Source organism: Pelophylax lessonae, assembly GCF_965119305.1.
Source record: "Pelophylax lessonae genome assembly, chromosome: 1".
Taxonomy (NCBI): Eukaryota; Metazoa; Chordata; class Amphibia; order Anura; family Ranidae; genus Pelophylax; species Pelophylax lessonae.
The window spans coordinates 302,595,825-302,667,913 of record NC_138768.1 but is presented as its reverse complement, the minus strand read 5'-3'; positions in this window follow the sequence as shown (position 1 = coordinate 302,667,913).

Genomic DNA, 72,089 nt, shown 5'->3' with positions numbered 1-72,089 from the left:
GAATTCAAAATGATGAGGGTTTTGGATTTAGGCCTAATAATTGTAACCCCCCCCCCCCCCCCCCGGGAGATTATTGGCATTTTTTGACAGTAAAATGCAAGACAAGAGGGTAAGAAGGGTCTTGCATCTAAAAGGGAGAAAGTGATAGAAAAGTTGGTAACTGGGGCAGTAATGACTTGTTGGACAAGGTAAATGTTAGGTTTTTGGGTAGAAAAAGGGTAAACTTCTCTTAATGGATGAGTTCTCAGGGATTGCCTAAAAGTGGGCAGAGAAAAAAAAATAGTTGGAAAGAGTGTGGTAGGAAGTTTCAAAGGATGGGAGAGGCTCTAGAGAGATAAGCATGGGAGGCAGTGATGGGGGAGCTAGAGAGCAGGAGGCACAAAGAGCAAAGAGAACAGTTTAGGTGATATTTTGAGACAAGGTAGGGGATGTAGTTCAGGGAGGAGTTGGAGATGTCCTAGTATGTTGTTGTTGTTAGCATTTTGAATTGTATCCACTGGATAAGTTAAAGCCAAGGAAGAGATTGTCAGAGACAGAGAGGGGTGGTGAACACTGAGCGGTCGGTTAGGTTCACAAGTCTGGCAGCAGCATTCATAACAGACTAAAGAGGAGATGGCCTGTAAAAAGGTAGGTCACCAAGGAGAGAGTTGTGATAGTGAAGGGTTAGTGAATCTTGGTGGTGTTGTTGGTTAGGAAGGGCAATGCTCTGGAAATAATACAAAAGTGAAGGTGGTAAAATTTAGACAGTATTGGATATGGTGCCAAAAGGAGAGGTCAGAGTCCAGGATTACATCTAGCACCCTGGAATGAGGGTAGGAACTAATAGTTGCACTCAACAGAAATGTCAGGGGAGGGAGCACTGGGTGAGGAAATATTATGAGCTTAGCTTTGGAAAGACTAAGTTTAAGGCTGGATAGAGATGACTTGTTTTTTTTTTTTTTTTCAATCAGCCAGCAGGTTGATCGGAAAAAAAAAAAAGAACAGATCCCCTCATCCACACAAATGAAAGACATTTTTGAATCCTCACCGCTGTGCTACTGTATTTTGACAGTAGGATTTCTCTGCTGTCAGAATACACTGATCAGTCGCTGCAGCTGCTGTTTGAGAAGCATTTTCTAACAAGCCCGTTCTACAGAAGACTGTTAGAGTGGAAACAGCCATAAATTTATCAAAATTCAGCTTGTTCCTGCTGAACCAGCCGAATTTTGATCCATCAATGGCCAGTTTAAGAAAGTGGTGTGGCATTCATACTAAGTCAGATAGTAAATTAATACAATCCCCCACATTTAAGGCCTACAAAACAACCTCTTTAAATCCAGAGTCGTAGTAGCATGTAGTTGTAAATCCACTTCTTCCTCACTTGATACAAATGGTATCATTAACATAAGTAGTAGGAAAAGTATACTGCGTGTTGAATGACAGGATAATGTTTAACAAGTGGAAAATGAACAGACTCTTGTTTCCTCCAAGGACAAGTTCTGCCACATAATTACTACTGAATATTGAAATCACAAATGGTCATTGTTGACATCTGGGATGAAGATCCCCAGAAATGATTGATAAATCATCCAGATCCCATCAGTTTCTTATAGCTTATAGGTACAAAAGAGTCCCCAGAGCCATTGTCCTGGCATAGAATTCAGAAGCTTAAATTGCAATAGTAGAAAAACATCCAATGTCTCCAGTCACACACAGTTATTTATAAAGGACATTTAATGTCTCCATCCACAGAAGCCACCATCAGTGTGCATCCATATATCCCACATCTCTGAATTAGAGGAGGGAAAGTGAGTGTTTAAGTCCCGAAACCAGGCTGTTTGCTGAAACATATATATATATATATACTTAGAAATGTCCTATAAACACTTATACCCACATGTATGTCACTGTCAGTGTGAATGAGACCTACTCGGGTACTCTGATGGTCTGCAGATAGGTACTCGGGTTCCTTTGATGGACTGCAGATAGGTACTTAGGGTACTCTGGGCTGCAGATAGGTACTCGGGTACTCTGGTGGGCTACAGAGAAGTACTTGGGTACTATGATGGATAGCAGAGAGGTATTTTGGTACTCTGATGGGCTGGAGACAGGTACTTGGGTACTCTGATGGGCTGGAGACAGTTACTAGGGGACTTTATTATGCTGTTGATAGGTACACAGGTACCCTGATGGGCTGGAGGCAGGTACTCGGGTACTCTGATGGGCTGAAAATAGGTACTCAGGTGCTCTAAAGGGCTGGAGACAGGTACTCGGGTACTCTGATTGGCTGGTGACAGGTACTCAGGTACTCTGGTGACAGGTACTCGGGTACTCTGATAGGCTGGTGACAGATACTCGGGTACACCGATGACAGGTACTCGGGTACTCTGATGACAGGTACTTGGGTACTCTGATGGGCTGGTGACAGGTTCTGGGGTACTGTGATGGGCTGGTGATAGGTACTCGGGTACTCTGAAAAAAAGCTACTCGGGTACTCTGATCGGCTAGTGACAGGTACTCAGGTACTCCGAAGACAGGTACTCGGGTACTCAGATGACAGGTACTCGGGTACTCTGATGGGATAGTGACAGGTACTCAGGTACTCTGATGACAGATACTCGGGTACTCTGATGGGCTGGGGACAGGTACTTGGGTACTCTGATGGGCTGATGACCGGTACTCGGGTACTCTGAGGGGTTGTGACAGATACTTAGGTACTTTGATGGGCTGGTGACAGGTACTTTGATGGGCTGATGACAGGTACTTTGATGGGATGGTGACAGGTCCTGTTTCTTGGTGGGCAATCAGTGTGTTTTACTGTGCACTGTAATCGATAACTAGCTGTTGCCGCAATCTTCTCCTCACGCAGGATCGGTGTGTGAGGAGGAGAGCCCGGTAACAGCTAGTTATCGCGGCTTGTTTACATTCTGTGACCGGCTGTGATTGGACACAACCGGTCACTTGGTAAAGAGCCAATTACATTGACTCTTTACCCTGATCAGGGATGGGCTGTGTCAGAGTGACACTCTCTATCCCCGATCGCCATTCTGCGCTCCCCTAGTTATATGTGTCCGGCGGTGATTGGACACAGCGGGTCACATGGTAAAGAGTTATTTTTATTGGCTATTTACACTGATCGCGGATTGGGCTGTGTCCTGAGGTCACAGTGTCACAGGATTCCTGCCGGTGTCATTTTGCAATACTTCGGTAGGGAAGTGGTTAAGAGGCACGCTGATAGGCTCATTTTATGTTAAGGGACACACTGATGGGCACATTTTGTTGTGCCCATCAGCATGCCCCTTAACAGAAAGTGTAATGACGGCTGCAGTTTCTGACCTCTCAGGCCTTAATTGACAGGTATCATTTTGTGAGAAGAAATATTCTTTTCCAAATTCTTCAAGGATGACAAAACACGTCCTGGCATGCCAGGGGTGCCCTAAAGGCATTACAAAATACTTCATTGGAATTAAATGATAAGAACTGTACTTATATTCTTCTTATATTCTTCTGGATCATTACTATCAATTACTGAAATATTATATTGGCAGGAAGCTTTCAAATTATTACCAGGAAAAAGGGGGGGGGGGGTTTATCTGTTCTCATGTATACTTGAAATGTTCCTAACATACACAGTCCTTGTTATTCCATTTGTAAAAAAAAAAAAAATAATTAAAAGGAAGTTTGGTTTATTTACTGAATAAGCTGTACTTTTATTTCAAGCATAATACTTTTATATACACCGCATTTCACCTTGCCCGCATAGATGTGCGCAGCCTATTGCATTAGAGTGTGCACCCCAAAGCTCAAACACATATGCGTGTGTGTGTGCATGTGTATATATACTGACAGTATCAGTAGGGCAGAGATCGGTGTCAGTAAGGCAGTGGCTGGTGTCAGCAGTTTTTATTTTTGTTTTATTTTTTATTATTTTTTACAATTTTATTTATTTTATTATTTTTTATTTTTTTTACAATTTTTTTTAGGAGGTGTCTAAACAAGGGGAATTTGCGACACACGGGGTGTTTAGGGTGTGCCCAGGCATGCCTGGCACACCCTGTGCACATGCCTATGCTTTCCAGTGTAACAAAATTACTTTCAATTTGAAAAACTACTCCACACTGAATTATTTTTTAAATTTTTCCCAAAATTTCAGTTTTTCCTGATAAAAAAACAAAAAAACAGAGAAACATTTTTTTCCCCATGGCTTCAAAATTCCTGGAAGTTTTACATTTCTAGACCTCACTCAAATAATGGCAAACAAATCATGTGTGTAGATTGTCTAAATACACAAGGTCCCGTGGAACTAAGGGGGCCCAATTACACTAGATGTGGGTCAGGCGGGTACCAGCATCCCTCTAGGCCCTGTCATGTAGACCAAGACACTAATCTATCTATCTATCTATCTATCTATCTATCTATCTATCTATCTATCTATCTATCTATCTATCTATCTATCTATCTATCTATCTATCTATCTATCTATCTATCTATCTATCTATCTATCTATCTGTCTTTTTTGTATTATACTAATTTTTATTGGTATTAAATGCTGTTTACAATGAAAATGAAAAAGAAAAAAAACATTTCATATAGCATTGTCTATTATTTCAATAGTCCCTATACCTCCCTCACTCCCCCTCTACCCCCCCCCTCTAGCTTTATTAATCAATATTTAATTTGATGTTACTCTCTGTCTTTCCGTCCGTCTGTCTATCTATCTATCTATCTATCTATCTATCTATCTATCTATCTATCTATCTATCTATCTATCTATCTATCTATCTATCTATCTATCTATCTATCTATCTATCTATCTATCTATCTATCTATCTATCTATCTATCTATCTATGTCACGTGCCTGATAAAGGGACCCTGCATGGATCCTAAACGTCCCTGTATGTTTACTACTGTATGTGATCACAAAATAAAGCTTTGGACCCTTTTGAGGAATCTTTGTGTGCTTGTGACATTTCTTTACTCTGTCTATGGTTTCCAGCCTGTGGTCATTTCAGCACCCAGCATTGCTGGACAGCCATTTTCAGGAACGTGTGCGTGGGAAAGCTGTTTTTACCAACCTACATGTAGCAATAAAGTCTGGAATTATGGGATTCTGGAGCTGCTCCCTTCTTTTGGATACATATGGGTGGGGTAAATTGCGTTTGTAGCTAAATGAGGGGCACAAACATTTTGGTAACTTTATCCACCACTTTCCCCAAACACTGCATAACTCTATATCTATAATACCATTTACATTGCTGAAACTTGAAACTTATATACATAAATTCATAAAACAGTATCTGCTTCCATAAAACGTTGGATGCTATCACTGCATATTAAGGTGCTATACTGTACTTTATAAATATCTCTTATCTACTCCTAAACAGGGCCGCTGATAGGGGGGGACCACCAGCCCTCTTGTAGGGGGCCCCAATCACCAGGGGGGGCCCACACAAAGAGGGGGATTAGTGATGGACAACAAATACAGAAATCTTCCTCCAGCACCTGAATCTGATCTGTCCCTCTCCCTGCTATCAACTTTTATCTGTTGAGAAAGAGACAGTTGTCCCTCACTAATCTCCTTCCCTTGTGTGGGCCCCCCTCCCAGCACTTATCTCTGCTCAGGAGTTTATTTGTAAATTGTAACTTTGTTTCTCTCTCTCTGTCTCTCTGATCACTGAGCTCCAACTGCCCAGCCTGTATATTTTTCTCATCTTCTTTTTTATTTAGCATCGTTTTTTTTTTTTTTTTTTTTTGATTTAGCAGGAATTATGCGAGTTATGTTATATTTGTGTCTGCTAATAGTGATTTTGTTGTCATTTTAGCTAAATATATCTTTAATATTTTCTTGGGGGGGCCCTGCCAGGTAGTGTGTATGGGGCCCCACGATTTCTAACAGCAGCCCTGCTCCTAAAGGTGCTGTTCTCAACATTCTTAATTCTGAATGTAAAATTATCTAGCATTGCTAGTGTCAAATTCTTCTAAGAGGCGGAAATAGGCTATACCCACAGATTTATTGCCCCTCTGTGTTACCACATTATGGGTATCCTGCTCATTGGTCTTTTCTACCCTCTCTCGTCTTGACTCAGACCCAAGAGGGTACTCCGCTCCAAAAACTCCCTAGACACGAATGATGAAGATGGATGTGTGATTGATTTCTGCCTCCTCTGTCTGTGCCCTTCTGGCAGAAAATTAAAAGGCTATTAGTTAAAGGGGGGGATCCCCTCAGGTGAGGCCCCACTGCAGCCTGACCATTTATCTCTGTGAATAGCCTCCCATTATAGCGAAGCGGGAAGAGACTCTGGGGACATGAGAGGGGGGTTGGAAAGACAAAGGCATGCACACGGCTGTGGCAGCAGCAGGATTGTCTCCCATGGATTGAGTGTGTGTGTGTTTACTATAGAGAATGGGAGAGGGGAGGAAGGGAGACATGGAATGACAGAATGCATGCTACATAGAGGTGCAAATTTACAGACAGTAAGAAAAAGGAAATGAGATTAGGAAAATGAGTGCTTTAGAAAGGTTGAGCCTATATATAGTTGTATACTATAGATGTAACAAAAAGTATTTCATTTGTGTTTTTAAAAAAAAAAAAAAAAAATGACACTTAACTACTAGCAATTCATTATGGCTTTTAGCACAAGAGTCAGTATATCTAAAAGCTTCAGACATATTCAGTAGGCAGTGCAAAGAGCAATGATAATGTGCTAAGTGCTATAACCAACAGCAAACCTATCGCATTTCACCCTTTTATTCTAGTTTTCAGAATCAGGGAATGTTAATTGCTTAATCTAAATGAACATTGCCATTCACATTTTTTTTTTTCTCTATTTTTTTTATTATTATTATTTTATTTTATTTTTTATTTTTTTCTATTTTTTTTTTTCTCTCTACACCTGCCTAGTATTATGTCCAACTTATTAAGCCTAGCATGTTTCATTATCTGTATCCTTCAGTACATGTCATTTATTTGTATGTATTGTTGCAGCAGTATAACATGCAGAACGCTCATTTTCAAATGATGCTGCATAGATATAGGCACGCTGCATATTCATCATACAGTTCAAGGCAGCATGATAGAAGAGATCAGCATCATTCAAGAAGAGAAAAGAAATATTGGATAATTCTTGTAAGAAAAGCTATGTACAAATCATGAATGCAGATGTAATGGCAGTGAAAGGGTTAGTAGAGAATCCTCATGGCACAAAGCCACCGTTGAGCTTGTTCTTCCTACAGTCAGTACTGAGAGGTAGGTGGGTAAATGAAGGAGGGGGGGGGGGGAGGGTGAGGGACCAGGCTGGGACCATGTGCTACTGGCCCTGCAGATAATGTTCTATTTATGATGCGTGCTATTGAGCAGAAGTGTGCTGCCTCAGCTAGCCCTGGGCTCAGACAGGGGGCGGGTAAATGATACCGTTCAAGGGTTTTGACCTCTTTACGCTTTGAGAAAAGACAAGTTTTGGTTTGAATGTTAGACCCTCCACTGGTTCCCATCAGCCTAACTTGCCTGTCTCAAATCTGTCACTGACATTTCCATCCATTTTCCATTCATTAGTTAATATGCATGCATTCAGAAAGTTAATATTAACGTGCCCGTAACATCCCCACGGAGGATTTGTTTTACTATAAATACAGACGTGTCTCGTCCATTGCTGGGATATAGTTTTATATATATTATATCGTATATATTGTAATATTTACATTAGTAGGGGGTAATTAATTAATAGCATTATATTAGATCGACCACCAAGAGTCCAATTGCACAGAGCGCAGGTCAAAGCTGCCACCTGCTTAACAGCTGATTCCCAATACATTTAAAGCCCTTCATGTTTAGGGTGCCAGCATGTGTTTCTCATGCCCAAAAAGCGCTCCTTGAGACTGAAAGAGGTATTGAGCCAAATGATACAATATACACAGGTGTTCAGACATGCATTTACTGAGCTCTGTTGGAAATATTGCTGGCTTCAGTGCCTGGAAAGTTTGGTAGATAGCTTTTATTGGATCCCGCAATGCTACCCCAACTGGTTCACACTAGTGCAATTTCAGATGTGATTTGAGTCGCACAATCACATTAATGCAACAAAGCATGGCGTGTTTTTGTAAAGGGCCTGGTCAACGCTGTATCTTGGCCTAGGCCGACTAGGTCAAGGGCAGCACTTTGCAGGGGAGCGACAAAAAAGATCCCCCGCACGAAAAAAAACCAGCCTTCTCCCGAACGAAAATAGTCCCTACCGGCAATGCCATTGCTATGGGGGTATGGGGGGTGCGGACCGCACCCGGGTGATACCCACCAGAGCGGTGACACCCGTCTGCCGGGCCCTATGTCCTAACCACTGGTTGTGGTGTGTGTCACCAGCACTGAGGGGGTCATCTGCATGTTAACAGGACGGGCTAGACGGAATCTGATTGGCCAGCGCCATCCATGCGATGGTGCTGACCCATCAGAATGCCTCTTCTGCTGAGAGTTACAGATGGCCAGCTTAAGTTTTACCATGCATGTTACAAAAAGTGGAGCCTAAAGAGGAAGGGATGTGGTTTACACATGGCAGGGCGGGTCTTAAATGGGAAGGGGCATGGCCTTGACAGGAAGGGGTGGGCTATATTTAAATTAGGGGGTGCATGAGTTTAGTCAGGCCTAGGACAGCACAAAACCTAAATACACCCCTGGGTCTGGTGTTACTGTGGTGTGGATGCAGAACAATTTTGACCCCCATAGACTTTAATGGAAAATCACCAAAAATGCATGCAAAATGTATTTACATGTGTTTTTGATGCATTTTTGCAGGTTGTTAAGGAGTGGGCACCCGCCAACATCCTAACAACCAGTAACTGAAGGACCTAGTATGAATTGTGGGGGACCCCATGCCAATTTTTTTTTTTTTCATTTTCTGTCCAGCTCCTTTTTTTCCTTCCTGCTGTCAGCTTGGAATCTCTGGTTAACAACAGGGATGAATATAATATCGTTGGTTGTTAGGATGCTGGCAGGGGCTGGCTCCTTAGCAACCAGCACCCAGTCTCCTTCCCCTACCAAAACATGCAGTAGTATCAAGAAAACCTCAAAAACACATCAAAACACATGTTACACTACATAATCACACTGAAAATCAGATCAAATCACACCAGCAATAGTATCAGTGTTGACAGGGGAATCCCTCCCATAGAGCCATTGTGTTCTGGGGGCAGGCGGACGAGGGAAGCCATCTCTGCAGGGAGAACACAGTCATTATTGCTAGTGGCTATAACAGCTCCTAGCAATAATTGCATGTAAAATCTGCCAGGCTGGTTGTACCCAAGTTGATAGATCTATCAATATAGGTACATCCAGCCAGCCCATACATGGTTCGAATTTAGGCTCGTTCCTGCTGGGAACAGCAGGAACCAGCTGAGATTTGAACAGTAAATGGTCGGCTTAAAGTGTTACTAAACCCAGGAGCCTGCAATCACTATATCTGGTCTCCCACAGTGCACAAAACATGGAAATGCAATTTTTTTAGTAAATATAAACTGATAAATATCTTTTATCATTAGCAGATAGAGCAGTCTTGTAAATTCTATCAGTGTCTGGTTAAAGCATGTAGGAGTAGTTTTCATTCTCCTATGATTGTCCAATGAGGCTACAGAACCCCTGACCCCTGTCTTGGCCCTGTACTGATCACATGCACTCTCCTATAAAAACTCTCTAGCAATACACACCAAACTGAACATGTGTAGCCTGTCCTCTAGACTTTGTTCTATCAGGAGATGGATTGGGGGCAGTGGAAGAAGGGAAGGAACAGAGAAGACAGGATAAAATGCCTTTTTACACAATGGATATAATTAACCCCTTAGAGTCCACAGTGAGTATAAGAAGCATGCTTTACTGCATATACAGGCTGATTTTACTGTTGTGGGTTTAGTAACACTTTAAGAGTGATAACCAAAGTGTTAAAACACAAGTGCTGGGTGCACTGTGCACAGGGTGATCATGTAAACCAGGGGTCCCCAAACTTTCTTTTTTTTTTGTTTACAAACTTTTATTCAGGGTGTAAAAGAAAAAGGCAGTACAAAAAAAAGATAGGCATTGACATACTGTAGGTGCATTACATACAATATTAGCATAATGACATTATGAGGGGTTTCAACATGAAAGGTTATACAAACATAGCTACGTTATTGACAAAGTATTCATCAATATCTAAGAAGTATCTAAAATAATGGTGCATTATATGAATCAAGATAAAAACAAAAAAACCCTATTTATATGAATGTTTTTTCTATAATAAAAAAGGTTTTAGGTTTGGGTCCCCAAACTTTCTAATCAAAGGACCAGTTTACTGCTCTTCAAACTTTAGGTGCAACAGAGTGTGGGCAGTGGGAGTAGAAACTTCCCCAGCATCAGTGACTGTAAACAGTGTACACATGCCCCAGAGATGATGATGCTTGCAAAAGCATGGATACATGCAAACTAAATAACCACAAATTGCTGAAGATTCATTCTAAAAACTTTAATAAACAATATAAACGTCATGCATTTTTAAAATGGCACAGAAACAAATGGATCCCAATGTTGTAACGTCCAACATGTTTTGCTTAACAGGGCTTCATCAGGGGCTGGTGTGTAGAGCCCTGTCATCCAGAAAAAAGTAGCCATTTACATGACAGGAATTATCTGCATCTCATTGTACTCAGATCCACTAATCGTTGAGGCAGCAAAAGGCAGTTTGCTAACTAATGGGATAGTATACTGTTATGGCATACTAAAATAAAGTCTATGATGACACCTTCATAACTACGGCATACCATTACCAAGAGTACATAAAATATAACCATTCTTTATTTACAATATTACTTAGTAGCATTTATTTTGTAACCAGTTATCAAATTGACAACAATGTACATGTAGCACCCTCCTAGGTAGGTGCTAGGTAAAAGCATCTTATGCTCCATCTGCCTATCAGGGGAGCTTGATCTATTAGGTTGCCTGTTTCATGTTCCCAGGTGTGATTTACTGGGTCTAAGGGAGTGTCCCCACTGCATCCAATAGGGGAGCCTGTTTAACAGTGGAGGAAACCCAGCCAGTGACAGATTGGCTTTTGTGAGAGTTTCAGTGGGAGGGCACTTTTGCAGTGCATCCTGCGATTGCTCATAAAAGCCGGGGGGACATGTGACAAGGCATCTTTGGTGGGAAGTAGAGTCCCAGGCATAGGTGTGCGCAGCCTATTGCATTAGGGTGTGCACTTCAAATCTCAAACACACATGCATGTGTGTGTCTACATGTATATGGCCCCGGTGCATTCATCTCCCTACTGGCACAATGAAACTGAGCTGGTAAGAGTGAGATCTTTCCCATCTCCCCGCCTGCACACAGAGTGATAATGCTAATGTACACTAGGTGATTAGGGTGTGCCCAGGCACACCCAGCACACCCTGTGCGCACGCCTATGGTCCCAGGAGGAGGCTGACGGCTGGTCTCTCCTCCTGCTGTATGAGGAAAGTGATATTAGGCAGTCGGCTTAGTGAACCAGGTGTGGAGCTGAGCTGCAGAGGATCCAGTGGAGCTGACGGTGGAGCTGCTGGCAGAGTCTTCCTGGGAAAAACAGTGTCCGTGAGTACCAGGGGACTTGCCAAAGGGTCTGCCCGGGAAGGGAGACCACTCCAGTGAAGTCAGAGGATCAAGGGGTCAGTTCACACAGAGTGTTAAAGTAAAGGGGGTGCCGTGTAGAACCCTGAAGAATAGGGACAAAGGGGATGCCAAGTAAGACCCCGAAGAGTGATTCGCAGTACAGTCCAGTTCATTTAATTCTTCTTCACTATAGTGGCAAGGTGAAGCAGCGGCCTTGCTGCATTCAGTTAATCAGAAAGTCCCAGCAATTGTGCATAGTTATTCAGTTGGAGTATCCCACTTATCCTTTCTCCTATCCAAGTTCTCAAATATATCACCAAAAACCCAAAACCCCTGACTGAGCCAAGCACTTAGAATATGCTATTTTGTCAAGTTGTTGCTATGGGTAACCCAGGGAAATCCGTAAACCAGCAGCTCCCAAGGGAGTAGTGCTACGTACACATTAGCAGCAACTGCAAACGGGAATATTAGAGATATCCCAGTTTTTAAGAAGATATCATTTCGAGCAGATTTACACTGGCATTTGGCTCCTATAGCATACAAGGTCTGCATTTTTAGGTGCAAGAGAGGTACAGTCTCAGCATACAGCCCACTGCCAGCAGTCTGTCAAAATCAAAGAGAGTCTCTGAAATATGTGGCAGCTGGATGTGGCTGGACGCACGCCATGAAAGCAGGAATTCCATGTTCAGGGCATACATCCCTAAACACAAGTACCACTCTGAATAGCATCCAGCCACCAAGTATTTGCAGTCTGTCATTGATTTAGACAGGCTGCTGGCAGCAGGCTGTGTGCTAATCTACTCCAGTGTCTTATTTGAACCCAAAAATGGCCAGGATCTTGCATTTTATGGGCCACAGTGCTTTGTGCATGAGCCCTTATTGATGTAGATACACTGTGGCAATAGCATTACTTATGTCATAATTTACAAAACGCAAGTCCAGTTATTATTAACATCAAAAGATACTGTGCAATACCAAGCAATGTTCCTAATATCTAGACAGCACACCCGACATCTATCTTATACAGCTGGCAGTGGCATATCATATAAGCTGTCAACCAAAATGTTACTGATTGCACAAGGATCATTCTGTTCTATAGTGTATTGTCTGGGAATTGAACCCAAGCCTCCCACAGGACAGGCAAGAATTCTACCACCCATATAAACACAGTATTCTGTAACACCTGATATCTTATCATATTAAGCAACTGATGGCAGCATATCCCATGTACTTCATAACTAACGGGTATTATCCCCACAGTCATCTTCAGCGCTTCATATTCCTGATATGTCAAAGAACAGTAATTCTGCACTCCGGTGGTATGTGACAAAGGGTAAAGGATCTCATGTGGTCTTTTTAGGCACCACCTTGGGTCTTGCCGCCCCCCTCAGGACCAAGGGTATCCAAATTCACTAAAAGACAACAACAAGAGAAGGGTGCACCGACCTCATGCATTACCACTAAAAAGGTTTATTCAAATCTGAAAAAGCAACATACATTGTACTCACAAACATATGACGGTTGCACTCATGTAAAAACAATGGAACCAATCGCCTCCAAAAAAGCCAGGACACTTTTTGGCTCTGAGGAAGAGGGTCCTCCCTTGAAACGCGTCAGCCAGACATATGCAGATACAAGCACATCATCCAGCACCACAAGAGTGTCCTGGCTGTTTTGGAGGTGATCGGTTCCATTGTCTTTACATGTGTGTAACCATCATTTATTCCTGATATGTGCCTGCTGTACCATGTACAGTGGTGACACCATTTTTTTGTTTTCTGTTATTTTGAAAGTGTAAATGATGGAAATAAAATCTAACTTTTGTTTACATATTATAAAAATGTCTAATCTGTAATTTGATGCCTTTTGGAGATTTTTCCATTTTTCCTTGGCTTCTTTATGCACATTAATACATTTTTCTGCCTGGGGTGCCCAAACTTTCGATTAACACTGTACTTGTATATAACAGTATCCTGTTCACTTTTTTTTTCTTTTGCTTCCTCTGTAAGAAATCCCTGGTGTTCCTGCTAGTCCCTCTGCTTTCCTGTTAAAAACTGACCACACCAGGCAGGAGATCTCACCGTGGTACTTTCTCTACCTGTGCACACTGTAGAACAGTGTTTTTTTTTTATTTTGTGCCTGCTCTCCTTCAGTGCTCAAACTTGTCTTACCCCCTCCCCCCCATCCTGCACAGCTATTCACTGGGAAGCTCAGTGTGCTGTTGCTTCTCCTTCCCTCAGCTCACGTGCAGCTGAGAACAGAGGGAATGTGATCACTTAAACAAAGGAAAAAACGGTATTATATATTATTTATAATGTATATATTATTATTATATAATTTATTATTATTATATAATTTATATATTATTTATAATGTTTTCTTTATATCTATGCACAAATGTTTTGCCTTTCATTTCATTTTTAAAGTGAATGGGTTGTTTTACAAGGTGATCCTTTACAATCACTTTAACTAAAATAAAGCTTATAAATAAAGTTACCCACATTCTATCTTTCAAGGCCCTTGATTGGTAATCCCGCCATCGAAAACTAATACCGAATATAATATTTCCTACACATTAGTGACACAATGATGCAAGGTTAACTATTGTCTATGAATCAATTTACATGTAAACCCACATTTAGAACCAAGGTCTGAATGTATCCATAGCATAGATGTTATATGTTTCATGTTTTGAAATCTCCTTTTTTATTATGACCTCTATACTGTGTAGACTGTTTATCAATGCCTATATACTTCAGACCTGGATTTCTTTCTACTGTGCTTCAAAACAGAAATGCAGTTTAGCCCCCATGTGCATTCTAAAAGGTACACCACATGTATAAAATAACATGAAACAAATGTATTTATCTCTGTGTGTACTCTTATATAGAAATGAACTCTTTTTTTTTTTTTTTTTAGTACTATTATACCTTTTTATTGACATCACTTGCAAGGGAAAAAAAAAAAAAACATTCCAATGTAAGAATGATACATCTTTTAGTTTGTCCACAATGTTGTGTGATAGAAAATTTCTAAAGAAAGGAACCTTTTTAAAGATCGCCAATAGATACTGTCTTTTTTCAAAATGGGCCAATCTTTAAAAATAACTTTCTTCATTTAACAATACTGGATTCAATAGGCAGCAACAAATGTGACATCCTATTTTTTTTTTTTTTCTTAGCGTCAATGTTGTCTATTTCTTTTTTACCTTTATTTTGTAGAATATGTCTATCCGTATTTGTTATATTTCAGTGCCCTTATTAACCATTTCAGCTCCAGAAGGTTTACCCCCTTCATGACTAGGCCATTTTTTGCAAAAAGGCACTGCGTTACTTTAACCGACAATTGCGCTGTACCCAAAAAAAATTGATGTCCATTTTTTCCCACAAATAGAACTTTCTTTTGGTGGTATTTGATCACATCTGTGTTTTTTTATTTTTTGTGCTATAAACAAAACAATGCAATTTTTAAAAAAAATAATAATTTTTTACTTTCTGCTTTAAAACATTCCCAATTAAAAAAAAATGTCAAAAATCAAATGTCTTAATCCATTTAGGCCAATATGTGTTCTGCTACATATTTTTGGTAAAAAAAAAAATCCCAATACGTGTATATTGATTGGTTTGCGCAAAAGTCTACAAACTATAGTGTATATATACCGTATATATATATATATATATATGTAACAATTTTTTTTAACTAGTAATGGTGCCGATCCGCGACCTATAGCAGGACTTCAATATTGTGGCGGACAAATCGGACACTTTTGACACTTTTTTGGGGACCAGTGATTAATGCTAAAAAATATGAGCTGTTTCTTTACTAATGACACTAGCAGGGAAGGGGTTAACATCAGGGGCAATCAAAGGATTAACTGTGTTACCTGGGAGTGCGTACTAATTGTGGGGGATGTGCTTTGATTGGGGAATGTAAAGATCCGTGTACCTGCTTAGCAGGAACACAGGATCAGCACATTCCCCTCTCACAGATCGGCGCTCTGCCTTGTTTACATAGGCAGACCGCCGTTCTGCCTTTCTCCTGAACAATCCCCCGGACCCGCTGATTGGCTCCCACTGTGTCCCAATCAGACATTACCATGCACACCCCAGACCCAGTAGTGTCAGATCACGTACTAGGTACGTATTCTGGCACAGAATGGCCGCTCTGCAACAGTATATCTGCGTGGGGCGGTCACTAAGTGGTTAAAGTGGAACTTCAGTCTCTCAATCAACTTTGAATATTCTTAATCCTTATGCTTGTAGCATTATAAATAGATAGGAAAGTAGATCATATTTACTTGTTTTAACCTTTTTTTTTACATTTCTTCAGTTACTTCCTGATTTTCAAGCCTAGGCAAATGATGTCATACAATCCCAGGGGTCTTCAGGAGGGCGGGGGGGGGGGGCTTTTTCAGCTAAGCAAATCCTCCTGCTTTCATGCCTGAGGTAAGGGCAGATAGATTCTAGGAAGTAAATGCTACATGAATCATCTGCCATTACTCAAAATGGCCGGGGCTAGAAATTGTAAAGTGATTTCTCAAAAAAATAAGTTTGCTTTGAATTCTAATGATTCATTAAAAATATGTTTTGGTTTGTGGTGCTCAGATGCAATGTAGTTCCGCTTTAAGGCTCGGTTTACACGGTTGCTTTTTTTTTATTGTTTTTTGCAGAAACGCACTTGTACAGTGCATTTAACATTGTTTCCTATGGGACACGTTCACATCTATGCTTTTTTCAGCTGCTTTTTTTCTTTGTTTTGTTTTTGGAAAGGGTCAGTGACTTTTTTTTTTAAAAGAAAAACAAGGTGTTCTTGGCTCAATAGACTTCAATGGAGAAGCTGCAGAGAAGCATGTAGTGCGTTTTTTTTTTATTTTTTTTTTTGCTGTGATTTTGCCACTATTTGTGGTTTTTAATTTACCCAACAACAAATTGGCCAAAAAAAAAGCATAAAAATGCAAGATGCATAAAAAAAAAAAAAGCATGAAAAATTTAAAATCTGTGTGCAAAAACGCAAACTGCACCACAAAAAGCAGAAACAGATCAAAAGCAAACGGCATGGGTGTGAACCAAGCCTTAGTATTTCTTTTTTTAGCCCTTTTTATAAAACTGTTGTTTTCTACATTTGTTTGCCATTTATATTCTGCCAACTGGTCAAAACTGTACCTTATTCAGATGAATTGGCTTTTTGGTATTCCTTTGATCCAATCAGGAGGATGGCAACTCATTTTGCATATATAGTTGTTTCTGTCTGTCGGTTTGGTCTGAATACTATTATCTTTAATATATATTGTCAGGTCTGAAAAGTTCACCTCTGACCTGCTAAATTCAAAGGACAGACAAATATTCTTGTTATTTGCATTTAAATAGGCTATAAAGGCTGTTTTGGGGGTTCAGTTAGAATTGTAACAATGAGGAGTTGTCATTAGGCTGTGGTTTATATTTTGCACTGGGGACCAAAGGCGTTCACCAACACATAAGACACAGGACTTAAAGCAGAATCTCAAGCTGGATACACACTATACAATTTTATTTAGATTTTTTCCTTTAAGGCCCGTACACACGTACCGATCGTCGGCATACAAACGTCGGTGGACGAAGGATCTGCCGATTGTACGCGTGTTAGTATGGTGCCTCCGACAGATGTCTGCGCACAATCCGCGGACAAAAGTCTTTCTTGCAAACATGAAAATTTTTGTATGCCGACACCAGAACGGACGATTGTTCGCCTGTCAGTACAGAATTCGGCCGACAGACCGCAGATTTGCAAGACTGGGCATGCTCAGAAAATTAAAAACACAGGGAAAGTTAACCATTACATGACATCACTTCTGCAGTCAGCTGAAGTCTGCAGACAAAATTCTTGTGCTGTCCTTGTGCTGTCTTTGCACTTTTCAACAGACACCGACATCCCGGGGAGAAAAGAGGAACATTTGTATGCCGACCATCGGTACGTGTGTACGGGGCTTTAGACTTACCAAAAACATATAATATGAGGTCAGACCTAAACACTTTCAATTTGTATGCAATCATGCAGGCCCTTGCATACATAGTTGAAGATAAATCTAATGGAAATCTACCAACAAAAGTTGTATAGTGTGTATCCAGCTTCAGGCTAAAATAGAACTAGGTCTAAACCAATTAAGCACCCCACACTCCCCTTGTTTTTGGACATCCTTTTTTTTTTTTTGTACCTTTTTGTGATTTTCCAGCATCACTTCCCACCCAATGGGGGCAATCAGAAAGTGTAGCGTGACTCGCGCATGCGCAGTAGGAAACAAACTGTGAAGTCTGAAGGCTTCACTGCCAGTTTCCCTTAGTTGCAATGCTGGGGCCTGCACCCGAGCCGATGGGATCAGCTTAAGGGAGCCAACATCAGATGGATCCTTGGACAGGTAAGTGTCCTTATATTAAAAGTCATCAGAAACAGTATTTTTTAGCTGCTGACTTTTATTTTTTTTAGAGGCTGGACCTCGGTGGGTCCATGGAAAAAGAATGTGTTCAATTTGACCCTTGCTACTAATACAAGGCAAAATTTAAAGTGGTAATTGGTAAACCTATGTAATACCATGGCTTCAACTGGAGGAGAAAACAAAGTTGAAGCCATGATGGATGTGGAGTAACGCGTAGAGCTACCAAGCGGTGGACAGGTTTGATGCTATTCATGTGATCACTGTTGGAATTGTGATTTTTAAGTTGTATTTTAATTTAATAACTATGAGTTTAATACTTAAAGCTGTCTTATTACTTCCTAAACGTTTGAGTACTGCACCATTGGAGATAGTCTTTTTTTTTTTTTTTTGTTTCTACATTTGCTAATTTGGTGTATTGCCAAGGACTGTAGCGGTGCCTAGTGAGCGGATGGCAGTGATTATCTGTCTTTAATATTGCCATAGAACCCTAGTGGGTTAAATATGGAGGTGAGCAAACACTTCACCTGGGGATTGCAGCAAACGATTTAGGGATTGGACACATATGGAATGACTCACATATTGCACTTTTTATAGACTGTTTTGCACTATTATTCGCACGTTTGCACATAGGCGTGCCTTCCATTTTTTTATTTTTGGCATTTCAGGACTTATTGTTTCACTTGCACTTCATACAACCAGAGACGCTGTTCCTGCACTATTGTTGCACTTTAGGAGGTGCTCATTTTGGATTGCACAACTATTTTTCCTTTTTTTTATTCTATTATAGGTCATGTTATTATTTGTTCAGGCACTGTTAATCAAAATGTAATAATTTTATTGGTATAAATTAGCAGCGCTATCACATAGGTTTACCAATTATTATCATGGTAGCAGCAGCTTTATTAGCTTATCACCGTTTTTTTTTTTTTTTTTTTTTTTTAATAAGAGTAGCGCACGATTACACTAGCTTTTTCAAATATAAAGTGGAACTTCTGGCACACAAAGAAACCTTAACTTCTGTTACTCTTTCTCATATTATTAGCATCACTGCCCTGCCTCTCCACTTCATCCAATCAGAGAATGCTTTGCATTCATTCAGAAAATGCAAAGCATTCTCTAAATGGTGACTGTGTTGAGCAGCCGACCTCCTGTCTTCAGAAGTAGCAGGGCAGCCGCTTGGTGTGAGATCCGGAAGCTGGTGATGATCACTGGAGTGTCTATTTCAGTGACTTCCAGCTTGCAGGGGCATCAGCCAGATATGGTATACGCGTAACTAAATTTGTCCAAGCTGGACCAGCTGTAGAAAATATTTATAACTAAAATTCTTAATAAAAAAAAATTGTGGCTTTATTTTGTTTAGTTTTTTTTTTACTTTTTTCCATTATGTTTACCCAGTGATCTGGCCAGTAGCGCACTTCCTGTCTTAGGGTGTCTCCACTTCAATGACATGAATAGACATATTTGGACAGCAACATTATCAATCTGGGGAGAGGGTAGCGTTAGATACACTAGCAGAGTTTGATGGACTTGACAAACAAAATAAAGCCAAACTCCAGCTAACACCTTTTAAGCAGTTACAGCAGATTTTTTTCTTTTTTGGATAAAGGTTTTACATAAATGAATAAAAGCTAACCATTGTAAGCACTCCTGTCAGTGTAAAAGGTTTGTCTCAACACTCTGAAGCCCCGTACACACGTACCGATCGTCGGCCGACAGAACGTCCTACAAATGTTCGCGGCTGGTGTGTTTGTTGTTTGTCTGTTGAAAAGTGCTCTAAACTTGCCCAGGACATTTGTCTTCCGACAGAAAATGACGTCACTACGTTCCACGCACGTTCGCCGCTACAAAAGAGGAAGTGAGTGTTTGGCCGTGACCCTTCTGGGCATCTCGCGCTGATTTCGGTAGCATTTGTTTGGTTGACGACATTTCGCTATTTTCCGAGACATCGTTCGAGAATTTATTATGGCGACCGTGAATTCGTCCGTTGCTGTCGTTAGTGTTGGAGTTTTGGCTCTGAGACGACGTACGAGCAATAGGAAGAAGAAGCGGACCTCCTGGACGAAAAATTGGTTGCTTAACCGTGATCAATTTTCTCATATGTCCTTGCTGAGGGAGCTCCAGGAAAATAATCCTGATGACTTCAGGAATTATTTGAGGATGACGGATCCCATCTTTTACCGTCTTCTTGCCCTGGTGTCCCCCTATATTCTGAAGCAGGATACTTGTATGCGGCTTGCAATTACTCCTGAGCAAAGGTTAATTGCGACGTTGAGGTATCTTGCAACAGGGAGAAGCCTGCAGGATCTGAAGTTCACCACAGGCATCTCCCCCCAAGCTCTTGGTATCATCATCCCTGAGACCTGCTCTGCCATCATCAAGGTCTTGCAGAAGGACTATATCAAGGTATGTTTGATTTTTTACATTACATTACATGTATTACTAGTTTCACCCGAATTATGATGTTTTTGGATGTACAGCAATTGACACAGGCCATTATTTGTAAACTACCCTCTGTCCGCATGCACATAGTAGTAAAGATGTAGATTATCTTTAACCATTTGTAAAATTACCCACTAACCACCCCACCATTCTCTCCTATGTGTCCCTAAACGCATTGCCTGTTAACAGTATTTTGAATTTGGGTCATTTTATTGCTTTCCCTCAAACAATTATTCCTTGGCCAATGTTTTAGTACCTAGTTAATGATTTATCTAAAATACATCAGTCCATCCATTCCCACCTATGATTCTGTATGTTTATGTAATGATGTTAAAACCTTCACTGACCACAAGCCCTTATTGATGTATAAATGCCCAGTTTTACTTACCCATCCCCCACCCACATGCTAAATCTCAAAGTCAGCATATACCAAAGCTCAAGTTCAGAGGTCTTCAAACTATGGCCCACCAGTTGTTCACGAACTTCAATTTCCATCATGCCTAGTCATGTCTGTGAATGTCAGAGAATTACAAGGCCTCATGGGATGTGTAGTTCTGCAACAGCTGGAGGGCCGTAGTTTGTAAATCTCAGCTCTAGCTGGTGAGTATAATGGGCCATACACACTAGAAGATTGTCAGAACAATTTATCCTTCCGATTTACCAAAACCAAATAATATGAGGTCCAACAAACACTTTCAAATCCTATGCAATCTGGTAGGCCCTTGCACTACATAGAAAAGGTAAATCTGCACGAAAAAGTCTTCAGAGAATCTTCTAGTGTGTATGGCCCTTTACAATATAAGAACAATAGGAGTTTGAAAATAAATGTATGTAGATGTTACATCCCCATATCCAAACCTTTGCCTTCCTGTTGTATATTTTTTTAGCAAGTTGCATAAGCATTTAACAGACAACTGTGTGTGTAATTAATAATGTGATGTGCTCAAGCACTAATTTTATTTTTTTTATTTTTTCCCCACAGTTTCCTTCAAACGCAGAGCAATGGCTGGAGATTTCTGATCAATTTCTGGAGAAGTGGAATTTTCCCAATTGTGGGGGTGCTATTGATGGGAAGCACGTCCGCATTGTCCCCCCTCCGAATTCCGGCACATTTTATTATAATTATAAAGGTTTTTTTAGTATAGTCATGCTAGCCATAGTTAATGCAAACTATGAGTTTATTTTTTTGGATATTGGCAAAAATGGCCGCAATTCGGATGGGGGAGTTATTGATCAGACGGAGTTCGCTCGTCGTCTAAAGAACGGCACTCTGAACCTGCCATCCAGGGAGCAAACTGTTGAGGGTATGAGCTTTGTGTTTATCGCAGATGAGGCTTTTGCGCTTGGGGAGCATCTCATGAAGCCCTACCCTCAGAGGAACCTCACCCCAGACCAAAGGATTTACAACTACCGGTTGTCCAGAGCTCGCAGAGTTGTGGAGAATGCCTTCGGGATAATGGCCAACCGGTTCCGGATATTCCTGACGTCCATAAACCTGGCACTGTACAAAGTGGATAATGTGGTCTTGTGTTGCTGCATTTTGCACAACTTCCTACGCAGGAATGCACAAAATTATGTATTGCAGCAACTGGATACTGACCCTGCTATGCCAGGTACAAGTGGAGAGGCCCAACCTTCTAACCAAGTGGAGTCCATGCCGTCAATGGAAGTTGGACGGTCAGCATTGGCATCACACAGGGCCCGTCAGATCCGCCAGGAATATCTGGACTATTTCGTGGGGAGAGGAGCTGTGTCCTGGCAGCAATCACTGTCACACACCCATTAATCTTGTTAAAGATTGGACACACAAGATAAATGTCAGAGATATATTATTTTTCAACACATTAAACAAAAATTGCAATGATTCTGTATTGTGGATTATAATCATTTGGGCACATATGCCAAACACAATTATTTGGGTTAATCATGTGTTATATATGTGTGACTTTGGAAGGGTTAATACATTCATCAGTGTGTTTCTTGACTGTAGTCTCTCACCAGCTGATCCAAAGTGATGATGGCCATGTGTTATTTTTTAGCCAGTGGTGTAAATACAAGGGCCTTCTGCACCCCACAAAATGTACACAAACCCTGTCACATTGAGAACTAGGTCACACCCAAGGTTCATCTAATGTCACCTTACATTGGTGTTCATTGTCCAGAAGTTGCCCATACTATATATTTCATATAATACATTAGGGTATTAACAAAGTACCTACACCTGTTATGTTGTGTTCATTTATGACATCCTTCTCACTGCCCACCAATGTTAGGATATGTCAGTGTTATGTGAAACTTGATCATTGTTCATCTCAAAGTGTTATATATATAGGTAATGGAAAGTGAACTAGAGCAACGAACAAGCAATACACTATAGATTACACTGATCTCCCTACACTGATTGCTACTGGCAATATCAATGCCATATTGAATCCTAGGACTGCTAGTACCTTGAGTGTTGAGTCACACTTATGCGATGCGGGAAGTCTGCGACTTTGCAGCCTTCCAGCATTGCATAAGGGTGACCCGCCACTTACTTTTTGCACAGGATTGTATTCCACAAGTGTTAAGCACTGTGCGATCCAATCCAGATACATCAGAAATAAAGGGTCATGTGCGACTTGTATGCGTGTTCAGTGCGAATGTAGCCATACAAAGTGTATGTCTCAATTCACACTGCACATCTGATGGCATGTAATATCGTAGCCCACTGCTCCTTTATTACATGCGATCAGATGTTCATGCGAAAATCAGCTATACAGTTTGTATGGCTCAATTCGCACTGCACTCGCACAAAAGTCGCACATGATGCATTTATTCAGCCGCATCAGGATAGGATCGCACAGTCGTTCAAACTTGTGTGATCCGATCCTGTGTGAAATGTCAGATCGCACTGTGATATGCGTTAAAACTGGGGGTATCTTTAACATTTCATTGACACCTCCAGCAACTCGCATATGGCAGTGTCCAAAATGCTTTCATTAACATGTAAATATGTGAATAGGACAGCCATCATACATTTAGTGCTTCTTTACACAGCTTTAGACCTCGACCCCCCAACGAAAGTCTAATAAAGAATTGAACACACATTGTTGAATGTAAAAATGTTTTAGTATCAAACATTCACAGGGTTAGGGTTAGGGTTAGGGTTAGGGTTAGGGTGTTGTAAAGTGCTTTTCCCAAACTTGGGTACACTCTTTAACATCTGAGTGTAATTAAAATGCCATAAAACATTATAAAAAATTTGTAACATCAGGAACATCCCAATACAAACATTAAAAACGTAGGAAAATTGTGGCTTAAAATTTGCCAATCATGTCCACAAAATTGCGCATTTTGATTTGTAATGCCGTTGCAGTCTCCTTTATTTGTTCCAGGTCTGCGCAGCATTGGAGAGCCTCACGGGTCAATTTGGCTAATGTGCAACTATGTAAAACATGGTCTGTAAAAAAAAAAAAAAATGAGTCAATGTGAATCACCTACATGAGGTCATAATAATAGAGAAACATTTGGTGTCCAGGTAATCTTAAATTCCTCTCGAGTTAATACCTACCCTGTTCTTATGCTCTTTTGCCCTAGGCTCTTCTTCTTCCTCCTGTCCTCCTCCGATGCTGTTGCTGATGATTCTGCCGGTCTCCTGAGCTTACTATAGATTTATTAGGGGTGTGAACGCATGATGACGTCATTGTGAGGGCATGGTCGTAATGTATATATATTAAGATGCAGAGACCAGAGACGGGCAGAATGCACGGCAACAGCATCGGAGGAGGACAGGAGGAAGAAGAAGAGCCTAGGGCAAAAGAGCAGACAACATAAGAGCAGAAGATTGGACAGCAGAAGAGTGGAGAGGAGAAGATCCAAAGAGCAGAGTGGAGAAGACCGGATGAAGATATTTAAGAACATTTCATAAACGTCTCCTGTCGTTATTCACATACACTTCCATTTATGTGGTTAATGTGTAGGGGTACTATGTACCCCATACCCATTCACATAGGGATTGGGGTCTGGGATCTGGGGGCCACCCTTTGTTAAAGGTTGCTTCCAAAGTCCTAGGAACCCCCTGGCCGCATGACCCCCCAAAACCACCAGACAGGGTTGTGGGGATGAGGCCCTTGTCCTCCTCTACATGGGAGCAAGGTGCTTTTGTGTGTGCGGTGCAGAGGCCCCCTGGCCCAAAGCAACAAACCCCCCCATGTTGAGGGCATGTGTCCTGCTGTGGTCCAGGGGGTGTTTGGTCCGCTTGCTCGTTCTCTTTCCTGGCCTGACAAGCTGCATGCTTGGATAAGGGTCTGGTAGGGGTTTTGGGGGTAACCCACGCTGTCTTTTTGTTGTGGGCATACCCTCAAACTCAATAACACACACAAAAGGCCTGGTTGTAAACTTGGGGTGGACACCCACGGTGGGTTCTTCAATTTTTTGGTGTAGTTCCCCCTCAAAAATCTTCACAACGCAAGTGGCCCCGCAAGTCAGAGCATCCTGATCCGACTTACGGTGCGACTTCCATTCAAATAAAGAGGCTCCCATAGGGAACTAGTGTTGTAAATTGGAGGCTAAAAATAACACTGATAAAAATCATTCTGAAAAAACCTACGTGGGCACACAATTGGCTCTTGGACACTTGGTCCTGGTTCCTCCACAGTTTCTGAAGTGGCTTCCATGCTGCTTGGCAAGTTGCCAGGAGATATTGGTTCAGACCTGGCTGGGGATGCCACATCCTGGCATGACGCAACATCTGCAATGTAAATTTGTAAGGGAATACAAGAATATAAGGTTAAACAATCATTGCAAATACACATATTTCTATGATCCCACTACACAAAAATCTGTGACTACCAACCTTCTTGTTGCTCTGGTGTCTGGTCACTTGTAGGCTCCACCAGAATCACCTCAGGCATAATGTCTTCATCTACATAATACAAAACATTGGCCATATCATAAAAGTCACAAGAGGTACATTTGTTAGGACATGGTGCCCTGCTTGATAGCTCTTTTAGTAACAAATATGAAGACATGTACATGGTTATCTACGAAAAATATGGTACATTAATGTTTGACAGTGCATAGGAACCAATTACCTTTAGTGGAATCTGTGCCACCATCTGGGCCCATGTCCTCCTCTTCTTCCACAACTGCCGATGGAGCTGCCAAACCTCTCCTCCTCCTTTCCCATTGTTTGGCACGGAGTTTACGTTTTTCTCCTATTTAAAGGTTTGAATAATAATCTGTGATTAATAGGAATGTTTGCTGAGAAGATTCGTGCAGGAAAGAACGTTCGTTGCAACACAATACATATATTTTTAACTATGGCTTCCTGACTTTTAATGTCATATACTAAAACATCAACAATAGATCGATCAAATCACGACATGACAACTAAAATGAGTAATCTAACTTTTTACATAGACATTATAATCTAGACATGTTAATACAACATACACAAAATTATAAAAAACATATTGCATGATTAAAAAAAAAAAAAAAAAAAATAAAACTTACTTTTTTTCAAAATCCGATGGATTTGGGAAAGCTGATCCTGCTCACGGTGTTTGAGGTCAGACCACCGTTTCCGAATCTGATCTTTCGATCGCTCGACACCGAATTTTTTGACCAAACAGGCCACCACCTTGTCCATGATGCCATCTTTCCTGGCATTGGGCCGATCGTAATTTGCCAACTTTCCATCGTAATCCATTTTTTCTAAAATGGAGACCATCTCCACCATTTCTGGCTTTGACATGGGTGTAGCCCTTGATTTTCGGGTGGCCCAATCACTTCGGCCCCCACTAATTGAGCTCCCAGATTGTTGAGACATGGTTCCTAATTAAACAATGATTATTCCACTGCCTCAGGTGTGAGTGCCGCATGTAGGCCTGATCTTCGGCACGTACACACCCCTGCACAAGCCCGCCACTGGAGGAGGAGTTGACGCCTGCGCTGTATTTAAAGGACGCCAGATCGTTCGGCCGACGATTCGCTAGCGGACATATCGAGAGTTGGAGCACGATCGAGCGGCGAATCACGACTTTTCCCCACAAACAAAGGTACGACTCTTTTAATAGAAAGTGTGTGTTTTGGGCCCTATACAGCTTTTATTAGGAATATCTTTATTATGTGCCAAAATACATGCTATTTTAATATGTTTTGTGTTGTTTTGTGTCTTGCAGGCATATACTGTCCTGCAATATGGTGGACAATTTCACCACCCACAACTTTCTCATCAGTTTCATTGATGAATTCAGGCAACTGCCGTGTTTGTGGCAAGTCAAGTCCGCAGATTATAAAAATAGAAAACTCAGAAAACAGGCCATGGAACATTTGGTGGCCTTCTACAAGCCCGTCTGTCCTGGGGCAAATTTTGAGTATATCCGCAAAAAAATAAACAGTATTCGCACTGCCTACAGGCGGGAGTTAAAAAAAATTGAAGATTCCACCCAGTCTGGAGCAGGGGCACGGAATGTATATGTACCACGGCTGTGGTACTATGATAACATGCGATTCCTGGCAGACACCATGGAATCCAGGCCGTCAATTTCAACACTGCCTTCTACTTCGGCAGAGGGCTCAGTGTCGGTAGATCCAAGCCAGGATGAGGATTTCCTGGAGGAGAGTTTTACTCAGGTATGGCATTTCACAATATATTGTCTGCTAAAATGTAATCATGTAACAAAATTATAAGCTAAACCATAATTGACCCTTTATGTAAACGGGCATAGCAAGGGGTTGGCATGACAGGCAACCGCCAGGGGCGCAGGCCAAGGGGGGTGGGTCACAAAAACATTGGCATTGTTTTATTGTTTATTTTAACAATCCACTCAGCCTGCACACCCCAGAACCCCCAGTTTGCAGGTGGATTCATGCAGGTGTAAAACATTGAGAGCTGCTTCATGCAGGTGTAAAACATTGAGAGCAGCTGAGCCAAAAGACCAGGAGACTGAGACTGCCTCTCACTGCATCCCCAGCACACCTCCGGTCTTACAAACAGTGCTGCATCCCCAGCACACCTCTGGTCCTAACAAACACTGCTGTAGCCTCAGCATTCCTCTGGCTCAACCTTTTTTAATACAAAACTAACAGCTCCTGCAAATGATCCATCCATCCTTGCTTCCATGTCTCTGGTCTCTCACTCTGGGTCAGCAAGGCAGGTGGCTTCCTTATTCCTGTTTCCCTGCACTGCTTCACCCTCAATGCCCTACATCAAGCCCTCTGCAAGTTCAGGCCCCTCTCTCTCTCTGCAACCCCCCTCCTCTCTCTCTCACACCCCCTCTTTCTCTCCCTCTCTCTAGCTCTCAACCCTCTCTTTCTTTTTCACACCTGAGACAATGATTGCCCACTAGAGAGCTCTACACTGGGCAAACAAGGGGCAAATTAGAAACTTTTAATGCCCTTTAATTTTTTTTTGGGGGGGTGGGTTACAGTTTTACATTGATCTTGGGGGGGGGGGGTTGTTGCCAAATACAGCTCCTCAACAAGGGCACTGGAGACCCTAGATACGCCACTGTATGTAAAGTCTGCTATTTGTTCACAATAATATAACAAACATGCATTTTTATATACACTATAACATTCTAATCAATTGTTCATTTCATCAACAGGGAAGTGTCACTGAGGAGGAGCCAGGTTGCAGCCAGGAGCCTGGGGAGCCTGCGGAGCCTGAGGAGCCTGAGGAGCCTGCGGAACTCTTTCCACCACCACCTCCTCCTGCCAAACGGAGGCAAAAGAGGAAACACATAGACGACATCACAGATGAATTCATACAGGAGGCCACCATAGCCCTACGTCGGAAACCGGAGGCCAATGAGTCCTTCGGCAACATGACGGCAAAAATTTTGGATAAGGTGGACCTCAGGCAGTGTCAGTATGCCAGAAAAATTATTCTTGATGTGCTGCAAAAGGCTGAAAACGGCATACTTACTGAGCACAGCCATGCATGCCAGGAGCACCCGTGCCCTCCACCTCCACCTCCACCTCCACAACACCCACCACCTCGCCAAATGCCACATGGCCAGTGGCAATATGGCCAGCAGGATCCAAACCTGCCCTCATGGCAACCTGATTACAGTTACCAGCAACTTTAATTTTTGTAACCCCCTATTATTTATTTTACCCCTGTTTGCCAGTTTCTAGTTTAATTTTGTCCAAATGGACCTTTTTTATGTTTAGTTTATTATACGGAAAGTATTGATGTTTGCTTTGGTTTTTTTTTGCTGAGATCCAAAAAATAAAGAAAATGAAAATAAAAAATGGCCTATCTGAATTTGTTAACATGTTTAATATTGTGCATAACCTGAAAAATATGTTTTAGACATTAATTCAGACAAGAATAAAGGGTCATATCAATAGTTAGATCTTTGGTTTGAAAATACAAAAATAATGGTGAAGAGTTCAAATTATTTAATTATAAAATTTGATAGAACAGATAGAATAGACAAACATTATCTTCATCATAACAGAACACATGCCTTTTTATTAGAAAAGTATGGCATTATGAGCAGCATCTTCCTTCTTCTCACATTTATCAAGATGAGCATGTGCTCCGCATTTCACCTATTTCTTGGACTTCCGCGAGCCGAAAGTTCTTTCTGAATAAAATGTTGAGTTTACTAGAGAAAATTCTTCCGGGAACTCATTTGGTTTGATCATGCGTGTTGGGATTTGTAGCTGTGTGTCGGCCGAATTGTGTACTGACAGGCGAACAATCGTCCGTTCTGGTGTCGGCATACAAAAATTTTCATGTTTGCAAGAAAGACTTTTGTCCGCGGATTGTGCGCAGACATCTGTCGGAGGCACCATACTAACACGCGTACAATCGGCAGATCCTTCGTCCACCGACGTTTGTATGCCGACGATCGGTACGTGTGTACGGGCCTTAACTGACACTTTTGCAGTACAACTTGGTCTGTTAAAGGAAGTTGAAAAATAACAGACTTGCTAGCGAGATAAACAGGTGAAAATAAGGAGAAAAAAAGCCTAAAAAGAAAATGAATGGAGCCACCACATCTAACGATTTTTAAGTTGGGGAGAGGGTAGCGTTAGATACATTAGCAGAGTTACATGGACTTAAAGAGGAGTTCCGGTCTATTTTGGAACTTTAGTGATTCCTGGAGTGCTCGGCTGCTCGCTATGTTGATCAACAATTGGGCATTTTCTATTTTTTTCGGGGGTCCCTTCCCTTATTTTCCAGGCATTTTTGATTGTACTTTCTCCTTCTCCCCCCTCTGTGGCCACGGCCACTGACATCACTTCCGCCTTTGAATTGCATCCTGGGAGCTGTTTGTCATCACTCCCAGGAGACTGGAATCAGGAAGAACTCCCAGAACACTCCCTGGAAACAGGAAGAAGGACACAGCAGATTACACTGTGGCTTCAGATGCCCACATCCAAGATGGCCGTCCCTAGACAGGGTTTTTAAAAGTAAGATTTTGACCAAAATCAAATACCGTATACCTTGTAAGTATGAGAATAGTGGTTCTGTAAAGGCCGATTGATTAGTATTAGAGGGGTATTTTTAGTTAGAAAAGGAATTTCAGGCCGGAACTCCGCTTTAACAAACAAAATAAAACCAAACTCCAGCTAACACCTTTTAGGCTCTTACAGCGGATTTATTTTTTTCTTTTTGGGATAAAGGTTTTACATACATGAAAAAAGCTGGCCATTGTAAGCATCCCTGTCAGTGTTAAATGTTTGTCTCAACCCTCTAACTGACACTTTTGCTGGACTTTTAAAGGAAGTTGAAAAATAACAGATTATTAGCCAGATCAACTGGTGAAAATAAAGGAAAAAAAGCCTAAAAAGAAAAGGATTGGGGCCACCACATCAAATAATTAGTACGTTGCTATATAATAAATGTTTGTTTTTGGGTTCAATACCACTTTAGGTGTAAGGATTTGTTAAGGCTGAAGGGAGAGATAGGGTTAGATGTTAGAAACATTTATATTGTTTGGGGATACGTGCAGTTATGTCATGTAGAAACAACACTTTGGATGATAATGTGTTATGCCCCATACACACGTGCAGATTATCTGCAGACTTTTGTCTGCAGACTTACCAAAACCATATAATATGAGGTCAAACCTAAACACTTTCAATTTGTATGCAATCCGGCAGGCCCTTGCACTACATAGAAAAGGTAAGTCTGCAGACAAAAGTCTGCAGATAATCTGCACGTGTGTATGGGGCATTAGGGGATAAAGTGTATGTCAAGTCAATATGTAAAAAAAAAATATTTAGTACACCTCTGGAATACATTCACATTTCCCTGTGTTTTATCCCTTTATACACCCTGCAAATACAGAAAATTAACTGTTGCTGTGCCAGAAATATAGTGTGCTCCTACCTTCCTCTTTGACATGACAACACAGTGTATATTTGGCTCTGAGTTCCTAAGCAGTTGGTGTCAGCCCTGTCTTCTTAATTTCTAATGGATTACAATGAACATAGGCTTATCATAGAGCCTTCTCTCCTCCCCTCTCCTCATGGCCATTACCTCTCTTTCTGCACAGACACAGAGAACAGGAAGCTACCAGCTCACAAAATCTTTGGCAAAAATCAACAGGTATTTTTTGAAAGAATCAAACAGATATAATAAAAACACTTTTAACTGTACATTTAACAAGCCAAAAGGGTGCAAATAAGAGATGTTCATTGTTAGGGTTTACACGCACTTTAATCGCTTCCCGCCTACATCATTGGGGAATCTTATTGTTCTGGGAGGATATCATATGACGTCCTCCTGAGAAGGAGTCGCACTCCAGGCAATGGGCTCAGTGGATGACTGATCAGTGTACCAACCCACTGCCGGCACCATGTGACCACTGTGACCAATCACGGCAGATCACATGACAGTTGTAAACAATGAATGGCTTCCTTTCATGCCATTCATTGTATACAATTGTGCTGCTAGCTGTGATTGGTCACAGTGATCACATGGTACAGACAAGGCCAATCACAGCCCATTTGTACCATGTGATTAGCTGTGGCCAATCGCCGCTAATTACAACAGTGTCTACACATTGCCATTCAGTAAAAATATTTGCTTATAGCAGTGAAATTAACTGCTTTAAGCAAACATAGTATGTAAAAAACATAAATAAATAAATCCTGATCAACTCCCCAGAGTGGTACACTGTTACTACTGTAAAACTGTATTGCTCTGGCCACAGTATGTAAACAAAAAAAAAAGTAAAAAAAATAGAAAAAAAGAAAATATTTTTAAAAATAATTGAAATTTTTTTCTTCATTTTCCAAAAAAATGTGACACAAATTTACAACTTCAAAAAATGTGCCATGCCTCTTATTAAATACCTCAAACTATCTACTTTCCAGGTCATTCAGGGGGCTATTTGTACTGTCTTGGCGTTTTCAGGTCTCAAAAATAAGATAGGCCGTCAGTACATCAGAATTGATTGATTTTCAGATAAATATCCCATAGATTGTGGACACTATAACTTAAATAATAAACACTGCTATTGCATTTTTTCACCAAAGAAATGTAACAGAATACAGGCTAGCCTAAACTTATGAAGAAAGATTACTTTTTTGTAAAATTTTATAACAGAAATGAAGAAAACATGTTTTTTTATTCAAAATTGTTGGCCTTTTTTCATTTATTTTGCAAAAAAAATAAAAAATACCACCAAAAGAAAGCTATTTGTGTGAAAAAATAATGATAAAAATTGCATATGGGTACAGTTGCAAGACCGTGCAATTTTCATTCAAAGTGCGACAGCGCTGAAATCTGAAAGTTGGCCTGGGCAGGAAGGGGGTGAAGGTGGCTGGTATTAAAGTAGTAAAAAAAAAGAGTATAGATTTTTTTTTTTTACATGGTTTTTACATGGTCAGAGTTCCTCTTTAACCAAAGATAACATTTCTGTGCCAAGAAGCACCTGCATCAAAATAGCTGGAATGAAAACTAATGATCTGTGCCTGTGTAACACATATTTTGACATAAAACTGTTCACATTTTTTTTTTAACTGTGTACAGTTGTGCTTGAAATTTTGCATACCTTTTGGAGAACTGGTAATATACAGTGTGCACGATTTTTTAAGAAAACATGAGTGAGCATGCAAAACACATTTCTTTTATTTCTTATGGGATTCATATACTGTAACTGTAGGTCATAACAGAATGGCACAATCATAAAACAAAACAGGGCAACAAAAAACAAATGAAGTGACCCTTGTTCAAAATTCTGCATACCCTTAGTTCTTAATACTGTGTATTACCACCTTTAGCATCAATGACAGCATGCAGTCTTTTATAATAGTTGTCTATGAGGCCCCAAATTCTTGCAAGTGGTATAGCTGCCCAATCGTTTTGTCCAAATGCCTCCAGGTCATGCAAAGTCTTTGGTCCGCTTGCATGAACTGCACATTTGAGATCTCCCCAGGGTGGCTCAATGATATTACGGGTCAGTTGAATGTCACAGACACTCCAGAACTTTCACTTTTTTTCTCTTGTAACCATTGGAGGGTCAACTTGGCCTTGGGCTTAGGGTCATTGTCATGCTGGAAATGCTGCATTCATCTTGCCATCAATTTTCACAAAATTTCCCATGCCTTTAGAGCTCACACACTATGAGGCGTGTCAAGGCATTGTCAGGCATATTGGAACCAGGCTTTTTAGTTACATTGGCACAGTAAAAACTTCTTTCTGGCAACTTCGACCATGCAGCTCATTTATATTCAAGGATCGTCATATTGTGCTCCTTGAAACAATCACGCTGTTTCCAGAGCATCCTACATTTCCCCTGGTGTTACCTGTGATTTTTTTTTTTTTTATTATGAAAATTCTTCTAGGAGTTGTGGCTGAAATCTTTCTTGATCTACCTGACCATGGCTTCGTATCAAGAGATTCCTACATTTTCTACTTCTTAATAAGTGATTGAATAGTACTGACTGGCATGTTTAACCACTTAAGCCCCAGAAGATTTTACCCCCTTCCTGACCAGGGGGTATTTTGCGATTCGGCACTGCGTGACTTTAACGGACAATTGCGCGGTCGTGCGACGTTGCACCTAAACGAATTTGACGTCTTTTTTTTCCCCACAAACAGAGCTTTCTTTTGGTGGTATTTGATCACCTGTGTGATTTTTCACAGCGGACGATCGCGAGTGACCGTGCTCGCCCCCTATTGGCTTACAGGCTAGTGACGTACCCATACTTCACTTTGCCTGGCCGGGGCTGACTGCCGCAGTATATGTACTTGCGGCGGTCGGCAACCGGTTAAGACTTTGGACATCTTTTTATATCCTTTTTCGTCTTTATAAAGTCACGATACCTTTTTACGCAGGTCTTTTGACAGTTCTTTTCTGCTAGACATAGCTAAGTATTTAGCCTGCTTAGTGAATCCATGTGAGAGCTAACAAACTCATTGACACTAATAGCAATTTAAAAAGCCACAGATGTCTGAAATTAACCTTTAATTGCCATTTTAACCTCTGTGTGTGTCTCCTTGTGTGTCTGTACCAGGGCCAAACATTCCAGGGTATGTAAACTTTTGATTACAGCCATTTGGGTGATTTCTGTTATCATTATGATTCAAAAAGGAGTCAAACAACTATGTTATAATAAATGGCTCCATATGATCACTATCCTTAAATAAAATACTTTTTTTTTTTTTTTTAGGATCAGTCATATTTTTTTAATATCAATGCCAAAATGTCACGATTTCTGCCAGGGTATGGAAACTTTTGAGCACAAATGTATATAACTGTTTGCCTCTAGTCCTGATTTTGTTTTCTTTTCAAATATTCCTTAAACCCTCATTCAAGTTGAAATTGCATGATTTCAAAGCCGCATGTCAGTGCGACTTCAGGTGCGACTTTGAAGACATCTGTGCGGCTTATGCACAGATGTCTATGCAAGTCGCACCCAAAATCGCCAAAAGTAGTGCAGGAACTACTTTTTCAAATTGATGCGGCACCAAAAGGTTGGCGTCACACCTATTTGAACAGTGCCATTGCCGACAAAAGGGTGCGACTTATGCGATTTTGACCTGTCGAATCGCATGACAAGTTGCTCCAATGTAAATTTCATCTGTGGCTACATTCACAGGGAAGTAAAAATTTAAGTGATTTTATTACACATTTTCTTTCTAGCACAAAAGTTCCTGCATATTAATCAGTAAATCCTTGTGTAAAATTGTCCTGTTTTTTTTTTTTGTCTTATAATACCTGCATCTGGCATACATGTAAACGTAGGACTGAATCCGGTACATGTTTACACACCTGTGTGAATGTCTCTATTGAAGACAATACAGCTGCTTTCAGATATGTAAATAAAAAAATGCTTGTAAATGCGTGTGGATGAAGCCATAAAAGGGTATCCAATGATGTAGGCCTCATGCACACGAGTGTATGAATTTATGCACCTAATATGCTGCCAGAAGATGGCAAAAAAAAAAATCTTGCATTTCTTAACTTGTGTTTATGCACATTTAGCTGCCTTTATGCATGTCAACCGGTGTATTGCATTTGAGCAAAAAATCATTCCTTGGCCACATAGGTTAATACTGAACTGAGTTTAACCAATTCAATACTGGGCACTTTCACCACCCTCCTGCTAGGCCAATTTTCAGTGCTGACACACTTTAAATGAGTATTGCACGGTCATGAAATACTATTTAATGACCACTGGGTTTTTATTTTTTGCTAAAAAAACTAAAAAAGACTGAACATTTTGAAAAAAAATTTTTTTTGTAGTTTTTGTTGGAAAATTTTGTAAATAAGTAATTTTTCTCCTTCACTGATGTGCGCTGATGAGGCTGCACTGATGGGCACTAATAGGCTGCACTGATGGGTACTGATTAGGCGCCACTGAAGGGTGGCACTGATGGGTACTGAATAGGCGACACTGATGGACACTGACAGGCGGCACTGTTATGCAGCACTGATGAGCACTAATAGGTGGCACTGATAGGCAGCACTTAAGGGCACTGATGGTCATTGATTGGCGGTACTGATGGGCAATGATGGGCGGCATTGATGAGCAGGCACTGATGGGCACTGAAAGGCAGCACTGACTTGCATCACTGACAGGCGCTGTTTTGCATCACTGCTGGCCACTGTTGAGGCTGCACTAATAATCAGGGCATTGATGATCAGTGCCTTGATTATCTGTGCAGGTCTCCCCCTGATTGGCTCTCCTCTCCTCCCACACTGTCAGTGTGAGGAGAGGAAAGCTGATAACGGGCATTTCCTTGTTTACATGTGATCAACTGTGATTGGACACAGCTGATTACATGGGTAAAGAGCCTTGTCATCAGCTCTTTACCGAGATTGAGGACACAGTGCACCGCCGATCGCTGTGCTGGGCGCCCCTGTGGGCGCGCAAGCACAGCAAGAGTGGGACAAGATAATATGACATTGTCCTAGAATAAGTGAGCCATTTGTCTACATGAGGGGCAGTAGGTGGTTAAAGGCATAAAAAAATATACTGGACGCTGTTAAAACGCCATTTTTTTACTCCCGTGTGCACGGGGCCTTAGAGGTTTTGAAGGAATAATCACAGAGGAGGTATATCATTATTATTTATCTTATAATTAAAGGTTATTAAAGACTCTAAAGTTTTCTCACAGATTTAAAACCAGGATTTTCTCCTTGGCTTTCTAGAGCACCAGGGACCACGGATGGATATGGGTTCTCTTACAGTCAGGGCCAGATTAAAGATACATCTTTGCACAAAAATCCTCAATGTATGCCAAAGCTTGAGGATATAATCCTGAAAGAGTCAGTTTTCACTCCCCATATTGGTACACCTTACCCAGAGCACTAGAAGAGTTGGACAAACCGTCATCCTACTCTGTCAATGGTACACTGTTTCACTAACATCAACAAGGGCCTGCCCAGATGGCATTGGCAGGCAGTGGGCACTCTTGAATTTTTTATTATCCACAGAATAGTGTAACCGACAGCAGAACAATGTATGAGCAGCTGTTGCTGCTGTTCAAATCACAATTAAAGTAGATATTTTTATTTTCAGATCCTTGTAGCAAATGCATTAGTCATCCTTCATATATCACTATATTCAGTATTAAACACATTCATATACTATACTCCTCTGAAAAAAAATAAAAAATAAATAAATAAAAATTCTATCAATTAAAAACATGATTTATTAGATAAAATGGATACTTCAAAAGATTGTGCAGGCATAACCCTAGGCTCACATCTGTGGGAGTGTGTGTAAATCGCAGGCGTTACCGCACCCGCATGCAGCCACACAAAAAAAAATGTGCTGATTTTAAGAAAATGTGCGGGGGTGCCATTAACTATTAATGGCACCCCCATGCACCAAAAAATGTGGCCGTGTTTTAAAAAAAGAATCAGGGACCTTTCTCCTGCAGGAAACATAGCCCATTTGAATAGGATGCTGTACCCTTGCAAATGCGGCACGCAGAACGTAGCCTAAAGGCACAGAATAGATCAAGGGCATGCCCGATGCTGTGTTAGGATTGCAACTGGTTAGTAGAAACATATTTGCACCATTTTCATACTTGCCTCCGATTGGCTTGATTGCCACCAGTTTTGATTCTGTGTTGTTCATTTAGATTTAGTTTTGTCTCCAGTTATTTTTGCACAACCTGAGTTGAGAGCAGAGAAGGGAAACATGTCACGGACAAGACATTGTGTTTTTACTTGGATAGGTTTCCATCACAAGAAAACAATGTATGCCTTATGATACATGCTTCAATCCTATGTGTGAAGTATATAAATGCTCACAATCTGGAAATGTATTCAGCAGCCTGGTATAAATTTGAGTATACAGGACTTTGCAGGACTGACCTACCAGTGCCACCTGCTGTGACCAAACAGTGCATGAACATGATTCTTATTTTAAGAAAAGTGCCCCTTAACTAGTAGTCATGGAGGCTAATCAGAAATCAAAGAAATATTTGCTACACAAAATTACATACACGGGGGCAAACATAAATGTTACCTGTTTCATTCTTTTTCTGTGAATTCTATCTGTGCAAAAAATCAGATAGCCAGTGTTCCTTATGAAATGTAATTATGCTGACTCATGATGCAGTTGATTGCTAATAATAAAAAATTATAATTTAATGTAAATTCATCATTTTAATGTTTTCAAAGGAATTTGGCTTAGGAAATGCATTAAAAGACTGCATTCAATTATATTTTTGCATCAAGTAATTCTTCTCAGTATAATGTATATCATTACACATCACCATCATAAAACCCTGATTATGTATACCATATAATTTGACCGGAAATAGATCCCATGACACAATGCTTACCTTTTTTTGGAGGGTTAAATACTGTATTTTAAACTGCATAAATGCAGACAAAAAATGGGGTGATGTATAAATATACTGATAATTAGCAAATCTTCCTGGATTTGAGTCACCAAGGGTTTTGCGAATCTGTTTCAAAGTTCAATGAACCTGAATTTTGCAGCAAATCCCATTGAAGTCTACAGGGGCAAGCCCTTCCGTAAAATGATGGCCTTTTTAGGGGGCTAATAGATAAACCTTCATCAAAAAAAGGGCATATGGAGCTGGGCACTGCAGTGTGGGATATTTTAACAAAGCTAAAACCATTGTATAGAGTGGAAAGGGTAGTGCTGCCTATCAGTGCCACCTATCAGTGCTCATCAATGCCACCTATCCGTGCCCCCTATTAGTGCCGATCAATGCTCATCAGTGCTGCCTATCAGTGCTCATCATTGCTGCCTATCAGTGCCCATAAGTCCTGCCTATCAGTACCACCTATCAATGCTCATCAATGCTGCCTATCAGTGCCCATCAGTGCTGTCTATCAGTGCCACCTATCAGTGCTCATGAATGCCGCCTATCAGTGCTCATCAATGCTACCTATCAGTGCCACCTATCAGTGCTCATCAATGCCGCCTATCAGTGCTCATCAATGCCACCAATCAGTGTTCATCAATGCTGCCTATCAGTGCTCATCAGTATTGTCTATCAGTGCTGCCCATCAATGCCACTTATCTCTGCTTATCAATGACGCCTATTAATGCCACTTAGTGCTTATCAATGCCGCCTATCAGTGCTCATCAATGCCACCTATCAGTGCCCATCAATGCTGCCTATCAGTGCCACTTATCAGTGCTCATCAATGCTTCCTATCAGTACCCATCAGTAGTACTCTGAGCTGAGAGTGTCTCTCTCATACAGCTCAGACTCAGAGCCTGCACTGACAGTCCCTCCTACATCGCACAGATAGAAGACAGACGATCTGCTCCTTCTCCTCCCGCCCCTCTCCTGTGTACACAGCGGGAAGGGTGAAACTCAGCAGCTGAATGTGATCATTCACACTTCCCACGGTGCACACAGAGAGGGGTGGGAGGAAAAGCTTGGCTGCCTCCTATCTGTGCGAGGTAGGAGGGACTGTTAGTACAGGCTCTAAGCCACTGACAGAACGGTTCGGTGGGGCCACTCCCTCCTCTCGCAGTGACAGAACTGGCAGGCAGGAGCGGGCCCCCTCCTCTTTCAGTGACAGAATGGCAGGACCCCCGCACAGTGGTGGAACTTCGGGGGCCCAGTCACAAGTGCAACTGCTGCGACCCTGGTAGTTCTGCCTCTGGCACAATAGAAAATACATAAACTGGACTAACTGGGGGCGGGGAACACCTTGCCATTTTTGCTTTGGCTGCCATATGGCCTTGTCCCAGCACTAATATATGCTGTTTTTTTATTTGTTTTATTTTTGTTTTATGGTAGATGTAAAGCTTAATGCCATACAAACAACTAAATAGACAGTTAAAGTACATGTATGAGTTGCATTACCTGCCAAAGGTTTTGTATGTCTGTCTATGTAGTCCTCACTTTTCTTTGCCCCAATCCCAGTCTGGGCTTGGACAATTAAGTAGCAGCAGACAGCAGGCTAATGAGTTCATCCTTCTGCTGTCTCTGCTATCTAATCCTATCAAAAGGTCCCTTTCAGAACTTGTGCAGTACCACACACCTAATTGAGTTCTAGTACTGCTCTCTTCCAGTTCTACTGTATAGATGATTGCAGAAGCCTGGTGCCAAGTCTCATTTAGGTAGTTGCATTAATGCATTAAAAAAAACATTAAATTATTCTTTTAGTGAATACATAACTTCATTCACTGGCAATTTGTGATTCTGCCTGGAGTTACAAATAAAATATTATGTACTACATATTCTCATTTCTTTTCACGGCCAGGTTAGGACGACCATTCAAGTGAGACCAAAATTTGCAGCTGTCCCTAATCCAACACACCATTTTTATTAAATCTAACTTTTATGGTTTCTTCTAAAGTATTGCTTGCTTCAACTTTATGGAAATCTTAAGCATTACCTATGAGACTAAGAAGATATAAAGTCTTTTTCCATTTTATATCTGTGAATATTGTGCAGCTGAATGCTGTTAATCCCGAAGGCATTACACAAGCACATCTAACATAAACCTTGAGTTATAAGGTGAGTAGCTTTTTTATTTTAGTACAGCTAAAGGCTCATGTATGACAATCTAAACAAGTACCATACCAGTTACTATGTGATGTAGGCGACACTGCAATTTATAGTGGGGGGATGAAGCAACAGAGGCAGTGCTGTCCAGAAAGCAGTTGGCAGGACAAGGTGTGGCCAGGTTCTGATTGACAAGCTACATGCCTGTGAATCAGTGGTGCATATCTCCCAACTGTCCCTGTTTTTGAGGGACTGTTCCTGATTTGGAACAAAGTCTCCCTGTCTCTCTTTCCTCCTCATTTGTCCCTCATTTTAGTCTGATCTATATAGTTGTATACAAACTGCACTTTTTATCTTTCAAAAAGTGTCTTCCAGTGCTAAACCTTTCACCCAATTCCTAAATTGCTGCATTTGATTTGTAAATTTCAAAAGTCAGTAAAACGGAATAGTAGTGATTAAAAAAAAGCATTTGTGGGTTTAACTAATCTTTTTTTTTTTTTTTTTTTTTTTTTTTTTTTTTTTTTTTGCAAATAAGTGTCCCTCTTTCCCATCTCAAAAAGTTGGGAGGTATGGTAGTGACAGTGCAGATAGCCATGCCTCCTGCAACATTTTTTCATTTTTTCATCCCACTTAAGTGCAAGCAGATACAGCTTACATGAGAGTGGCAACTATGCCTTCAATTCAGCAGCATTGTTACCACACCTTCATAGGAAGCTGAATTTGAAGGACTTACAGGCAGAATAAAAAAATATTGGTAGGACTAAGAGAAAAATGTGTGCAGATGCAATTCTAACTAAGTGCTGCAGCTATGGTAGGCCATAGCTCTATTTCAAGCCATTGCAGGACAGGAATAAATACATACACATTCACAAATGCCTGCCTTTTTCACAAGTAGTCCAAGCATTTATAAAGTCTAATAATCTGAACAATATAAATCTATTATTTCATGTCTATTCTAAATAGTATGTGTATCAATTGTGGATATTTTTTAACTGATTCATGACAAATGTTCCCATACATGTGTAATAATATCTCTCACCCACAGGTGGTTTGGTGAGCTTTGACATTGTGTGTAAAGATTGCTGCCGCATATCCAATTGACCATGTGGTTTTGGGGGAAGTGCAACCATGTGTTGCTGACCTCACTTACAAAATAACCTGTGAGTGGCCAAGAGGAATGATTACATCCTGTGGGTGTTCTCTGGTATACAGGACTATAAAAAAATGGAGCATGAGGAATAGTCTGTTTTTTGGAGCTGTGGAAAGACCAAGCACACAGCCAGCATTTCTTATTGCCCTGTTCCTCCAGCTATCCAGTGTAAGCTGTTGACATTCAACTACTAAGTATTATTTGATATTTTGGGATGTGTAAGAAACTTTATGTATTTTGATGTCCAGTAAAGTTTTGTTTTATGCTTTTTATCAAAACTGCTCTTGGTGTGTCTGTTCATTTTAAATATTCACTAGACATTTCAGTGGCTGCCCAGTATACCTTCATTATAAATTTTGTTGTTCCCATATTTAATACAACTGGCATAGTCAGCAGGATACTGCATGATCACTAAATATAGAATATTTGGATGAAATATTGTGTTATAGAGGGTGCATGAGTATTATTCATTGAATTGCTGTTAGAGTCAGCAGTTTAGTGAATAAGCCCTTAGCACAGTCACTTTGAGCCAGGACAATACATAAAGATTGTGATTGCTGTTTTTGCATTTGTGTTCCCCCTGAGAGTAGAGATGCATATTCTGTTTAAAAAAGCAAGAGAGCAGGAGGGAAGTAATCAGCTTCTAAGTATGGAGCGATTCCAACATGGGTCTGTTCTGGGTACTGGAAATTCATTGCAGAGGAATTGATTAAATATGCTGCTTGCTCCAATCTATCCACACCTTGGTACTGAACTTAATATGCAGGTTTTATGTTTAGATTTGAGTGTATATTCTAAGAAGGAGCGGAAAGCTGCTGCCGCTACTGGGTGGTTAGTTGTACAGGCCCTTTGCCGCGAGGTGCAGAAGAACGAAGAGCTTGAGAAGAAGTTGCAGGAAGTGAAAGATGTTGGTTATGACTAAAGAATATATGCAAAGTAATGCATGTCGAGTAGTTGTCTTAGAAGAAAAGTGTAAAGTGAGAGCGATGATTGCAGATCTCACATGGAATCCTGAAGACATGCTCCAGTCTTCAGATGATGAGTGTGTGTCCTATTCTGATAATAGTGGTGATTTGGATGAGTGTCAGGCACGTCCAATAATCACACAACAGAGAAAAAAGGAAAATAAATTGTGAGCATGGTTGAGAGAATGGTTTTCGGGATACTGCTCGTGATGAACTAAATGAAGTAGTAAAGGGGTATACACAAACTGAGCTCAAGGAGAAGCTTGCAGTGGTTTGGAAGACACTGTAAGCAAGGCGAATGATTTCGAAAATAGGGCATTTAAAGTTAAACCTGCAGTGGCTTTGAAGTGTGATTAAACCTGTCTAGGCAGAGCTGAAGATTTGAATGAGCAGTGTGCAGCCCTCATAAACATATCTAATGATGCCCTAACAAAGGACAAAGGCCCTAAGCCTGTAAGCAAAAGTAGGACATGTGGCACTGTTAATTCCCATAAGCAGGAAGCTGAGGATCTGATTAGCTATGGCCAAATTGAGTCAGATACAAGGAAGGCAAGGCCTATGGTCTCCAGGAGACACATGTGGACTGATTTACTTAGGACGGGGGTCCTAGAGAGGAAATAGATGGGATTCCTACACTAGCATTGCTTAAGAAGTGGAAGCAAGTGATTGGGAATGGTAGGTTCAGTCACATTAAGTGCTTTTGTTGTCATAGAATTGGGCACATTGCTAGAGAGTGCCATGCTGTAAAGATTGGACAACAACAGGCCTGCTTTTCCAGGACAGCACGGAGAGACATGCTAATGTATTTGTTTCTTTGGAAGTCAATGCCTTTCCGTGAAAGTGTTACAAGGCAATAGTGGGCACCCTACAATAGTTTTGCAGTTTAAAATCGGCAGATAGAGAAATATGAGCAGTGAGCTATGTTTTTTGGCACAGGTGGAAGGAAAATATAATCTGCTTTGACTCTTTCTCTTTTAAGAGGTGGAGCAGGCAGAGCAGATGACCAAGCCAGATGGGATGAGGCAGACCAGAAGATTGAATGAGAGCCCGAGGAAGATGCAGATGATTTCCTGATGGTGGCTGAATTGGAGTAGACTCATCTGAGCATTTCCTTATGACCAGGAGGACAAGGAAGGAGGACATGGGACTCTCCTCTCCTTGAAACAAGCATGTTTTCAGACAAAGGAGAGTTGTTTTTGGAACACAAAAGAAACAACATGTCTGCTTTAGACTTGTTAAGCAGTTTAGACTCTCAGCAAAGAACTATGAAGATTCTATCTTGATTCCATCTTTAAGTGACTGTTTAGGATATTTATGGCATACACATTGTAAATGCTTATTTGAAGATAATTAGCTTGTGCATGTTGTAGGCATATTTTTGTAACTATGAATTGTGTGATGTGCAACCATGATGTGCACCATGTGTTGCTGACCTCACTCGCAAAATGACCTGTGAGTGGTCAAGAGGAATGCTTACATCCTGGGGGTGGTCTCCAGTATACAGGGCTATAAAAACAGTCCAAAGCATGAGGAATATTCTGTTTTTTGGAGCTGTGGAAAGACCAAGCATGCAGCCAGGATTTCTTATTGTTCTGTTCCTCCAGCTATCCAATGTAAGCTGTTGACATTCAACTACCAGAGCTATTTGATATTTTGGGATATTGGGAATAGGAGTGTATGTTTAAGGTGTGGTATTTTGTGTAATGTTTATGGTAAATTTTATGTGTAAGAATCTTTATGTATTTTGATGTCCAGTAAAGTTTTGTTTTATGCTTTTTATCAAAACTGCTCTTGTTGTGTCTGTTCATATTAAATATTCACTAGATATTTCAGTGGCTGTCCAGTATACCTTCATTATATAATTTTGTTGTTCCCACATTCGATACAACATGGATGGAGGATTCTCCCCTGCTTCCTTCTCCGTCGCCGCTCGGTACCTGGTATAATGACAAGAGTCCACAGTTCAAAAATCTCTGCCTGGTAAATGGTGTCATTTCCAGTTTTGAAATAGCACAATGCCAGAAGCGGAGGATGTGCATTGACTCCTGGTATTGATGACACTGATATCCAGTGGCGGTTCTACATTAAATTGCTCCCCGGGCAAGACTCCCTCCCGGCGCCCCCCCCCACAAAAAAAAAAAAATGACATGACAACATAACAATAAATGCAGAGTGCCACAGCATTGCCCCCAATAAATGCAGAGTGCCACAGCATTGCCCCCAATAAATGCAGAGTGCCACAGCATTGCCCCCAATAAATGCAGAGATGCCAGCGTGCCACCTTTCAATGCAGAGCGCCAGCGTTCCCCCCGCGAGACCCGTCCGTGCACTTACCTCACTTCTCTTCAGTTCAGTCCCCGGATTCCCCGCGTCTCCTCAGTCCTCCCGCGGCGCCTCCTCCTCGGCCAATGGCGTGGGGTTTGCCTTTCGGCCAATCAGGAAGTGGGAGGACCTGCTCCCTGATTGGCCAGGAGGAGGATCAGTGTGACAATAGCGAATTTTCATTCGCTATTGTCACACAATGGGCGAGCTTGGGTGGGAGCAATGCTCTGCGCCTCGGCTCGGCTGCCACAGTGAAATTATTCAAAGTTCCTCAGGCGGCTGGGCGGCCCGGTACCATTTGATCCACGGACCGGTACCGGTCCGTGGCCCGGGGGTTGGGGAACACTGTCATGCCGCCCCCCACGTGTCATGAAAAAATGCCGCCCCGGGCGGCTGCCCTGTTCGCCCATGCCTAAAACCGCCACTGCTGATATCCCAGGAGTCAACAGGAAAGCCGAAATGATGTACCTCGCCACGGCAAGGTGGGCCGGAAGTGAGAGGATTTGTGAAGAAAAAAGGTATTTAAACAAAACGAAAAAAAAAAAAAAACATACCCAAAAAGTAATGGCACAGGGATCAGCCACCAGTGGGGCTTGGGTTGCTTAATAGGGTGGCTTTAAAATATTTTAGTACTTCTACTAAGACTAGTAGGCTGACAATGAAAGTCATTCATAGAACAGGACTTTTTGTGGCATAGATATGCATCAATAAACTGATCTAACATCTGAACTAAAGATGACATTGAATAGTGTATGTACATATAGGGTAAAGAGAGGTGGTCAATTAGCCCTCTATGTATTATGAGCTTTACATTAGGCTCCGTTCACACCTGGGTGAATTGAATCGCAAATGGAATTGCCGCGATTCTGCCTGCAATTCCAAATCATGGCAAATTGCGGAACATGATATGCAACGATTGTCCCTCAAAAAGGATCAGGAGCTTCTTTTAAACAGCAGCGTTGCATGTTGCGATTTGCCGCGATCATATTGCGTGACAATCACAGCACAATTGGGGTGCCATTAAGAAGTAATGGCATCGCACACACGTCCCACGATTTGCCACAATTTGGAATTGTGGCCAGAATCGCGGCAATTCCATCCGTGATTCAAACTGCCCAGGTGTGAACGGAGTCTAAACTTTGTTAATTATTGTGTATTCAGTTTTCTTGCAAATGGTATTTAGCTGCCTGTTAAATTTGCACTCCACCTAAAATGAAGAAGACGTCATTAGTTGATGAAAAATGCAGGGGCATGTCCTGAGCACTGTGACATCATCACGTACAGCAGTCCTTACCAATCTTTGCTCTAAGCCGGCTGGAGTAATGAGATGCGCTATTTCCATTCATTTTAGATGAGTGTTCTTAACCTTTTAAATAAACTTTTGATACAGTTTCACACTATTGTGGGCACATCTGTTTTAATGCATGTGCATCTTGGACTTAATTTGGAGTGGAATACCCACATGGATGTGCTGTGAGTTTCACCCAGTAACAGTGGGTCATTTACTTTCATCAATTTCCATCCAAGTACGTTTTCCATTGTGCTATTCGATGCATCCATAGGTCATTACATACCACCTGGCAACCGTACCGAGCTCATTGTTCGATACATGTCTGGTGGTATGTGAGGTCACGTATGAGATATATACTAGTATCTGGTTTTCTTGTCTTTATTCACCCTTGAGTGTATTAGCCAGTCCAGAAATATTACTAGATCATCCTCATCCGGTATTGACCGGCTCCAGTCTCTACTGTTACATGTGTCTTATGCCACTTTTTATTACATGTTTTTTTTAACAATGTCCAAACAGTGTATCTCTCCATTGCCTCGTATTTAATCTTTTTTTCTCATTTTTTATTGGCACAAGTGCCTAAATAAAATTTACCGTTTTGCACTAATTTCCTTGCTCGAGTATCCTTAGTTGGCTTTCCGTGGGAGTGCTCCATGTTGGATCACTACCACAATTTTTGTTTTTGCATCATCACGTACAGCAGTCCTTACCAATCTTTGCTCTAAGCCGGCTGGAGTAATGAGATGCGCTATTTCCATTCATTTTAGATGAGTGTTCTTAACCTTTTAAATAAACTTTTGATACAGTTTCACACTATTGTGGGCACATCTGTTTTAATGCATGTGCATCTTGGACTTAATTTGGAGTGGAACTGCCTAAATGTCTGAATGCTGAAGAGGAGCTGGTTTATATACACATGCTTAGGGTGACTACTTAATTCCAGAGTGTCACGGAGTTTTGGTAAGCCTTCATTCATTTGGGTGAATAGTGGCACTTTGCACAGTGGAAGAGTATGGTGTTAATGCATGGAACAGTGGAGCATGATGAATTAGAAGTTCGTTTCCAAATATTGGACTTTTGGTGTTTTGGGACTTTTTTATACAGTGATATATATCTGTTGGTTTTAACACACGTGGACTTTTTCATTTATTGATGCACTATAAGCATATTATATTTTTTGGTGGTATTGACTTTTTGATTTGAAAATGTTATATAATCAATCATATATTGATATTTATTTTATTATTAATATTGGTACATAGGCACAGTTAGTACGATTTCAGTGCTTCCTCTTAAATAGCTATTTTTTTATCTTTACAACAAGGCTAGCAGCTTTGTCTCTTTTCGAAGTGTTAGTGTTGCGAGTGCGGCCCTGTCAAAAAACAGAGTCTGATGGGCTGAGCCAGTCCCTGGATCTATTTATTTTATTTATTTATTACACCCACTTATATAGCATCAATTTATGCAGCACTTGCCATATATATTGCACATTTACTGTACATCAGTCTGTGCCCTCAAGGAGCTTACAATCTAAGGTCCCTAATAGCGATGGGATCAGGCGTGTTCGGATCGAGCCCACCAAAAAGCCATCACTGCACACCGCCAATCATAGGCAGCGTGTGTATGTGTAGCTGCGGGTCGGGAAATGCCTCACTGCCTATGATTGGTGGTGTGCAGTGACGGCTTCCTGGCGGGCTTGATCCGAACACACCCGGTTCCATCACTAGTCCCCAACTCACATTCATACATACACATACTGTATTTGGGCCAATTTGAACAGGAGACAATTAACCTACCAACATGTCTTTGGAGTATGGGAGGTAAACCACGGAGGCACAGGGAGAACATGCAAACTCCACGCAGGTAGGGTAGTGCCATGGTTGGAACTTGTAGATATGAAACTAATTATGCAATCTCCTTGCTGTAATTTCCAACTCTTTTTTTTCTGTCCACCTGTAAGTTTAGGGTGTTCCAATCCATCATTCTTTTTTCCAGCAACGTCTGTTGTGTTTTTCGTAGTATAAAATAAATAAGATTTCCAGCAGCCTGAGTGAGACCTTCTAAAATGGTCACAGCAGGTGTGCAGACCTGGGAACTCAAGTGATAAGATTCTACCAGGATATAAAAGAAAAAGTTTAACTCGCCATCATCTACCAAAAATTGAAATATCAAGTTTTGAGTGCACTGACCCTTTAGTTTGGTTCATACTACATTCTGTTTTATTTTTGTATTACCCATGCATATTTTCTATCCCTTTAATTATAATGTGCCGTTTTCATTTCCAGCTCTCCCAGCATAACAGGAAAGAAGGGTTAAGTCGTCTTGCACACAGCCAGAATATGGCTCGTGGGGGGGCTCATCTCTGATTATGATACTATAATGGTCTGACTATTTATTGGAGATTAAATTCCCATTCCAGGCTGCGGGAGCAAACCAATGAAAAGGCAAATCTGAAAAAAACTAGTGAAAGGCAGAAGCAATGATGGAAAGAAAACTGAACAAAGAAAATAACAAAATATGTGATTGAGCAAAAAAAAAAAAAAAAAAACTGAGGTTAAAAAAAATACTAAAGCAATCAAAAGAAATTATGGAAGGAAAGAGAAACGAGAAGATGAAATACATGAAATAAGAGAGAAGAGAAATTGGTTATATAGCAGATGGATGGCAGAGAGGTACACACTGTTAGTTTTTCTTCAACAAATATTTGACTTTGATTTTCACATTAGGAATATGTCACCATGGGGGGTTCTCTGTAACTCCCTCTCTCCCTTCCGCAGCACTCCTGCCCCCACCTCCTATTCCTACCATGTCAGCTGTCAGCTTTCTCAACCACACCAGTCAGCAATCCACAGAATCATCAATACTTCTGTCTGTCAGTCTGTCAGTTAGTAACCGCTTGTCAATAGCTATCTAAATTTTGTCCACTCCGGCACAGAATCTGATTAACTCTTTTCTAAGTTACCTATGTAGGTGCTGATTCTTACTAAAATACTGCCATGGAGGTCTGGGCAGATTTTGAAATATGAATAAATATAAGTCATGTAGATGCTTGCACAGCTTGAATAATACATTTCTACATAAAGTGTCTAAAATAATTAATACGCATGATTCATATACTGCATGAGTGAGGTGCGGCTGACTGTGGCACATAAACTGTGCTTCTATTACAATTAAAGGTGGTTTCACATGGTCACGTCTGAATTATTTCCTGGCAAAACTGGTGCTCTGAAAATGTTATCATGACCCTCTGTTGTGGTATCTGGATATATTAAGATGTTAAAGTTAAACCTTGCCCTTACCTTCAGTCCTGCACAGTTGTACAGGCTCCTCTCCTGTACTAAAATTGCTCATTCGGATTTCACTGCACACATTGAGCTTCTCACAGTGTGCATCAGAAGCTGCAGCAGGTCAGATAGAACCTGCCTTATTTCCTGGATGGAGGATGTGCCTGGATGTCCAACAACATCTGGACTTTTTTCTAGCCTGACTGTCCCTGGACCACCTCTTTCATTGATTGGATTTCAGCGCTTTTCACTGAGGCATAACATGACATGTGGGCTTACCTAGGACAGACTCCTCCAGACTGACATCCACCCATACATTTTTACATAACTCCTCTCAAAAGCCAGCCCACTTCTTGCATTAGGACTGAGGACTCTTGAGAAGAGTACTGATGCTGTGTTGTACAGCACTCTGCTGGCCCCTCTCACAAGCCACAATGTGCTTGAATTGCATAGAGAAACACAATAATCAAAATGGAAAGTAAATAAACAGAAGAGAAATCCAAATCAAATCAATATTTGGGGTGACCACCCTTTGCCTTCAAAACTGCATTAACCACTTGCCGACTGCCTAACGTAGATCTACGTCGGCAGTCAGCCCCTCACAGGCAAAGCGACGTAGGTCTACGTCACTAGCCTGTGAGGCTCTGGGGAGCGAGCGCGCGCCGCCGGAGGCGCGCTCCCGCTCGCTCACGGACCCCCCCGCGTGCACTTGACATCGTCCGTTAGAGCGGGAGAAAGGCAGGCGGCTAATGTAAACACAGCTGCCTGTCATTCTCCCCTGTGTAAGAATGGAGATCACACGGTTCTATTATGTAGGACCATTGATCTCTGTTCTTACACAAGTAGCCACATCCAATCACAGTTAGAAACACGCCCCTAGGGACACACTCAACCCCTCCCTCTCCAATAAAGTTAACCCCTTCCCTCCCAGTGTCATTTTTACAGTAACAGTGCATATGTATAGCACTGATAATTGTAGTAATGTCACTGGTAACCCCAAAAGTGTCAAAAATGTCAGTCAAGGGTCCGATCTGTCCGCCTCAATGTCGCAGTCCCGCAAAAAAAAAAAAACGCAGCTCGCCGCCATTATTCCTTAAAAAAAAAACAACAAAAATGACAAAAATCTTTCCCTTAGTTAGTAAATGCAATAACTTTTGCGCAAACCAATCAAAATACGCTTTTTGAGATTTTTTTTACCAAACATAGGTAGCAGAAAACAAATTGGCCTAAAATGTTAAAACATTTTGATTTTTACATTTTTATGGGGGGGGGAATTTCATATAAAAAAATGTGAAAAATATTGTTATTTTTGCAAAATTGACCCATTTTTTTGTTTATAGCACATGATCAAAAAATCGCACAGGTGATCAAATACCACCAAAAGAAAGCTCTGTTTGTGGGAAAAAAAGGATGTGAAATTTGTTTAGGTACAGTGTCGCACGACCGTGCAATTGTCCGTTAAAGCAATGCAGTGCCGAATCGCAAAATAGGCCCTGGTCAGGAAGGGGGTAAAATCTTCCGGGGCTTAAGTGGTTAATTCTTCTAGGTACACTTGTGCACAGTTTTTGAAGGAACTTGGCAGGTAGGTTGTTCCAAACATCATGAAGAACTAACCACTAATCTTTTGTAAATGTGAAGCTACCTCAAACCCTTCTGTCTCTTCATGTCATCCAAGATCAAATGATTATGAGATCAGGGCTCTGTGGAGGCCAAACTCTTACTTCCAGGACTCCTTGTTCTTCTCTGCATTGAAGATAGTTTTGTTTATTGACATTGGCTGCATCTTTGGGGTCTTTGGCCTGCTACAGGACACATTTGGGGCCACTCACACACTTCCCTGATGGTATAGTTTGATGGATAAATATCTGTCTGTATTTCACAGCATTGAGCACAACATTGATACTGACCAAATCTCCCAACTCCATTTACAGAAATGCATCCCCAAACTTGCAAGGAACCACCACCATGCTTCACTGTTGCCTGCAGACACTCATTACTGTATTGTACTGCTTTACAGCCCTTTCGTGAACAAACTGCCTTCTGCTACAGACAAATATTTCAAATTTTGATTCATCAGTTCTGAGAACCTGCTGCCATTTTTCTGCACCCCAGTGTCTGATGTTTTTGTGCATAGTCGAGTTACTTGGCCTTGTTTCAATATCAGAGGTATGGCTTTTTGGCCACAATTCTTCTATAAAGACCACCCCTAGCCAGACTTCTCCAGACAGCAGATGTGTGTACCTGAGTCCCACAGGTTTCTGCCAGTTCTGTGCTGATGGCACTGGTGGACATCTTCCAATGTCGAAGGGAAGTAAGCATGATGTGTCTTTCGGCAACTGCATTAGGTTTCCTTGGCCCACCACTGAGTCTAGGGTCCTCAACATTGCCCAACTTTGTGTAAATGTACAAACTGTGCAAGTGTAAGAATTGATGATGGTTTGAAGCCAAAGGGTAGTTACGCCATATATTTTTTTATTTCAAATTGTCTTCTGTACGCTCACTTTGTATTTTGTAAATAAATAAAAATAAACTATTAAAATGTATATTTTTAAGGCTGCATTCACATGTCAGCGTTTGGATCGCGGGCAGAACCGCCGCGGTTCCGTCCGCGATCCGGAGATTATTGCAAATCGCGGGACGCCTAGCGTTGCCCGTTGATTTGCAATAGCCCCCCAAACGCTGAGCGATGTTGCCGCGATTTCCGCCTGCCGAATCGCGGCAACATCGCGCAAACAAAATCGCGGGACGCAATACGCTCCAAAGAAGTACAAGAGCTTCTTTGGAGCGTATTGCGTCCCGCGATTTTGTTTGCGCGATGTTGCCGCGATTCGGCAGGCGGAAATCGCGGCATCATCGCTCGGCTTTTGGGGGGCTATTGCAAATCAACGGGCAACGCTAGGCGTCCCGCGATTTGCAATAAATCTCCGGATCGCGGGCGGAACCGCGGCGGTTCTGCCCGCGATCCATACGCTCACATGTGAACGGAGCCTAAAGCATTCATACTTTACAGCATGGGTCTCCAACCTTTTGGCTTCTCTGGGCCACATTGAGTGTAGAGAAATTTTCTCGGGCCGCATATAAAATATATACTATAGTTAAGGTATATAAGTAATAAAACACTGCTGCTTTCTTCCCACGCTGCCGTGCCCCCCCCCCCCCCCAGCACTAATTTAACACAACTAGTGGATGATCCCCTCCGAGGCAGCCTCTGCCTACAGTTAGTTGGAAACCTCTGTGGCTGTGCCCCCGACTCAACTTCCTTCCTCCCCAGCAAAAAGAAATAAAAAATTGTCAGGGGCAGTGGGCCGCATTGCCTGTGGTTCTGGGCCGCAGGTTGGACATGCCTGCTTTACAGCATTTATTCACATCTGCCTAAACTTTTGTACAGTACTCTACATAAATTATTAGTACCTTTTTTTTATTAGTGATCACATGACCTCTTTTCTCAGCTGCATAAGGGGCTTAGAGAGGTTTGGGTGGAGAGACCACAGATTGTGTTTCAGCAGGAGAAAAAGAAACAGCAGTACACTAACCTTCCCAGTGAAGAGTTGTGCAGGAGGGTGTGTTAGCACAAGTCTGATCACTGGAGTACAGGCAGGCTGTGCTCCCAAGTAGAATGCAAAAAAGAAAATTGGCCATGCTTAGAAGGTTTGCTTCCATGCCTAGTGTGGTCAGTTTTAAATAGGAAAGTAGGGGAACTGGCAGGATCACCAGGTATTTCACAGAAAGGAAAACATGCAAAGAGAACATGATACTGTTTAATACATGGTACAACAGAAACATATCAGGAATAAGAAATGTTGGGGTAATATACACTTTAGGAACACTGATGAGAACATAGTCCCAGCCTGCTAGTTGAGCAATGAAAGAACAGCTGCTTACTGATGAGGTCATCCTTCTACTCTCTCTTCCCAATAGCACATTCACTTTAAACAAAGTGCATTGCAGCAGAGTCTGATTAGGTCAATACAAATTCTGGAATAATAGGACTTTCATTTATTGTTTAGATTACATACCCTGATTAGTTGGAGTATTAAAATCTGTAGTTCCGCTGCAAGAAGTAGCACTCTTTATTGAATCAGGCTGATGTATTCTATGTATTACATACCTGGTTTATTTCCTGCTACAAGTTGAAAACCTTTCAGAACACAGGTTTTTAAAACAAGTTTTTTAAGACAAAGTTTGTTTTTTATTTTTTTTTTCAAATTCCAGCTTCCCTATGTACCAGTATACCAAAATACAATAATAATGCAAAAAAGAAAAAAGCATTCTCTATATTCTATGACAGGCTTTACCTCAGTCTCCGGTGTTTGCTATAGAAACCTCCTTCATGGCTTCCTGATATTCATTCTGGTATTTGGTATTTGGGATGGGAAAACTGTTAGTGAACTAAGGAAGTTCTTTAGCAACTGAACTCAATAACTTCCACCCTGCACCTGCACTCCCCCTCCAGGAGATTGCTCCTGCCCACCTCTGCAGTTTCATGATTGTCTGTGAGCACTGTTTTCGCTAAATACACAGCCATCTTGTGTCTTGTGCTTTCTTCTTGCATAGATTGTTCAACTGGCAAAGTTTGCAGAAGCTGAGGGACTACATAAGTCTATGTGGAGCAGAGCTGCAGCACTGAAAACAGGAGAAGTGTGTCACTGGATGTTTGCAAAGCGCACCATACACTATACAATCTGCTTTTGTAATCTCCTTTAGATCTACCATCAACTATGTAGTTCAAGGGCCTGTCTGATTGGATACAGAGTGATTAGATTATTTTGTAAAGCACTGCTCAAACTGTTGGTGCTACAAAAATGCTGTATAACAGTTATAAAAATATTAGGTGTGTTCTCCTATTATATAGTTTTGGTAAATAAAAGTGGAGTGCTAAAATACGCAACAAACAAGCAGTAAAAACGTGAACACTGCGACGCACCAAAATGCCTCTTGAGCTATTTTACTGCATTTGTCTCGCATAGGGCAGCCCATTAAAATCAATGGGCTGCCCTATGCGTGTCATGAGAAAAACGCACAAAAAACCATGTGCTCCCACTACATTGTGTGAATGAGGTCCTTAATTGAAATTGGTGACTTTACACCCTCTTACTCCCTGAGCTGGAGCTGGATTAAAAGAATATTGACAGCTAAAGGTCTACCTCCCATCTACTTGTACACAGCTGGCCATACACTATGAAATCTGATTATACAAATATAATATATATATATATATATATATATAAAATAATATATATATCAAATCAGACAGGCTCTTACACCACATAACTTATAATAGATCTAAAAGAGATTGCACAATCAGATTGTATAGTGTATGGCCCTCCTAAAGGAAAAAGTCGGAAAATGGTTGGAAAAAAAAAGAGGGGGTATAGTAATGAAGGAGGTGTGGACCAGAGTGGTAAAACACGCCCTATTCTGTGATGCAGTAGTAAGGAAATACATGATGGAATATGAAGTTCCTGGAAGGTCAGATGATGATACAGGAAGTCAGGGCTCAGAAAGCATGTTTTAGAATTTTGAACTGAGAGGAGAAAAGTTCCATAGGAAGAGAAAAACTTTCCACAGACTTAGGTACATGAGAGATAAGCACATTAGGATGGCTTTGGGCAGAAAGGACATTAGAAAGGGCTTCTACTTATCGTAAAAAGTGAAATTCTGCCTCAAAATGTGCACTTAGCTTTTAAGTATAAACTAACCAATAGGTTGGATTACCAGTCTCTCTTATTTTTCAATATTCTCCTGTGTTATAAAGCTATATTTTAACATAGGACATATAAATCAAAGAAAAATCATAAGTGATGAAAGTCCATATGAAAAATGTTTCCATGTGAGGTCACTTCCCAATTTAACATGATTTGTTTTTCAGTAGTAGGTTTACCATACATTTTAGGCCCCTTTCATGCAATTTTTGCCACGATTTTGACAGACTTTGACTGGACTTGAAGCCATGCCTGTGTAATCTTGAGGTCTATGGACCTCAAGTCACATCAAAGTCAGACCAAAGAAGTGCTGGGACTACTTTGAAGTCGCCCCAACTTGAAATTGCACCGATATGAACGGTACTCATTGGAAATCATGGGGTACAACTTGTCATGCGACTTTGCAGTCCTTTACTTCCCAAACCCCTCACTACCCCCACAAATTCTAATGCAAGTCTACCTGATTTTTATTATTGTAGCACCCTCCTAGGTGAGAAAGTATAGTTTTTGGCTCTGTCTGCCTGTCAGAGGAGCAGCAGGCAAATCTGTATTGCTCTCTGCTTTTTTAAGAGAGCAGGATCTGTTAGTGAGGTCTGCTCACTGTGCTCAGTATGTGATTCATTATGTCCAGAGGGTATTTCACGCTGGTCCAATGGGGAGGCATGTTGGACAGTGGGGGGGAAACCTGACAAATGGATTCATAGGCTTTTGTACAGTCCTGGTGATTGGCAGGGGCAGGTTTGCCTCGGTGCATTCTGGGATACTGTATAAAAGCCAGGAGCACATGTGGGTCTTTGGCTGGAGAGCAGAGTCCCGGAGGGAGGGTGGCGGCTGCCTCCTCCTCTGTTGCAGTGGCACGTGTCCTCAGGAGGTCGTCCTGAGGGCCAGAGGAACAGAGCTGAACCCAGAGGTCCAGGAGAGCTGACTGAGGGGGAGACACTGGAGACCCTAGAAAAACAGTATCGTGAGTACAGGGGCTCGTGTCAAGGAGCCTGACCTAAGGGGGCCACCCCAAGAGTAGGATAGTCAGTGGACGGGCGTCGGCAGTCAAGAAAGAGGATGCTGAGGAGAGTGTCCTGAAGATAACCTTAGTTCATCAAGTCATTTTAGGAAAGAAACTTAAATCTAAATTCACCTCAGTGGCAAGATGGATCAACAGCATGGCTGTACCAAGAGATAGAAGTGCTCCAGTAATGTGCATAGTTAATTCGAAGTATCCCACTATTCCCTTCTCCCAACCCTAATTTATAATAAAACCCAAAATAACTACATTCCCCTGGACTGATTATTGAACAAGCCAAAGAGAAAAGAGAGAGAGACTGTGCATGTCAAGGTTGCTAATGGTAACTCAGGGGGACCCGTAAGTGTGAAATCTGGCAGTCCTTAAGGGGGCAGTGCTACATTATTGTGGGTGTCCTAAATGGGGTTCTTAAACAATTAGGTACCCCTTCCAAAGTAGCAGAACCAAGCATTGATTGGAGCCAGTCTCTTTGTCCTAACTACTGCCAAAAAGGGGTACCTGCATGGAAGTATTATGTGCAGATGGTACACTGGTAGAAGGTCTTGATGACATAGTAAAATCACAATAAAGCACTCACTCACTTATTGTAAGAAGATGTATTGCTCTTATTTTACCTAGAAACATAATCCAGTGATTTCCTTTATTCTTTGTTACCTTCCAGGTCTCCTCTTCTACTTAGCAGCAGTGTGAAACCAGTGAACACAGACTTCCTTCTCGCACTCTTTGCTATTGATTCCTCCTTTATATTACCCGAAACTGATCAGTTTGGTAATTAACACTCTATTAGTGTTAGAATGCTAATCACAATGCGGCTGTACTCTGCTTTTAATGATCAGTAATGCTAATCATTTTACTGGGTGTGAAAATGGTACATTTTACATGCAAAATGGATTATAGTTGAAGAGTAAGAATTCTTCGACTTTGATCAATGTGGCTATATGTCCTGTGCTTTGGTTTATGCATGCAATGCACATATAACTGATCACCCAATAAACTCCCTACCCACTTTAACTGTCCAATCACGCTGAGTGAAGTTTCTACTATTACATTTCTTATTAACTTCATAGATTGTTTTGTAGCAAACACAATCTGTATGGTCTAGTGAATCTAGAACATTATGGATATGACAGGTATGCAACTATATGTATATTTATAGGCTGGCTCAGCAATTTCCATTTTTTTATATGTTAATTGTTTCATATATTTTTGTGACCACACAGAGCATGTAAGGCAGCCTTGTAGTACACTGGTTAGCAATGCAGCCTTGCAGCGATAACGTGTTACTAAACCCACAACAGTAAAATCAGTCTGTATATGCAGTAAAGCATGCTTGTTATACTCACTGTGGAACCTAGGGGTTAATCCTCTGCATTGTGTGAAAGGGTTGTTTGATCCTGTCTTCTTTGATCCTCCCCTTCCTCCACAGTCTCCAAACCATTTCCTGATAGAAAAAAACCTTGGAGACACTCTGCACATGCTCAGTTTGGTGTGTATTACATAGTTACATAGTTCGTGAGGCTGAAAAAAGGCATCAGTCCAGCCAGTTCAACCTATGATGTGTGTGTGTGTGTTTGCTGTTAACCGTACATTGTATACCCCTGTATGTTGTGGTCTTTAAGGTACCCTTCTAATAATTTTTTGAAACTATCGATGCTCCCTGCCAATACCACTGCTTGTGGAAGAGAATTCCACATCCCCACTGCTCTGACAGTAAAGAACCCCTTACGTATTTTAAGGTTAAACCGTTTTTCCTCTAGTTTTAGTGAGTGGTCACGTGTCTTACTGTATTCCCTTTCTTTGAAAAGTTTGTTCCTTATGCTAGGGTCATCACCAGTACAGTATTTGTACATTGATATCATATCCCCTCTCAAGCGTCTCTTCTCTAGAGAGAATAAGTTCAGTGCTTGTAGTCTTTCCTCATAGCTTGGATCCTCCATTCCCCTAATTATTTTTGTTGCCCTTCTCTGGACTCTCTCCAGTTCCAGCACATCCTTCCTGAGGACCGGTGCCCAGAACTGGACGGCATACTCCAGATGTGGCCTGGTATTGCTAGAGAGGTTTTTTTTTTCTTTAGAGAGTGCATGTGATCAGCACAGGGCCAATCAGTACTGTGCAGACAGAGGGTCAGGGGTCCTGCAGCCGCATAGGACAATTGGTAAAGAATGAAAACTCTTCCCGACGCTGATAAAAGTCATAAGACTGCTATATACTGCTGATAAGAAAAGGTATTTAGTAGTTTATATTTACTAAAATAATTGCATTTCCATGTTCTGTGTAATGTGGGAGACCAGATATAGCAAATGCAGGGGCCTGGGTTTAGTAACACTTTAACGTTCTCGGTTTTGACCTAGATAGGACCAATTTTGTACAGAGTAATTTTGGTCTATCTATGGCAGTAATGAATTGCACCCACACTCCATCACTGCATTTGGAGAGAACATCTTTGCTATTCTTTATGAAAGCTGTAAAAAGTGGCTGTCATAAATTCCTTATTGTTCCCTCCCTCATACTGCAGTTTTATAGTAAGCTTTAGATAGCAGCCATGACTTTTCCTTCACAAATCTGAAGTCAGTGAAGTCTGCCCGGATACAAAGCCTTCGTCCATCCCAATTGGCCGAAATTATTTTTCCCTATTGGCTGATAGAAAATCCAGTTATCAGTCTCAATTATATAACTAAACTGTCAAACTTAATTTCTAAAAATAAAAAATGTATCATTGGTCCTACTATTCCTTAACACTCTTCTTTTTTTTTTTTTTTTTACTCTTCCTAGATTTTCCAGATTTTTTTTCTTTGGATTTTTAGTAGATATTCAGGTCCTCAGATCTGGTGAATAGCTTGATGTTTCTGATGTTCTGAGTTCATTTCTGGAGTTCAAACTCTGAAGGGTCTTTTATTACAGCACCATAATCATTGAGGCAAATTACTTAGAATGGAGCTGCCTTTGTGTCACAAAGTTTCTGTCTATCTGGCTATCCAGTAACACCTCTTCAGAGACTACGCTGACCCATACTGTATTGCCTTTATTAAGGCATATGAGAAGTCCCCGTCCTATCACTGCATGTGTAATGAAACAGAAAAACTGAAAAAATAGTATTATTATTCATAGTCCATCTTCTGATAGGTGAGCCCTATTACTGGTCTGGATGTTTTCATGATGTATGTTAAAAATTGTACAGCAAACATGCCTACTTATTTCTATTAAAGTGATATTAAAGGCATTTTTTTTTAAATAACAAACATGCCAACAGTGGTTTTGCACAGAGCAGCTCGCATCCTCCTTTTTCCGGGTCCCTCACTGGTGGTCTTGGCCCCTGAATGCCCCCAAATCAAGTAGCTTGCAATGGGGGCACCCAAGCAGGCTCATTCCAGAGCCTCAGCTCTCTGTGTCCATTCACATACAAAGCCACGGCTCTACCCTGACCCCCTCTCTCCTCAATGGCTCACTGGCTGTGATTGACTACTGTTTAAGCCAATAAGGAGGGAGAGTCCCTGGAGAGCCAAGGCTGTCGCGCCCATTGCTGGATCCAGATGGGGCTCAGGTAGGTATTAAGGGGGGCTGGGAGAGGGGGGGGGGCATAGAGAAGGTTTTTTACCTTGAGCCTTTTGATTAACTTTAAATAAATATTTGTATGTGTAGAATAAAAAAAAGCAAGTCTTTATAAAATCTATCCTGAATTCAAAGATATGTGATGCTTTCTAAACAGTTTCTTAATATTATGTTGGTTCCTGTTAACCTCCCTGGCGGTATGATTCTTTTGGATTTTAGGTGCTGAAAGCTGTACCATTATTTTGCATGTAGTTCTTGTGAATGACCAGCCCAAACCAACTGTATACATTTATTATATATATTATATATATATATATATATATATATATATATATATATATATATATATATATATATATATATATATATATATATATATGTATGTATGTATACATATATTATGTATACATATATTATATATATATAATGTATACAGTTGGTTTGGGCTGCTCATTCACAAGAATTACGTATATACAGTGGGTACGGAAAGTATTCAGACCCCCTTAAATTTTTCACTCTTTGGCTGCAATATAACATTTGCTAAAATCATTTAAGTTCATTCTTCTTCCTCATGAATGTACACATAGCACCCCATACTGACAGAAAAACACAGAATTGTTGACATTGTTGCAGATTTATTAAAAAAGAAAAACTGAAATATCACATGGTCCTAAGTATTCAGACCCTTTGCTGTGACACTCATATATTTAACTCAGGTGCTTTCCATTTCTTCTGATCATCCTTGAGATGGTTCTACACCTTCATTTGAGTCCAGCTGTGTTTGATTATACTGATTGGACTTGATTAGGAAAGCCACACACCTGTCTATATAAGACCTTCCAGATCACAATGCATGTCAGAGCAAATGAGAATCAGGAGGTCAAAGGAACTGCCTGAAGAGCTCAGAGACAGAATTGAAGCAAGGCACAGATCTGGCCAAGGTTACAAAAAGATTTCTGCTGCACTTAAGGTTCCTAAGAGCACAGTGGCCTCCATAATCCTCAAATGGAAGACGTTTGGGATGACCAGAACCCTTCCTAGAGCTGGCCGTCCGGCCAAACTGAGCTATCGGGGGAGAAGAGCCTTGGTGAGAGAGGTAAAGAAGAACCCAAAGATCACTGTGGCTGAGCTCCAGAGATGCAGTCAGGAGATGGGAGAAAGTTGTAGAAAGTCAACCATCACTGCAGCCCTCCACCAGTCGGGGCTTTATGGCAGAGTGGCCCGACGGAAGCCTCTCCTCAGTGTAAGACACATGAAAGCCCGCATGGAGTTTGCTAAAAAACACCTGAAGGACTCCAAGATGGTGAGAAATAAGATTCTCTGGTCTGATGAGACCAAAATAGAACTTTTTGGCCTTAATTCTAAGCGGTATGTGTGGAGAAAACCAGGCACTGCTCATCACCTGTCCAATACAGTCCCAACAGTGAAGCATGGTGGTGGCAGCATCATGCTGTGGGGGTGTTTTTCAGCTGCAGGGACAGGACGACTGGTTGCAATCGAGGGAAAGATGAATGCGGCCAAGTACAGGGATATCCTGGACAAAAACCTTCTCCAGAGTGCTCTGGACCTCAGACTGGGCCGAAGGTTTACCTTCCAACAAGACAATGACCCTAAGCACACAGCTAAAATAACGAAGGAGTGGCTTCACAACAACTCCGTGACTGTTCTTGAATGGCCCAGCCAGAGCCCTGACTTAAACCCAATTGAGCATCTCTGGAGAGACCTAAAAATGGCTGTCCACCAACGTTTACCATCCAACCTGACAGAACTGGAGAGGATCTGCAAGGAGGAATGGCAGAGGATCCCCAAATCCAGGTGTGAAAGACTTGTTGCATCTTTCCCAAAAAGACTCCTGGCTGTATTAGATCAAAAGGGGGCTTCTACTAAATACTGAGCAAAGGGACTGAATACTTAGGACCATGTGATATTTCAGTTTTTCTTTTTTAATAAATCTGCAACAATGTCAACAATTCTGTGTTTTTCTGTCAGTATGGGGTGCTATGTGTACATTCATGAGGAAGAAGAATGAACTTAAATGATTTTAGCAAATGGCTGCAATATAACAAAGAGTGAAAAATTTAAGGGGGTCTGAATACTTTCCGTACCCACTGTATATATATATATATATATATATATATATGTATATTTATATATATATATACTGTATATATATATATATATATATATATATATATATATATATTTACATAAAAAGTACAGTAAACCTGCAGGAAAGGGCACTGGGGGGCAATGTAATGTGAATTAATTTTATTTTGAATAGTATCAGTGTGTTTGGTGTGTTTTTACATTTGAATTTGCCGCCGGTTCCACCCCCCTGCGAACGTCACGTCGCAGGAGACGGATGCCGGGGCACGGAGACGATCGGGAGGAAGATCCGCCGCGAGACACCGCCGAGACACATCGCTGGATCCCGGTGACAAGGTAAGAAACCTCTTTTACAGGATCCAGCGATGCTTCTGGCGGTACCCCGAGTGTGGCTCGGGGGTTACCGCTTTTGGCTCTGAGATTTAACCCCGAGCCACGCTCGGGAATACCGCTAGGAAGGTTAAAGCAAATTTCAGATACATCTATGCAATTCAAACTAAGCCTGGTTACATGCATAACCATGTCAACACAATCAGTAGATCCAGAGAGGCAGCTGAAATTGTATGCAACATGGTGGTTTAATTGACCAACTAGGTTGTTTAGAAAGTGAGGGTGGTGCCAATCTAGACTTTTACAGGAAAAGGAGAGAACATTTTTTAGCTGCTGAGAGATTTCATGGTCACTAAACATTTCTTATGAACAGAAAGAATTCTTTTTTTGTATATCAAGGCAGGATTTTTGAGGCACAACTACAACAATTAATAAAATCCAAACAATTTTATTCACACATTTCTAAAGAATTCCTCACAATCAAAATCATGATATAGGATATTGGAAGACCAATGCTTGCCCCCATCATCCTATTTCCAATGGCCATGTATACAGTTACATATAAAAACAGCTTAGCGATGTTGTAGCTTGCTTTTGAGTAGAAATTGTATGCCCTAGTCAAAAAGATTTTCTAAAATCTGTGAATAAAATTGTTTGGATATTATTATTTTTTCATTCTATAATGGATATTATTAATTTTTGTAGTTGTGCCTTATAAATCCTGCTTTGATATACATAAAAAAATATATATTTTTGATTGATTGTTCTGGGGTGTGGCAGAAAAAGAGCCAACTTTCTGAAATTCGAAATATTTGTTATTAACAGTTGTATTTAGAATCCTCACCAATATGTGTGCTTTGTCATGAGTATATGCCTTATCTTGTTACTGAAACAGCAGTTTGGACCATTTTATTCATTGAGTCATATATAAATATACCTGACTGCTAATGTATACTGTATCTAGTAAGTTAGGCAATAAATAGTCAATAGCAATCACGGGTACATTTCTCATTTTCACAGAGGATAGTCCCAATATATTTGTTGGTGTCTGATTCTTATTAAACGTTATCAGTGTAAATCAAGATCTATTAATTAACCGATTCAATAAAGGGCACTTTTTCCCCTCTTCCTGCCAAGGCCAATGTTCGGCTTTCAGTGCTTTTACACTTTGAATGACAATTGCACAGTCATGCAACGCTGTACCCAAACAAAATTTTCAGCATTTTTTTTCACACAAATAGAGCTTTTGTTTGGGGGTATTTGCAAAAAAAAAAGACCAAAAATAAAAAAATGAAAAGTTTTTATTCGTTTCTGTCAGGAAATGTTTTAAAAGAGTGATTTTTCTCCTTCTGATGTGCGCAGATGAGGCTGAACTAATGGGCACTGATAGGCTGCACTAATGACCACTGATGAGGCACCACTGATGGGCACTGATGAGACAGCACTGAAGGGCACTAATGATGTTGCACTGATGAGGAGGCACTAATATGCAGCACTGATGGGCACTGATGGGCATTGATAGGCAGCACTGAATTGCAGCACTGATGAGCACTGATAGGTGGCACTGATGGGTAATGATAGGCAGCACTGATGGATGGCACCGATGAGCAGACACTGAAAGGCAGCACTGACTGACATCACAGATGGGCACAGATTGACATCCCTAATGGGCACAAATTGGCATCACTGATGGGCACAGATTGGCAGCATCGGTGGGCACTGACTGGTATCACTGATGGGCACTGCTGGGGCTGCACTGATAATCAGTACCCTAATTATCTATACAGGTCTCCCCTTTGAGGAGATGCCACTGATCGGCTCTCCTCTCCTCACACTCTGTCAGTATGAAGCAAAAAGAGCGGGTAACCAATATTTCCTTGTTTACATGTGATCAGCTGTGATTGGACACAGCTGATCACATGGGTAAAGAGCTGTGACATTAATTCTTTACCAAGATCAAGGTTGTGCCATGTCCAAGGGACACATTGTGCCTGCGATCGCCACACTGCACACCCCTGCAGATGGGCAAGGGCAGTCAGACTGGGGCAACGTCATGCCAGAACGAAAGAGCATCCCGCCCCTCGTGTCATCATTACTCTATATGGCGGGTGAGAGGTAGTTAGGTATTTCAAAATATGTATTTCTGGTCATGAAGGGGCATTACTAATGGGGTTGAAGGCTGTGCTTTCAGATGATGTTTTGAAAAATGTTCCAAATCCATTGCTATATATGCTAGAATATGGAGGCTCTCATAGACTAGAGTTAGGACAACACAATACATAGAGGCCTTCACAAATTTGTGCAGCTTCCACATATAATTGCAAAATTTTGTGCAACTAAAATCAGTTTTTATTGAACATTTCTGGACAGTGTAATTTATTTTTTGCTTGCTAGCTGGTAAATGTGCTGGGAAATACATATTGTTCTATTTGCTCTGTACAAAGCTCTTCCATGTTCGCAATACTCTAAAAGCAAGGTTTAAATTGGGATGGTTGTCTTTTTTGCATATGTTCAAAAATCTACCTGTTTTACAGGTAGATTTGGAACAGCTAAACTCCTGGCAGTTATATAGGAAGTTCAAATACATACAATTATAAAGTGATTTAAAAAAAAAAGTCCTGAACCCTATTTTTAAATTCAGCTTATAGAATTACCTGAATTTGACTTGGCACCATCCCCTGCTCTGCACAGCAGCACACAGACTAATGGGCCATACACACTATAAGATTTTCTGAATACTTTTTCCTTTAGATTTACCAAAACCGTATAATATGAGGTCAAACCTAAACACTTTCAATTTGTATGCAATCTGGCAGGCCCTTGCACTACATAGAAAAGGTAAATCTGAAGGAAAAAGTCTTCAGAAAATCTTATAGTGTGTATGGCCCTTAAGAGATGCTGGGTTCACACTGAATTTGGATGAGGCTCACAGCAGGGGTCCAGTGCATCCCTGTTCTCCATTTCAGAGATGAATCAGGCCTGAATTTTTGCCTGAATTTGGACCTGAAACTGAGCCAATGACGCACAGGAACCTTGTGCAATATGCTCCACAGCCGCCAAGGAACTGTGTGAACCGGCTCCATCGAGAGCCGGTCACAGTCTCCAGATGCGGGGAAACCCGCATCCAATTTGCAGAAGTGTGAACCCAGCTAAAAGAGGAAGGGGCCGCACTAGGCTTTAATTGGGTGTACTTTATGCACATGTGCAGATAAGGAACATACTGATATTAATAAAGCGCAATACAAAATTATTACAATGGCTACTTCTTCATTGACAATCACAGGATGCAGTTATGGAAGTTACCTAACTGTACAGTATACAGTAACTCTAGTAGAGAAAAGTCCGTTCAGTAGCATTCAGAGGCGTAACTAGAACCTTCAGGGCCCCAGTGCAAGAAACCATGAAGGGCCCCCCGAACTCCTGGCTGGTGCCCTTCCCTTCAAGCCTGGGACTCTTCCCACTGATCCTGGGGCCCTTTACTCTCGTTGCGGGGCACTTTATTAAGGTCCCGCAGTGGGAACCTTTCGCAAGTTCTGCAGTGGGCCCCCTTCCTGCCTTCTTGGGGCCTCCCGACGTTGGTGGAATACCAGTTGCAAGTGTGTCCTTTGCGATCCTGGAAGTTCACCCACTGTTGTCAGTCGTTTTAATTATTTTGTGGTATTTTAATTCTATTATTTTTTATCATTTTATTTTATTTTTTTAAATGTCACTGACTATGACTCTGCCCATTCAGAAAAGGAAGGAGCTGGTAAATTACATATTTACCAACCCCTTCCTGGTTCTCTATTGTGACACATCCCCTGCAGCAGCCGGCAGGAGAGGGAGCAAAGTGTAGGGGGGGGCAGCACAGTGGGGGGGGGGACCAGGGGAGCACACAGGGGCCAATAGACAGCAGAACACAAGTAAACTGGATAGGAGGAGTGGCAGGGGCAGCATACAGAGGAACCAATCTACTCCATTTTCCTCCTGCAGCTACAGGAGGAAAAAGGAGGACAGTGATTTCTCTACATGCTGCCCCCACCGCCCCTCATATCCAGGTGTACAGGGGGGCCACACAGGCCCCCTGGAGCATGGGGTCCGGTTGCCATTGCAACCCCTGTAGTTACACCCTGGCAGCATGGATATCTGTTAGGGCTATGTAAATCTCAAGAAGACTTGGTGGACAGAAAATTCTTTAACAGGTTAAACACCTATAGAACATGTATTTCACTTGTGTATTTAGCTACCATGTCATAGACATTCCCCAGTTTTTGTGAATGGCCCACATCTATAGAATACAATGTATCTAAATACAAACACAAGTAAGGCCCCTTTCACACGGGCGTTCCGTATGTCCGTATATCACCCCATCCGTTTGCGGGTGATATACGGACATAATGCATGTCAATGGGATTGCGGATGTCAGCGGATGACCATCCGCTGACATCCGATTTGCGTCCTTTCAGTTCTGTTCCCTTTTTTTGGAACGGAACAGAACCCTATTTTTTGTTTCCGTTTAAAAAACGGAAAGGACGCAAAATCGGATGTCACCAGTGTCATCCGCTGACATCCGCAATCCCATAGACATGCATTATGTCCGTATATCATCCGCAAATGGATGGGATGATATGCGGACATACGGCCCGGATGACACAAATGTCATCCGTGTCCGTGAAAAAAAAAAAAAACTGCCGGAGCGGATCGCGATACGGTCCGCTCCATGTGAAAGAGGCTTAACAGGACAGGTAAGCATAAATTGCCCGCAGTTACTAAATATTGTGTTTTGAAGACTACTTTTTTATTATTTATGATTTATTTTCTGTCAGTATTCCTGGAGAAGAAGCCTAGTTTAATGAAAACATGTTTTTTTTTTTTTAAGATCCCGGTAAATTGTATATATCCCAGTGTTGCTGAGTTAGATAGATAAGTGTCAATCATATGGATGTAAGACAACAATGAAGGTTACCTCTAATACACACCAAACAACATGGCTATGCTTTTAGCCTCCCTAACAGCTCATGATAACTGTAATAATTTAGGGATAAAATAAATCATATTGTTCAAGGTCAAAAGAATGAGATTTAAAATAAAACTACATATTCACTCTGTCAGTGGAAAAAAGCAAGCAACAAAGATTCTCAGATCCTACAGTGAGTACATTTTGGCACCAGAGAAGAAATGGAAGTGACAGGTTCTAGAACAAATACAACAAAAAGTGGAGAGAGTGATGGCCAGATGAGAAGTTCATAGAGTGGGGCTGGAAAGAGATCAAGAACTGGAGGGAAAGTAAAACGATGTTTTGCAGAGAGCAAAGATAGTAAAGATGTGCAGAGTGTAGGAACCAGAATTGGAGAAATACTGAAGACAAGACCAAGAAACGCCAAATTAGAAAAGGGGCCAGTGAGAAATTGGAAAAGTAAGGGGGCAGGACTAAAGAAGAAGTAATGATGATGGGAAATTATGAGAGTTGGAACTAGTGAGGTACAGAGATCCGGAATTGAAGAAGTGTGTATAGTGGGACTGAAGGAGAGATGAGTGGGACAGGCAGAAGAGGGAGTGGACTAATAGAAGAGGAGGTATGGGGAAGCGATGAAGGAAGCCAAAAGGCAAAGGGGCAGGTTAATAGGAGGAGGGCAAAAGCTGTATGGGGCACATCTGTGGAAATGGTATGCCTAAAATGTTGGATGAATTCACCTATGTTTGGATCTTGGCAAAATCTTGGGAAGAGCTTTGTGACAACCATTCACATGGTCTTTTCACCCTCTTATCCTGGCACTGAGCTAACTTCACTGGGCATGGGCCCAAAAAGCAGCTCAGCAATGCACACTGGAGCTTAAAGTAAAAATCCATTTTTACCTACTCCGATATTTCATACTGTATATTCTCACATGTTTTATTCATATGCATGAATGTTTTAAAATTAGCTCAGTCTTTTCTCATTGCTGTTAATCATGAGATGTCAACATTTTCTAAGATTCTGTAATAGTGGGCATTGGTGTTTGCTGCATGAACTCTTTCTATTGAAGCCTATGTAAGCTGAATTGTGCATGGCTGTCACTTGCCATTAGGATCAGTATGAATACAGGAAACCATGGCAAACAAATACATTTTAAAAAGTAGATATGTCAGAAAGAAGCAACATATGGACAAATTGGGAAATTATATATAATCAAATATACAGTACTTGATACACTAAATAGTGAAGAGAAACATGGTTGTGTTTTATGTGAAAAAAAGTAGTGCCCCATTTTTGGTATCGGTGGGAGGTATAATCCTTCATTGGCATCAGTGAGAGAAATCACGTCCCATCCTTAGTGTCATTGGAAGGATTAGTGAACCATCTTTGGTGTCAGTCGGAGAAATAGTGACCCACCATTAGTGTCAATGGGAGGAATTGTGCCCCATTGTTGGTGTCAGTGGGAAAAATTATGCTCAATAGAAAATGCCAATGGGAGTACCCCAGCTTTTGTGTTTGTGAGAGGAACAAAGGCTCATTAATGTTGGGAATTATGCAGGACTTTTGCATTTTGCAAGCCACTCAAGAAACTGTCAGAGACTGACTCACAACCAGATTCCATCTATTACAGAAATATTACTTTTTTTGTGGAAAGTTTTGGCTTACCCACACAACTTGTATAAATAAAGGGTCCAAAGGACTCAAATACGAGTTCACCAAGAATTAGGGGGCATTCTTTTTTTTATCCATGAGGGTTAAAATTATTATATTATACTATCTCTATGCCGATAAGACTCAAATCTACTCCTCACCACACTCCTTTAGTCTCCTATCACACTTCTAATTTACTAACTGGCATATCAATGTGGATGTCGCACCACTTCCGCTAACTAAATTTCTCTAAAACCGTGCTGATAATATTCCCCTCCACTCATGCCCTCCTCCGTGACTTTTTCATCAAGGTCAATAATATCAACTATTAGTCCCTCCCCTCATGCCAGCGTGTTCCTGGACTCTGACCTGTCCTTTCGGCCCCAAATCCAATTGCTGTCAAAAGCGTGTAGACTTCACCTCCGTAACATCTCTAAAATGTGTTCCTTTTTTCACTAATGAAACCAAGCTACTCATTCACTTCCTTGTTATCTGTAGCCTTGACTATTGCAACTTCCTTCTCATGGCCTTATCTCGCAATAGGCTACATCTCCTCTTCAGGCTATCATGACTGCTCAGTGTCTGACATCTCTCTCTGCCAATCCCTGCACTGGCTTCTGATTGGCCAGCAAATAAATTCAAAAACTAACAACAACATGCAAAGCCACTCAAAACTCTGTGCCGAGCTATATCACCAATCTTTTCTCTAAATATCAACCAAATCATCCTCTTAACTCCTCCCAAGATCTCCTGTTCTCAAGCTCTCTTGTGTCCTCTTCCCATAGCTCTCCTGCTATGGTCACCTTTAGGTGATCCCTGAAAACTCGTCTCTTCAGGGAAGCCTATCACGCCCCCAACTAACAACTGAACTTTTAACTCTTCCATCTCTTCAGCTCTTCCCTTACAGTTATAACCTTTTGTACCACTTGCCCACCCAATTAGATTGTAAGCTCTTATAAGCAGGGCACACTTATCCTCTTGTATTTTATTGCATTGTATGTATTGTATCCTAAAAAATAATAATTATATTCATCTATCATGGGCATCACGGGTGCCAAAAAACCTGTCGTCCCGCAGCACTGGGGACTAATGGTGTTCACTTTTGTCATTTTATTTATTTATTTATTTTTGTGGATCCCTTCTAAAGCATTCTTCCTAGTGTTAAAGATTATGTGGGCTGGTATCAACATGAGAGCTTCTGATATCTACAAAACAAGGAAGATTGGGATGGCTGCACTCCAAAAATCCACTATATTCAGTATAAACATTAAAACCAATTGACAGATAGAACAAGTACAGTGGGTGGGGGACAAGCAGGTAGATGCATTTGACGCGCTAAAGTCAGCGCTTAATCTTTACCTAGTGGACCCGAGTAACAAACACCATTTTTAAAGTTTAATAACAGCTGTCTTTAAATGGGTTAAATTATGAGTGGGATCTCACCCATTTTTTGAGTGACTTGTCTGCGCAGCACCTGCAGTCTCTTAGCACCTCTGCTTTGATTTCCTCTCCTTCCCTGTGAGGTGTTTATTTATTCATTTATTTTTATTTTTTTGATATTTTCAATATATATATTTTGTGATAATATTTTTGATAATGTTATTATTTGTCCTGACACGGGTAGAGCCCCCCCCCCCCTTTTTTTGCCTTATGCCTTTTGTTTTTTTGCCGTTTGCCCACTACTAACCATAAACCATAAGATTTAGTTGGTTGTGGAATCAGTTTGCCTTTAAATCAATCTTGCAGATTTAAGCAGTTGATCAAGTATGGTATAATACTGTCCTGGGGTATGTTTTGTTGTTGTTTTTAAAAAAATATAGGTGTGTTAATTTTTATCTCACTAACTTTTGTTACTTTTGACACTTGCTGTGTGCTGATCAACAGGTTTCTGGCTGATGCACTTTTTGCGGAGCTGGATGCGGGTTGAATTACACTCACAGCATGTGTGTGACAACATCTTGTACTGAGTTTTGGAGTCTGCTTTTACTTTAAACCTGGCTCAGTGCAGTAGGAGGTGGATCCATCCATTGTCTGTGATGAAAGACAGCTGTCATTAAACCTTAAAAAAGGGGTAATGATTAAGCGCTGACTTTAGCATGAAACGCGTCTGCCTGCTTGCCCCCCCCCCCCCCCACTGTACTTGTTCCATCTGTCATTTGTTTTTTTTTTATTTATACCAAATAAAATGGATTGTTGGAGTGCAGCCGTCTGGATCTTCCTTGTCTTCCATCGTGCAGCACGCCAGCTGAGCTGGCACCTGAATTGAAGAGTTGTGAAGGGATCATTAGAGACTACTAACCTTTATATCTACACCCTTGCGTGGGTATAACAACCCATATGCCTAGAAGGCCAGGCTGGTGGCATCAGGAAGGGACACACCAATGTAAACATACATTTACAGCAGATTTTCTCCATTAAAAAGTGCATTGAATGCTTCCAGAGAATGTGTAGCAGATTCTGCCAATTCAGTCATTGTAATGTGTTTAGATTTGCCAGGACCTATAGAAGTGTACTCATTTGACTATAATGTAAGTAGAGAAAGGAAAAGTTGTTCAATAGGTGCAACTCTCATTCAGCATCTAAGAATGTCCCAGTTATGACCCCATTACCCTACTGCACTACAGTGACATGCATGTTACCATTGTGGTATCATTGTTAACCGGTTGCCGACCGCCGAAAGTACATATACTGCGGCGGTCAGCCCCGGCCAGGCAAAGTGATGTATGGGTACGTCACTTGCCTGTCACTTGTATGTGAGCCAATAGCAGGCGAGCGCGCGCCCGCCCTGGCTCGTTCGTGGGGAAGTCCGTGCGCGTGACCGGCGGACCCGATGTCTGCCGGTCACTCGCGTTGGTCCGCCGTGAAAGGAGAAAGGCAGGCGGCTAATGTAAACAAGCCGTCTGTCATTCTCCCCTGTGTACGAATAGTGATCATACGGTTCTACTATGTAGGACCGTTGATCACTGTTCCTACACTAGTAGCCATGTCCAATCACAGTTAGAAGCACGCCCCTAGGGACACACTTAACCCTTCCTTCCCCAATAAAGTTCCTTCCCCCTTCCCTGCCAGTGTCATTTTGCAGTAACAGTGCATATATATAGCACTGATTACTGTAGTTATGTCACTGGTAACCCCAAAAGTGTCAAAAATGTCAGTCAAGGGTCCGATCTGTCCGTCACAATGTCGCAGTACCGCAAAAAAAATCGCAGATCGCCGCCATTACGCGTTAAAAAAAAAAACACCAAAAATGACAGAAATCTTTCCCTTAGTTAGTAAACACAATAACTTTTGCTCAAACCAATCAAAATACGCTTTTTGCGATTTTTTTTTACCAAACATATGTAGCATAAAACAAATTGGCCTAAAATGTTAAAAAAATTAGATTTTTACATATTTTTTTTTGGGAATTTCATATAGAAAAATTTGAAAAATATTGTTATTTTTGCAAAATTGACACTCTGTTTTTGTTTATAGCGCCAAAAGTAAAAATCACACAGGTGATCAAATACCACCAAAAGAAAGCTCTGTTTGTGGGGAAAAAAAAGACGTAAAATTCGTTTAGGTACAGCATCGCACGACCGTGCAATTGTCCGTTAAAGTCACGCAGTGCCGAATCGCAAAAAAAACCCTGGTCGGAATGGGGGTAAAATCTTCCGGGGCTTAAGTGGTTAATGACACCCCATGCACATTTCCAACACACCTACATTGCAGCACACTGCAACTTGTGATAATGCACTACCTTTACATCAGAAAGCCTATTCAAATAAATGAGCATAAAGGCATAGATGTTAAATGCACAACAGACCTGACTGGTGTGAATGGGCATTAATGCATTAACATCTGTTGCAAAAAAAATAAAAAATAAATGACTCATTTATTTTGTTATGCATGAGAATGGACCAAAAAACAGACATTCAGCATTTTTTCTGAAGCATCACACCATGGTAG